The sequence below is a fragment of the Coptis chinensis genome, chromosome 3 (genome assembly GCF_015680905.1).
Source record: "Coptis chinensis isolate HL-2020 chromosome 3, ASM1568090v1, whole genome shotgun sequence".
Lineage (NCBI taxonomy): Eukaryota > Viridiplantae > Streptophyta > Magnoliopsida > Ranunculales > Ranunculaceae > Coptis > Coptis chinensis.
Genome location: NC_141458.1, coordinates 5,597,047 through 5,667,653, shown reverse-complemented (window position 1 = coordinate 5,667,653; position 70,607 = coordinate 5,597,047). Strand labels below are relative to the sequence as shown.

Sequence of the window (70,607 nt, the reverse complement as noted above, 5' to 3'; positions counted from 1 at the left end):
CATGTGTCTTATTGGTTCAACTGAATGATGTCACTCTCTAGACATGGAATCTTTTTTGGCCATTTATGTTGGTAAATCTTTTTAAGTCTCACATGTTTGTTCTCAGCTATGTATTGTCCACTTGCATTTCCCTCTGCAGAATATCTGTAGTGCAGCTATTTCCTTCTGAACTTTCTGTTAAGTTTTTTTTCCCTCTGTTTTGTAGACTGATTTGGCGAATCTCCAGAAGAAAAAAGATGAAGAAAAGGTATGCATTTGTGTTTGTAATGTAAAGTAGCAACATTTTTGTTCTCCTTCTTAACGAACTAAGCGAGTAAGCGTATTGACCTGTAAACTTGATTAATTGTCGTGAGCAGGCACTGAAGGAGCTGAAGGCCAAGGCATCACAAAAGGGATCATTTGGTGGTGCAGGACTCAAGAAAAGTGGGAAGAAATGAGTGTTCGACAACTGAATCATGAAACAAACTTATACTACTTATATTATGTATGTGGTAGAATCTCTGTTTTACTCTGATATGACATGCTTATCTGGTAACAACCAGCTTTTGGAACATGGGGGTCCTTGAATTTTAGATGTATCTGCTGTGAAACTCTTTTCAGATTCCCATGTACGTAGAAGAAAGCTGTGTGGTTTAATATTTGCATGCGTATTTTTATAACCTCGTTGCCTTTTCTGTGCCATACATCTGCCTCTGAGAAATAATACATCATTAGGGATTTAGGTCTACTCTCTTATTCTCTCATATTGTTTGATGTCTTTGATCTCAGCTGTGGAAATCCTGAAGAAAATAACTCAAGAAAGACCCTCGGTTTCAACAGTTTTGGCTTTGGTCTTGGTGCAAATGTGCAATACGCACTGCATTATACCATTACACTGCATTAAACCATAAATGTATCATATTGCTCCCCAAAGCATTAGAGCATTAGATCTGATGATTAATCCATGGAGACCTAGAGCTAATGCTGGATGACTTTTTTTTTTTTTTTTTTTTCCAGTTTACCCTATTGTTGCAAATGTTCCACTACAAAATTAGATTGTATGTAGTTTTGGATCAACATGAGATAGTCATTTGAATTGTTTCACCAAGAAGATAAACGGGTAGGAAATAGTTGACAAACAAACTCACCAGTCATTATTGTAGGGACGACATAACTGTACCCAATACACAAAAACATGGTCGACCCAAGTTGATTTTTTTTTTGTGTAATGTCCCCATGTTGGGGATTTTTTTGTGTAACAAAAATACTAGTTGGGACCCAAGGGAGGACTCGGGGGAGACCCTAATTTCCCCATGTAGTGGGGGGAAATCCTAATTGGCTGGGGGTAATACTAGTTAACCCAAAAATACTAGTTGGTGCTTTGTCCCGTCAGCGGAATGATAGACGAAGATGAAGCAACAAAATCACTTTTTATTCTTTGCTGCATACTGTGATGTTACGTATCGAACTCCATAGAACCATGCTATATTGTTCACTGAAAGACGATCACTTTACAGGCCTCTAGCATATGGTCATAGTGTAACATGCGAAACTTTTGGGGGGTTTAGATACGCGTTTTCCTTGTTATGCAAAGTATGATTGCTATGCAAGTCATCATTTCACATCACAAATGCAGAAGAGCAAACCAAACATCTTTTCTCCATCAGACAGAATTACTGCACACACACACACACACACACAGGAGAGCTTCAGAAGTTGCAAACTTACTCGGGGAATTATACAATCACAAATGTATGATAAATGGTAAAGTGAAATGTTTGGCTCCAACTATTCTCTTGGGATTTATTCTGCAACTTAAAGCGTCTATAATGACTCACTGACGATCTAATTGCTATCTTCCAATGGCCATTTACCAAGAGAAACCAGAAACATATAAACCAAAGTGTAGCTACTCAGGCGAAACTGAAAATTTGGGTTTGCATACAGTTACAATCTAAACTAGGCTCACATTATCCATTAAAAAGGGTTCCTTCACAATTGGCAGCAACAAAAATTCAGGACAACAAAACAGCAGCTGTGCATCGACTGATTGATAATATGAAGGTGGTATGGACTTTAAAGCGGCTGACTCGATGCCTATTTTTGGATCACTCATTACTCTAGAGGCGGCTCCTCAGGATTTTCCTTCTCAGGATCCTCCTCTCCTTCCTCTTCTTCTTCTTCTTTCTTCTCTTCTTCTTCTTCGTCTTCTTCAGGAGGATCTGCTGGTAATGGAGGCGGCAATGGAGTTTTCATTGGGCTAAACTGGGGGAATATATCAGGTCTACGGCCAGGCCTAGGCCGCTCCCACTCCTGCCAAGTACAAAATTAGTAAAAGTCAATCACTTGAGACTTATATTCTTCATTCTGAGTGAATTTCCTGACATTTCGGGTATTCTTAGCCAAGTTACAGCTACATCAAATTGATTACCAAAAATAAAAAAATAGCAACACAAAGGAGCAATCTCACAAAGAATACTTCCTGCAGACATTTTTTTATAAAATATTCGATAGAGGAAAAAGAGACATTCCAACAAAATTATACTTATGTTAGGCACAAGAAAGGCTCTTATATTATGCTGAATCCAGCCATACCAATTACGAGGTCTCCTTCAGCATAACTAGCATTCAAAGTATTGTCAGAGATAACGAGGAAAGTTCATAAGATTGATTCACTCATTTTCTACACAGATCCTTTGACACTTATTAGCCTTACAACATGCTTGGAGAGGAGACTATTATTATAAGGATAGCCATTCTAATGCAACTAGATTGCTTTGTATGCTTTTTAGTGTCCAGGCCAGCTTACGCGCACCTCAACTAATCCCAGGGCCGTGGTTGGAAATTTGACTGGGTACTGCCTCACCAGTGGCCTTGAGGGGAATCGAATTAGTGACCACTGGGGAGCAAACCCAAGCCTGGACCAGTTGTGCTACCTGCCAACAATCTTCAATGAAGCACCTTTATTCAAAGAGCCATGGATTTTCTACATTGTAGACTATATACTGTACAACATCTAAGTATTAAAGCTCTTATGTTTCTTACGGTTATATATATGTTCCCATGCATGATTTTGATTAGAAGAGCCTATGCAACACTAGGCACCCGGACGAGTGACACTAAGTTGCATTAGAGGTGAGATGTAGGGGTGAGTCTAGAGTCTAGACAATGAGCCAAATCAGGCCTAGGTGCACGTTTGACTGCAAAGTTTAGTTTTGAATACAGCCAAGTTAGTTAAGTTTCTTATTGACCCATCAACTCCTCACGACTTGGCAATGATGCGCTTAGCTTGGTCATTTTACGATTACTTGGAAGTGCATATCAGGTAACGATAACAACTTCCAAAGCTGACAATTGTCAAGTGTAACTTCAATAACTTTAACACTCATCTCAATTGTGTCCTTGAACAGTCACAAGTCAAAATATTTAGCTTCTTCTAAAAACACATGCTTATTACCAATTACTTGCTCAATTTTTTCAAAAACTCACAAAAAAGATTCAAACTTTATTCATTTCACAAAAACCCCATTACTAATTTCAATCAATTCAATCACTCTACAATACAAAAAAAAATTGAAATTAAGGTGATAAACTTACAATGGGGAAATCGAGAGGGGATCTTCGAGTCATCTTTTCTTCTTCTGGAGCCATACGAACAACATGACTCCTTCTAGATATAACCAACGGTTTAAAATTGAGAAAACATTTGGCCGAAGAAGATGGAAGAATTAGTATTGAAGTTGAAGTAGGTGGCGTTGAGAGACAAAGAAACGTTGCCATTCTTTGCCTCTCTCTCAAGTTTTTCTGAGTTGGAGTTTTTAGATGCTGCCTGTTTTTTTCCTTATCTTTCTCCTCCAAATTGTTTCTTCATTGGAATTTGGAAGTTTGCAACCAACCGCCTTCAGTCTACAAGAGTTGAATAGATTGTTCTATTTGGGGTTATATAGTTACTGAGAGTTGCTTATATGCAACCCAATTTTAATGAGTTGCACTGATTTAATGGCCCTTCAATAGACTAGCCCAATAGATTGCTATACTGAACTTATTGGGTGACGCTGAACTCCCTACGTGAAAGTCGAAATTGTAGTCAAGCCCGATGAATTAAAATCGGTTGGTCCGGGGTAAACATATCAGATCTGTGGTCCGGGTTTGGGCTTGGGCTTGGTTTTGTAAAATCAAAATCCAACTCAGTTTTGTATTGGGCTTAGATTAAAGTATCAAAAAACCTAAAAACCAGAGCCCATGTGCATATCCTCCCTATATTAATATCGGTTCTTCCAGGATGTTCATAGTGAGCCACGTCAGCAAAGTTTTTAAAAAAGTCTTCACTTAAAAAATAATTACTATGTTGTTTACCAAGTTAGCCTCATTATTAGTGTGTTTAGCAATTTATAAAAAAAACTTTTTAATCTTTTCACATGCTTAGGAAATAAAAAACCAAATATACGCCCATATTTGAATAGTACGTTGGGGGGTAATTAAGTAATTAAAAAGAAAAAAAGAAAAGAAACATAAACCGAAGCCTTTTGGCCTCTCAAAAACTCTCTTTTTCTCAAAACCCACCTTGATAGTGAGCAGTGCCTCTATTCATACTGATATTGAGAAGAAAGAGTCGAATAAACTTAAAAATCCAGCTGTAGATTTCAAGGTCTCCTCCATTTCAGGTAATGTAACTTTGTTAGTTATTGACGTTTCTTAATTTGGGATTTCTGAAGAAATTGAGTTCTATAATTGAATCCAAATAATTTCAGCCAAGTTTTTGTATATTTAGCTAAGTCGGTTTAGTATTTTGTCCAAATTTTGAATTAGGGATTCATTTCATATTATTTCAGCCATTTATTTGATGATTCCCTTCTTAAGTTGTACGCCATGTGTCGCCAATGATAGTAATTAATGATGGACTTAGCATGTGATGTTGTCATGTTGTATGAGCTGAGGATACTCGAAGTCGTAGGTCGAATGTCTAGAGACCAACCATCGACTATGCATGCTGTATTTGCTTGGCAACCAGTGTAGATTGGCATTAGGCAGGATACTAGATTCAAATATTCAAACACAATCCTTTGACCTACTAAATTGAACGAGTTTGTTGAAAGTAAGGAGAATACGTACATGAACTTTTTCTGTGGACGGCAGTGCATGCTGATAAAAGAGCTCAACGAATAGGGGAATCCACACTTCGAAGTTCTAAAAACTTTCTTTTTGGTGGTGATGTTCTCACTTACCAATCAAAATTCCACCTACTTAATTTGCTTGATATATAGTTATATACTGACATTCAGACTTAACTATATATCTCGATTAAGTCGATTGTAATATCAAATATTATGAGTTTAGCTTTATAGAAGCATAAAAGGATGACCCACATATTAATTAAAACAATTGGCACTTGACACATTTAATTGTGAAGGGGTGTATTGAATTTCCTAAGGAATCATTTTATGGATTTTTAAGATCCATTAAACTGATTTTTTTGTACGTATTATAATTATGATTAAAAAGAAGGTTTTGGTAATTCGTTCATTCTGCATTAAACAAGGTTTAATCACTTCTTATTTAGTTATGTGTGCACCGAAACACCAATGATATAATGGACGTCTCTTCTTCAATATGTTTTTTTTCTATTTTTGATGAATCGACTATTTTGAGACAACTCATCTTATTGCTGTTTGAACTCAAATAAACAGATGTAGTACTTGATTTCTCAAGGTGCATGTGGGGTGGTTGCTTGACATAGGCATAGAAATTGAAATAGTGGTGGGATTAGGTTATTTAATTTTTGTAGATAGCGCCCGTAAACCTATATACGGTTAATGTTTATGACTGTTTGAACTAGGGTTGTCAATGGGTTTCGATAACCCGATAACCGATCCGAACCTTTGGGTTTTGATAATTTAGTTTGCCCTCTACCAATCCGAAACCGAACCGAACCGAACCGATAAGATATTGGTTTGATTTTGGGTTTGCCCTCCACCGAACCGATATGAACCCGAACCGATAAGATAGCATTTTAGTAATATTTATGATTAATTTTGTATATGTCTATCAATTGTGTGGTTAAAATTAATTAATTTAATTTAAAATTTAATTGATTTTATTATTTTCGATTTGGGTCGGTTTGGGTTCGATTTGCAATATATCTTATCGGTTCGGTTTTGGATTAAACGTAATATTATCGGTTCAGTTCGGTTTTGGGTTCCCAATTTTCTTATCGGTTCGGGTTCAAAATTTCCAAAACCTGATCCAAACCGATCCATTGACAGCCCTAGTTTGAACGCAATGACTCGACTTTTCTTCCAACAAAAGATGTCATTCTTAACTTTGTTACATTGCTTGCATGTTTTTTATAATCATTTGGTGGCGTTCTTTTTCTTTTTTATCATTATTATGAGAAGGACAAAAACTGGGCTACTTCCGGTTTCTTTATAATCACTAATATAAGATCACGGGTACTTTGAATATTTGCTTAAGTAATCAGTGTAGCACTATCACTAATTTTTCCATATATATTTTCATGAAATACACAATATACTTTAAAATTCATCGGGCAAGGGTTGGAGATTGAATTGTAGCAGATATCCAGGTATGTCTATAGCTAAACTCAAATTTGAGAAGTAAATATCTTACAAACTTCTAAATTATTTCATAGATAAATAGATGTATTGATTGTTGTATACCCTGCTTTTCAAATTGCTTTGGCTATTTCACTGTTAGCAGTTGCATTTAAGACTTTCAAGTGCTTATTGTTGCATGATCATATTTGTTTTTATTAAACCAAACTCTCCAACTTGCGTATCTAACATTGCACACATCTTTGGTTGGGTTCAAATAATTCTCTTCATACCAGGATTCCATCTTCAACATGTAGCCAAGCGTTGTGGATTAGTGGAATTTTATTTTCATTGAACCATGAGTATTGTATCTTACTCATATCAAAATTTATAAATATTTTGTTAGCTTTTATTCAATGAGTTATAGTGTTGATGCCTTCCATGGACGTAATTAAGCTCCAACTACTAAATAGGGTTTCTTAAAGTAATTCGCAACTCACTAACACGACCACAAGTTAACTAGACATACATTCAATACACACATTTTTCTCTTCAAAGTCTCCGTGCATTTTTTTTTTTTTTTTTATGCAGTCAATTATTTTCCGTTGTATGTAGAAATTTATGTAGATTGCTTCACTATCTTAAGTTTTGTATTTATTATATGTTCTAGGGATATAGATCATTTGATCATGGATGGTAAACTTAACTGATAGAACTACATTATGATGTTTACTAAATGTCATGAAAATGTCTTGGGTACGTTCTCTACAAAATATTTGTAAATGGTATGTGTTAAATATGTTGTTCAAATCATTCAAATAATGTTTACCATTGGGTAATTGTTAAGCCTAAGGAATAGCTTTGTCAAACAGTGGACGTACTTGACTGCCCTGCCGAAGCAAGGAAACAATATATATAAAAGATGAATTTCCCCACCACATGATACGGTAAAAACTATCACTATGGTTGTTGCTACATCTAATTGTGTAGGAATCAGTGTTGGGATGAGAGATGCATTGGAAAGTGCAGGGCGTAGATAAAACTTTCGCAATCTTACTAATTCCTTGGCAGAAATATGGGTCATACGCTTGAGGTGGCACATGTTACCACTAAGGAGAATTGGTTATGAGAACTTATTAAGAGAGTGTAAATTGCTAACGGGTGGTTTTGAGGAAGTTGATATTTGTTATAGGGGTCAACAAGCAAACAAGGCAGCTCATTTGCTAACGTTTGCTCGCTGTGGTTGACAAGCAAGTATGGTTGTTCTCTCAACTATGTTTCAGTGCAAGTTTTGTAATTTTGATTTTGTGAAATATTATATGTCTTGCTTCATTTTGTAATTCCATTACGTCAGATTTTATCTTGGTAGGTTTATAACATCTATTATAATAAAACACAATGGGAAGACAAAGGGTGGTCGAGATCGTCTGGGGATCTGAGTTAGATTGGGGCAGATGTACGATCTAGAGCATTTTGAAACCATAAATTAATGAATGCATTTAATTTTGAAACACCTCATGACCTTCCTAATAGCCCACATTTAATCAGACATTAAATCACTTCAGCTTCGGTTACCAAAATTAAAATAAAAAACCCATTTAGCATCCACTAAATTTACAGTGTAGTAGAGAGTTGATCAATTAGTTGGGTTAAACTGCTAAAGGCTTCAAAAGTGGGGTTAAATAAATGCCAAGGATTACCAAAAAATAAAAATAAATACTAATTCAGTGGATCGGCTTGGTTTTGAAGAGTTGGCTTCCCTATGAAAAATGAAAACGTTTTTTGTGTTGTATTAATTGCCGTTTTGCTTTAAAAGTGGGCTTGATCCCCAATACTCGCAATGACCATCAACCCCAAACGTTACCACTATCAAAACCCTCTCTTTCTCTCTTGATAGCTTACCACTATCAAAACCCACCTCAAAAAATCATGCACCATCGACTTCTTTGTTCATCTAAATGCTTCACTCCACACCTTCGATGGCAGGTACTGTGTTTGATCTATCTCAAGTATTCGACTAATTTAATTTTGGGATTAAACATGGTTTCCACTTCCTGCTGTTGGATTAATTTTCCTACCAAAGATGCTTTGAATTGGTTCTGCTCCAAGTTTCTATTCTTAGTAGTTGGGTTTTAGTAGCTTATGCAATTCCTCTTATTATGTTTTACGAGTTCAATGATTTTCAATCAGGAAGCTTGAAAGACAAATATGTTACTATGCACAAAATTTCACAATCGGGCTTGAACTATGTTGTTGTCGAGATCAATTACACTTGAACTATTTTGCTCAGTCGCCGTATGTATAATGTTTATAGACTAGATCAATAACAAACCTCTTTTCTATTGTTTCTTGCTACTTGAAGTTGCAAATGTCCATCTTTGGCCGATCCATATATACATACATACCTATATTTTTATTGGCCTAATAGATTGCATATTTATTAATTCAAGTGAATTGTTCATGATTTAACAGATTTTCAATTCATTAAAGTTGGAATAAAAACATAAAATAATTCTTAACTATTGGGTTTAATTGATTAAATGTAATCGGGTTGTGAGTTAACACATTAAAACGTTATTAAAGGCGGGTTTGTAGGCTTGGGCATCTAATAGACTCAAACGGACTTGCATCCAATGGCGTATCCTCTCCCCAATTACTACCTCCGAAGTTTCCTTTTTCTTCACCAAAATTGATTGGATTAATCAAGACACTATTAGTACACCCATTAGAGCACCGGTGATTGTTACCTTACGTTGCTCCACTACCAAAATTTATCAATAGAGTTAAACATGACTTTTACTAACTTAGGTAAAACTCTCTATCCATTTCTGGCATCAAGGTTTTTCCAATCCAACACATTTTACGTAAAAAAAATGCAATCAAATTGAGGTTCCAATTTCAAAATAAAATACAAACATCTTATTTACATGGTGTCGTCTATTCAGGTTTATGAAAATTGGTGTTCTTAGTCTTAGTATTTTGCCTAATTTAATTTATTTTGGAACAAGATGCCATTAAAAGTCAAGAAAGATACAATGTTGGTTCTCAATGGATTATTTCTAAGGATGAGGAAAAATATTAAAACCACGAGAACCATACTCTAGCTAGGTACATTTCCTTTTTCTTCCTTAATAAATTCATATGTGGTGTTGCATGCCATGTCTAGATACAATGTTGGTTCTTAGCTGCTATATATGCATGTAACAACATTTAAAACATTTAAAAGTTTAAGTTTGTTTGTGTTTTATGTCTTGGCTATTTGTCTTTTGTTTTGAAGTTTTCACTTGTTGTGTTTGTTGTTTCTGTTCCCATCCCTTTACACTGGTATGGTACTTTAAAAAATTTCACAACATAGTAGAGTGTCTATTGCTGGCTCCAAATGAAATATGGAGGCACTACAAAGCTACACCTTATTTGGACCATTTTTTTTTGGAAGTAATTAAAAGGGTTAAGACCAGCTACCCCCAAACTATATTAATAAAATCAATCATAAATACAACCTAATGCATCCTCCTCCACTATACATTGTAAGCATTCACTCAGTGAAAGGGTGTAAAACATTACATTATTCGGATCCTTTAGTTTTCTTTCGGATTTGTTTTTGAATTGAAGGGCATAAATAGAAATACATAAATAGAAGATGATTGTAATGCCCGGGAAGAAAAAGTGTACTTATAGTGGCTCCAAAAGAAATATGGAGGCACTACAAAGGTACACCTTATTCAGATCCTTTAGTTTCTTTCAGGATTTATTTTTGAATGGACGGGCATAAATAGAAAAGACATAAATAGAAGATGATTGTACCGGCCGGGATGAGAAAGTTGCACTTATAGTGGTATGGCAGAGTGATTCATGATCATTACATGAACCCAGAACATTATTACAAATTTGTATTGATTTAATTGATGCCAAGCCACCAATCTGAGTATACCTAGCATGACTATTTATAAGCATTTCATTGCTATTTTTGGGAGGCCTATCTTGGCTTATTTACAAAGTTAGAGGTTGTTCACACTTCTAATCCATTAGTTTTCCTTATGGTCAACATTTTAAAACTTGAAGAACCTAAAAGATGATGGAGGTAATGCGGTTTGATAAATTGACCAAGATTATATATTGGTTATGATAGAAGATTATGTCTTGGAGTGTAATGCGTGTGCAGCCAATGGTTTAAAGAAATTTACTGCTTCGGGGAAGGCACGGTATATGAATTTCGGGATGGTGAAATTCCATGCTAGACTTTGGGAAATTTATTGTGTTCATTTAATGTGGGGGTGTTTCTCGACCTGCAAAATCCAGGTTTCTAGGTACTTCATCTCATGTAAGTTACCCATTTTGATTTCCATTCTTTAGTTTTTTCTTTTACTTCTTTAGGCCAATTCAGTGATGCACACGGTTTTTTTTATATGTTTACGATTTGTTTTACTAAATTTTCTATGCAAAGTTCCTTTTTGGGTTGTTGTTTCCCGTTGTGTTCTAAATTTTGAGGTTGCTTTGCATCTTCGATACCATTTTGGGATACTTTCTGTTGTGAGTAATTGTCTTCAATCTCATTTGAGCACCTAAACAATTTCAGCATGCATCCCAATTTATTTGTTTGTTTAGTTTGTGCATGTTGAAGTATTGACGCCACTGATTTCTATCTTTTCAAATCCTTTCTCTTTTGAAAGTGATTCTGAGCTGCTATTTTTTTTTAACAAAAAGAGGGCGAGAGGGGTAGCAGATTTAGAACACTTTTGTCTCATATCCTCTACATAAAGGTTAATTTTAGTGCATTATGTTGGTAGACACCCAAAAATTTTAGTTCATAGAGGTTAATTTTAGCCAATTTCCTTTTACTTCACCAAAAATTAATAGACACCCAATTAATTAGTACACATCGGTTACTCATCTTTTTCCTCTCGCATACTTATTGAGAGTTAGAGCACCACTGATTATTTCCTTCCGATAGTTGCTCTCCGTTTTCCTTTCCCATTCAATAAGAGTTAATTTGATTAGTATGCAATTTCTCTACCGACTTTAGTGGTTTGTAACGCTTAATGTGTTGAAGAAAATAAATGGTGTTTAAAGCATACAACGTTATTTGTAACTTCTCTACTGTTTAAAGCATATGTTTTAAAGCATCCTTTCTTTCCCAGAATCATGTGTGGATACTATTTTTCTATAAAAAATAAAATCTTATGTATTCTTAACCTTCAAGAATTTAAGCACTCCCCATTTGTTTGCGGAAATGTCGATTGAAGATATAATTGAGAGTGTGTTTTCATAAATGCTAATTGCAATAAACAAATTTGACTTATAGTGGACCCACTAATGAAGTCTCATTCCCAGTCCTTCGTGAAGGTTTGACAACTTATTGGCCCTCTTGGGTCCTTCATTGCAAGATATCAAGAACTAAAGATTCCATTGCCTTCAATCTCTTCTACCAATAACGATTATGATTTCAGTTAGATATTTTTGTTATGACATTTATATATAATGACTAATGACCACATATAGAATTCTCCTCTACCAATAACTGACTACGATTTCAGTTAGATTTCTATTATGACATTTATATGTAATGCCTAAGATTCTTTTATACAAATATCAATGAAAAGTACATGTTAATAGCGCATTGTACAACACAAAAATAGAATTCTTTGGGCTCTTTTTGGTATTTATGCTCATTTTAGTTTGAGAAAAAGAATTCTTTGGGCTCAAAATAGAGGCATTCTCATAAGCAACTGCGGGTCAAAACCCCAGAAGGGCGACCAACCCTATACGCCCTCTGAGAACGCCATGTTCCCAAAAGCGGAGCAAAACCCGATTCTCAGATCTAGGGATTGCCTAAGCCTTATATCTAATAAGGGCATGTGAGGTGAAGAAGTGCTCTATTTTGTGTTGTACAATATGCCTAACATGTACTTTTCATTGATATTTGTGTAAGGATGTCAAGATGTTTCATACCCGTGTGGGCTTCTAAAACCCGTTTTCTTATTGGATTTTCAGCAATTATATATCTTCTTATTGTTGTCGATTTTAATTTTTTATTTATTCCCAAAGAAAGGTTTTATGCATACTTCCTAATTGTTGCCTGCCTATCCATACTAAACCTTTTATTCCTTTTGTTTTTTGATAGGTATTAAGGTATATTGCAAGTTTGTAACTACCTTCTGTTCTCCATTAAAAACAAACCAATAAATTTGCAAAAGTGAAAGGGCATTGAATTAGAAGGCAACGTACTTCAAGCCAGGATGCGGGAAATGATCAAGCCATGAGGAAAACATGTACATTTTCTTCATTTCCCTCATCGTTGGATTGAAATTCAAATTAAGGTATTGTTTCTTTCGTATACTTCCATTGGATGATTTAATTAAAATGATGCTTACTAAAAAATTGTTGTTAAGAAATCCAAGTGTTACTTTATTTGTTGAATCTATTACTATATTTGATCATTTTTCTCTATTTTTTTATTTTTTTATTTTATTTTATTTTATTTATTTTTTGTTGATGTTGGTAGGAAATTGTGAATTAGCCATTTAAGAGTTAATGTGTTTGTATTTTGAGTTGTTTAAATTGGAAATGGTTTATTGATTGTTTCTTCTAGCAAGGATAGTGTAAACCAAGGTACAATAGTATTTCAGTGAGACTAGCCTCCCCCCCCCCAAAAAAAAATATCACCACCCCAACCAAAAAAAGAAGGATATAAAAGTAGTTTTTGCGGAATGCGCACCAAAGAGGTTTGATCTTTTTCATGTTGTGTTCAAGTGGTGTGAATAGGTAAGAGGGCATAATTTGGTGGAACCAAGTGTTGTTGCTAAAGAATTGTTTAATAGAGCGTGTTGAATTCAGTGTGCATAAATGCATAATATGTGTTTGATTTCAGTGATCCCAAATTTTATACTTGCTTTTTGCAGTAAGCTATTCATCTATAATATTTTTTATTACTGTAAGTTCCTTGCACAAATTGATCTTCAATGTCCATTGAAAGTGGTCTAAGAGATGAAGATACTCGACTCTAGGAAGCATTCTTGCATTGTATTTGTAAAGTCCTGAATTATTATTAAGGGTATTTGTGTAAATTTCATATCAAATCTAGGGTCATTTATGTTAATTGGTCGTCGGGTTTATTTTTCAAACGTACGTAACTGGATGAAACTTAACTCCGACTCATAAGTCACGTTAGGTAAGCGACCATAGGCGAAAATTTGACCAAAAATGGCGGTTAGCGGTTTTTTTCAAGGTATGGGCTTGCACGAAGTTGCGAGTTTACACGCATGATTGGGTCATCATTATAGCATGCGGTGAGATAGAATATAGAAGATTAAATTTAGCGGGATGGGCCAAAAAAAAAAATAATAATCAAGACGCTAAGTCGAATTAGTGGGGGTTAGCGTTAATTAGGACCTTAAGCTTAATGTATTGGGCTTGGGCCTAAATATATCGGCCCCAAATAGAAAAAAAAAACGAAAATCGCGAAATAGGAAAAAATCGGCCAAACCAAAAATCGCGAAACCATTCTCTTCTTCCCCAATTCGTTACTAAAACCCTAGGAGAGAGAAACTCCCTTCTTCCCCAAATTCAGTGATTCAACCCCAAAAATTTAAACACCCAATCACTAACAACACTCAATCAAGCGTGGGGATTCAAAAAAATATTGGAATTGGCGTCGTATTTTCGCGTAAGGTAAGTTAAATTCGTTTCAAATTAATGTTTAGATTCGAATTTAATAGCTTGAGGTTGTATTTGATGAGAGATATTGAATGGGGGGTTGTATAACTCGACAGTAGCTATTTGGAGAGGAATGGCTTAACGAAATCAGCCGAAAATTCTTGGATTTGCGTCGGGATTCGCGAAAGGTCAGTGAATTTCGTCGTACCGCCGCTGCCGGGTGAGTTTAATTTGCCCCCATCAAATAATTTAAACTCGATATCGATAACTTGTGAGGTATTGATGGAATTAATTGAGTTGGGGGTTGTATACTTCGGCAGTAGCTCGGTTTGGAGAAGGAGAGCTGCGATATCGGTGGAGCAGCAAGCTAGGAGCGATTTTGGTTGCTGACTAGGTAAGAATTTTAAATATTCAATTTGTTTTAGAGCATTGATGATAGTTCACACTTGTTTAAGATCACGGCGAGTATCGAGTGAGTGAGAAAGAACACCCACTTAGTATTATTGGATTAAATGTGAATTGAAGAGTGGAATTTGTTGTAGTTGGAGTTCGGAAAAAAAAAAAAAAAAAAATCGTAATAGTTAGTAAGATTGATAGATATGATTGGCGTTGACGTGCGGTTCTACAGTGGCAGTAAATGATTACAGAGCCCTATCAGAGTAACAGTGCCAGAAATGGCCTGTAACTCTGTTAACGGTAGTTAGATGGAAATTTAACCGAAAACAAAATTTTAACGTTGAGAAGAATTGGGTTTTGATGCTATCTACAAAACCAAATCCTTAGCGTCGAGATTCTTTTCAATGTTCGTAGATAAGAATTTTCTCGTTAGTTTGATAAACTCTAACGACCGACGTATACATCTGATGTTATAGGAGTGATCTCGAGTGAATTTGATTAAGTGGGCTTGAAGAGAACGGAGCTTGCTCAGGTAGGAACCTACATACCAGTATATAGCCTGCTTATTTTCATGCATGATTTGAATTGTTTAACTAGGAAATAGATAGTTGTGTATCAACCATGCATGTATATATGATATTCATGTTTTGCATTGTATTTCCTCGCTATAAACTATATATATATATATATATATATAGCTTTCGTGTGAAATGAGTTTTCTGTAAAATCGGGGGTAGCGAGGGATTGTTTTCTGGTTAAAAGTGAAAAACTGGTTTTGGGAAAAGTTCGCGTCTCTTGTCTCAGTAAGGAGACAGAGAGATGGATTTTGTAATGCGGGTAAGGATTACCCGGTTGTTTGTAACTAGGTGCGAGGTTCGGATTGTTCCGGGATGGTCAGAAGTTATTTTACGATGATTCGCCGTTTGGGAATCATCGGTTGTTATTTACTATGACCGCCCGTTTGGGAGTCATAGGTTGTTCTACTCGATTCGGGAAATCCGTGAACTCATACCTATATAATCAACAGCTTTTAAAAAGAAAAACTAGATATGTAACTAGAGTATTTGAAAACAATCGGTAATCTGAAAGTATATATATATAGATATTACTATGTTTATCACGGCGGATTTAGAAAAGGAACCGAGAATCCTATAAAAAGAAGGAACCTGTTGTCGCGATTTCGGAGACGGCAGGTTCAGCTCTAGGATTCCAAGCGGTGTACACCTTTCGAGGTGGTGGGCCACCTTTAAAGGGATGCATCACCGGATGTAGTCCGGGAATTCCTTTTCCACTTTTCTAGATAACCATGCTTCAGACGTGTCAATATTTGTATGGTGATTAGCTTGTGTGGGGTTACATGTTACCTCGATGAGGGTTTTAGACGCGAGGAGTGAGAGTTTAGTCCACTCCTGGATGTGTGTTAGGATCCTGAGCAGTCTGCAGTCGTCGAACGGTTGACCACCGTAAGTTAGGTGACAGCCCGTATGGGGGTCGTGGTCACAGGCCACCCGAGCCCTAAAAGCTTTGGGGATTTTTTGTGTAATACGAACACAACAACGGCATTTCATCTCCCGCCGGTAAAATCGGAAAACAACCCGGTGCATGGTTCACACCGGGAAGCATCGAACCGAGATTGCCCGCGGATCGGGCCGAAGTACCGTCGACCTCACCATTCTAATAGGATCGCCGCCACAATAGTTGTATGATGGTTGTGAAAGATATATTTGAATATTAAAGAAGCATGCCGATATGATTTATGCTAGCTAGTGATGTATGTATATAGTCACGATATTTTGATTCGTATTATAAAAACCTGCATGTTTCAAATGATTTCTATAAGTAGAATATGTATTGGTTATGTGCGTTTTCTATCGGCATAGTTGTTTGCTCATCCTACTTAACATTTCAGACGAGCCGTTTCGGAGGAGGCTTTTCCTAACCCTAGCGATGAGGGTTATGGGGATTTGGGAGGATTCCCTTATGCTTGACGAGAGAAAGAGTCAAGTTTATATTTTGGGCTGTATAGAGATAAGCTAGGTTATTCTTTTACTGTATATAATGAGCATAGCTCTTTTCTTTTGGTTGTATAGTAAGAGGCTAGTTCATTTGGTATTATATATGGTGAGCTAGGCCATTTTGATGTAATATTTGATGTATTTAAGTAGCAGATACACTTACATAGTTGGTGGATGGGATTTGATGTTGTTTAGAAGGTTGGTTTGTATATATATGGTTGTTGGAAGGTTGTAGTTAGGATTTCCTGGTTTATGACAGGTTATGACAGGTTTATGACAGGTTTTAGGGTTTACGAATGTCGATCAAACAAAGAAAACTCTGCCGAAATTTCGGTAGAATCGGGATAGGTGTCTGCCTCGAGATTCATTCCACGTCCTCGGGATGGGTGTTGGGTCTCGGGGCGTGACAGTATTAGTCAAGTATTTTCAGATACTTTGAAATCTTGCATACTTACTAATACAAATGACATTATTGGACGAGTAGAATTGTCGTTTAGAATGTTTCACTCATACAATATTCAAGTTTATTCTGAAACCCTGTTCGGTGGCCCTATATGGATTAGAAATTGTTGATCCCTTTATCCCTTGCTTACTATGTGAACTTGAGATATTGGATATAAGCATAAGTAAGGTGTAAAACCGTGACAACTTCTTTAGCCTAAACAGTTAGTACTTTGAGATTTACTAGGGGGTAGATGTTCAACAATGGGTAGAGAATATTAGGGGATGTTCAACAATGGGTAGAGAATCCCATGGCCTTCTCTAACTGGGAGATTCAGCTTTAACTTAACAAACAAAGGGTTGGGGTTATTGACTGCCCATATTTTAATTTCAGCGAGTCGTTGAAGCATTATAGATGGATTATCAAGTCTCGAAGGGAGTCAAACCTTTAAAAGTGCTAAATTATTTTTCAACCGTTGTAATCTGCTATAGTTAGTGTTGCCTGTGTTTTTAGGATTATTGATTGGTACATCGGTCCTTTCTTTGGATCTTTGATGATTCTCATATATTGCTTAATGCAAAATGAGTAACGAGACATCTATTACCAATGGAGTAATGAAACATTTCTTTTACAATTATGGTTTGTGTTGTGCCTACTGCGGCCCTCTTTCATCACATATGAAGTGGTTGATATATGCAATTTTTGAAATCCATAGATTGTGTTTAGAGTGGTCATTTGTATTGAACAATGGGATAACTCCGAAAATAACCAACTAAATTTGTCGGCTTTTCAGAGACTATTGGGAGCTAATCAACAACTATGTTGGCGCTCATGAATCCACTGAGAAGAAAAGTGCTAAGATGTGTTTCAAATTTAAAAAAGTTGGAAGAAGAAAGAACAACGCACTCTAAGCTAATTACAAGGAGATGTTCCGTTACTGTGAAGTGTAGTGCTAGATCAAGTGTAAGTTCGAAATCACTTCCAATGTTTCATATTTCAAAATTTTAAAAGAAGAAAGAACGCACCCTAAGCTAATTGCAAGGAGATGTGCAGTTACTGTGAAGTGCAGTGCTAGATCAAAACCACTTCTAATGGTAATAATCTGAACTCTTGACCTCTTCGATTTAGCAATGTTACTTAATTCCTCAACTGCAATGAATGCATATTTTCTATTCGAGAAGCTTACCTTCCAGATTCAAGGTCAATAGAAGATTGATGAATGTCTTGAAAATTACCTCAAAGATACCAACACGTACATATGGTGGATGTAACATCTAATGCGGCATGCAGCGAAATGTGCCAAGAAAATACATAAAGTGACACCTACATGACTTCAAATGTGGGAGAATTAGAATACTAAGTGTGAGATTTTCTTGAAATGAGTCTCATGTCAACTGGAATAAAGACGCAGTAGATCTATGTTACTATCCTCCTTGACGTTAGTTGTCGAAAAAATAACTATTCTCCTTGACCATCGTGAAATACTTGAACACTCAACAAAGAAAAAGTATGTGCAAACTGTGCAACTTTTAATGAACAAATTTTTGTCATTTCAAATATTTGCATTGTATATGCTTAGGAATTGGGTACTACCTGGGGAACACCTTTACAGGTTTTTACAAGATAGATCGTAGATCGTGAATTAACAAAGACCTTAGATTCAAGAATCTAAAGCATGAACTTGATTTACCTATTTATGCAAACGCCCTCTTCCTAACCGAAAGCCATGAGAATGGGTCGGAAGATGTCCCTCAAAAAGCCCATCGGGTCGAGATAACTTCAACTTGCCATGCACCGCCAACTCCAACCAAATTTAAAGACCGGTTAATATGTTCCAATGTGGGTGTCGAAAAGCTTTGAAGGTTCTCTTCAATACCAAATTTAAGTATATAATGAATGAATTTGATGAATCTTATTAACAAAATTAAGGGGCTATTAAATAGTTGCCAACACCTTAATTCCGTGGAAGGGCTTCAATGGGTTTTGGTTTGAGTCCTTTCTTGCATGAAGAAGTGCCCATGAAGTGTAAGCCCATTAAGTGAGTTTCAAGACAAATTTCTTAAAGCTTACGAAAAAAACCATGAATGTTAAAGCTTCTTTAAAGTCGGGCGGGGATGATGTTCTAATTTGGTTATAATAGAGGTACATGCTCTTCTCAAAGAACTCCTTCAATTCCTTATCATCTTTGAGTTTTGGTGTGTAGTACTACTGTTAGAAGAATATACTTATCAACATGTATTAACCAAAAAAGTATCCAGGGAATGTCCCCAATTCCCATTTGGTTGAGAAAAGGTTTGCATAAAATCAATAAAATGATTGGGATATAGTCATGGTAAAACGTTGTATACTGAATGCGGTAGAGTTACATTCAGTGCCACAAACAACATAATAAGCACCTCATAACCAATCGTGCTGTCGGCACGGGTTATATCTAGTGATCCAACAGAATAAAATAGAAAATGTTACCACCTATTCAGGGCTTATGCATTAAGCACATAAAAAGTGACCCTCTTATAATAAAAAGATGCATTTGGCCCCACTTTATGTCTGAAATTCTGAATAACTCGAAGTGTCAAACAACTGACGGTAAATTGTTACCGCATGTTTATTATACAAATGCGCTTTTGCAGGAAGTACATCAACCAAAATACTTTAGCCTGAAAATTAACAGGCCCATGTATAATAAGTTTTAAAATAGCAGGCCCGAGTGCCCGACCACAGGTCGGGCTGCATGGCTAGTATGTACTTATATATTTCATTCATTCTATTTTTATAAAAAGTAAAGTTGAAAATCTCTATTTTCGAGAGAATAATATAATCAACAAAGCTACTTTTCCTTTCAAATAGTCAAATCTCTTTTATTTCATTAGAAGATATCAATTTCGGTTTTTTTTACCTCATAATTCCAAAAAAATCTGAAAAGTTTGACCAACTTGACATAACCCGACCCAACCTGAATTGGTCAGGTTAGGGTTTGGGTTAAAAATTTAAAGACCGACTAGGGTATGGTATTAGGCTCGGGTTGAAACATTTGAAACTCGGATTGAACTCGGGTTATACCTCACCCCAACCCAATCCGCCCGAATTCCACCCCTATCTGTTTCTCTTGTGAAAAGTGGAATGATGCCATAGAGGCACGCCCAACCCAAAACTTCAGCGACATTATTCGTAGAAATTTTAATAGAAGAAGCCCTTTTATATATATATATATATATATACGGAAGAAGGCTTTTGAAAGGTGTTTTAAATTTTTAATGATATACTAAAAACAAAATGGAATATACAAACTAGAGACACCATGCATTCACTATGCTATGCTGGTGAGCACTGAAGCAACTGGGTATGAAAACGCTATGCTGGTGAGCACTGAAGCCACTGGGTAGTATGAAAACTAAATGGAGTGGAAAAAATATATATGTGGCTGCTGGGATTCGAGCCCAGGTCTCTACGGCCACAACGTAGAATTCTCACCACTAAACTACAGCCACCGGTTGTTTAGCTTAGATATTAATCATAACTCCTTGAATGTCTGTCTATGTTATATACGAAGCTTTGTGCTGAGATGTCGATGTAAATAAGTTCATTACACTGGCGAGAGCTATACACCTTTGGCAATTCTAAAAGCCCACCAGTTTTGCTAGTTCTATTAAGTATTAACAATTATCATTGCAAAGCCTTTAGGCGCGCTATTATTCTTTTTCCGATAACAAACTTTAGGCTATTTCAGTACATCAATGAATGCATCAATTTAATAGACTGCTTGGAAAACAAACCACTAGAGCCAATTGTCAGTATAATGAATTTCAGTATTTATCCATGCTTTCCCTTTAAAACAATCCACAAGAAGTCCAGAAGTCCAGTTTACATACCGTATAAAACGAGTCCATAAACAGTGTAGCACTCTAAAAGCAAAAGGACACAAAACTATGTTGGGCCTAAATCTTCCGAAATTGTTAGTTCTCGATTATCGAAATTAAACAAAATCCCCGAAGTAAGCTGCTCAATTATGCCTTTTAAACACCTAGATAAGATTGACGTGGAATCCATATAGGACCTTTGTCCTTCGGAACTCTGGTACTATCAAATTAACTTGAAAGTCAAGTACTAAGTTAATGGGAATGCTTGAGTGCTAGGCACGTCCATCATTGTTATTTTCTTTTGTTGCCATCCTCTTTTTTTCTGTTAAACCAGCACTGCAACGTAACATATCACATATGTAAGACCGGAGATCATGTTAATTGTTTCTTTAGAGATAAGTCCCCTCCCAACACACACACACTTTAAGAATGGCTCGGCGTTGCTTATAAACAAGTAATTTCCTTGAAAAAAGAGAAGAAAAAAAAGAGCTATATATACTTGGAAACCAAGAGATGTAAAGGCTTATTAAAGGGTAAAGATGAAGGTAGACGGTGCTCAGAAGGGTTGATTTGTGTCCATAATGGGTCACATGACTATATGAGTATATGACCATATGAGACTATGAGTTGCCCTATGTACTTTAAGATAATCAATGAAGATGAGTGCATGCATGAGTTTCAGCTTAAAACTGACAGAGATTATTAGCTACCTTGTGTTTTAAAGTACAAAAATAATGATACTTGTGATGAGAAGAAACTCATTGACAAGTATTAGTATAAGAATAAGAAGGCTTAAGTGGTATAATCATTTGGTATGGCCGGATGAGTTCTAAGAGAAGGTTATAGACATCAGAGCTGTTCCCAGTTTTAATGCAATGAGTGGGATCATTGGATCAAGGCTTCGGTACGGCATGTCTAAATTTGATGTTTTGTTCATGGTTCTTGGGCCGCTTTGAGAGAGTTTGAGGCAGAGGTTGCTTTGGATGTTTGGATCTCCTTTCATGCTTCTGAGTTCTGACGACCCAAGATATACTGGGGAAATTTGGAGACCAACTTCAGTAAGGCGACTGTTGTCTTTCAATAAGAATTATATAATGTGGCATTCAATTTCTTATTGGTTTATGGTTTTCCATTTTTAAGAACAAAGCTAAACCCCCTATCAACACGTGGTGCGTTCTAATGTTAGAACAGTTCGTTATATTTTTCCATGCCAATATCTTTTATAACCTACTCTGCTTCAGTATCTGTAAATGGAAATCTGGACCCAGTTCCAAAACAGTTGGTGGTGGCTTTAAGTCCTTATCTGATGTTCTACGTACATGTGACCTACTAAAGATAAAGGGAAAGTCTGTATATGGTGAGGTTTGTTTTATGTCAAAGTTGATTCAAAGACTCTTATTTATTCTCTTTATTCCCTCAATGATTATACAATATCGAAAGTGCGGAAATGAACAAAATTCAAGGTCAAATGTACACAGTGATTGAGCTTCTTAACAGAAAATCAACTAGAGAAACTTTTGTAAGAAATTTAATTTCATCTCTTTCACCATTTGATTCCAAAATGCTATCTCAATATTAGTTGTCTATACTCTAATTACATGTTTTCGTTTACATGTGGCGTGCGCTTTTCCCAGCATTAACAATCTTAAATACTGTATTGTGACACATTGCCATCACTTTTAGCGGAAAAAAAAAGACACGTTACCATCACTGAGGGCGTTTACCTGAAAATAAGCGAAAAATTGCACTCGGTAGATTTGCAGTCTACTTTTGCACAAGGAGGGATGGTCCCATGCGCAATGTGCAATATTCACCTGCTGGTCCCAAAAGTATGAAGACCTTGCATATTTCCTCATGTATATGGACATTTCTTTCACAGCATGCGGGAAGGTTAAATGAATACAAACATGTAATGTAATAAACACACGAAGTATAGTGCATTTAATATTTTCACCGCAAAGAAATTTACGCTGACATATAGAAATAATAAAATGTTTTGAAACAGGGTATTGTTGGGAGTTGGACTTGCGGCCATAGTCCGAAGGTAATCACCCACACCTAGGGCTATCAATGGATTGGTTTGGCCGTTTGGGTATGATTTTTTTCCAAACCGATAAGATAAGATAATTGGATATCCAAAACCAAACCGACCCGAATTCAACCAAAAACTATAAAACCAATTAAATTTTAAATTAAATCGATTAATTTTAGCCACACGATTGATAAAACCTATACAAAATTAATTATATATAAATGTTACTAAAATGACATCTTATCGGTTCGGATTCATATCGGTTTGGTAGATAGCAAATCTAAAACCAAACCAATATCTTATTGGTATTCAAAATTGAACCTATTACGGAACCAAAACCATATTACCAAAACCCAAACCATTTTTATTGGTTTGATTCGGATCGGTTATGGGTTGTTAAAACCCATTAAAAGCCCCTATCCACACTATGCCTGTTTCATCAATCATGTAAGAACATCATCAAGCAGGTGCTATTTTCATTATGACACATCAGCAAAAAAAAATGTCAACAAAAATTGCTAAAAATCAGTTGTGTTTCAAAGCGAATTTTCACAATTATTATTTTTAATTTCGGACGGTTAAACTATAGCCATATAAAAAATCTTGGGTATCCAATTCAATCAAATAATTTGCTTAAAATTATCTCTAAAATGATTTTTCGCTTTGGAATTATTCGAAACATTGGGACCCCTAACACATTCTTTTTTTTTTGTCTTATTCACGGGATATCGAAATGTTCGAATTTTTTTATTAAAAAAACTTTCGAGTGGCTAAACTTTAACCATCCAGGAGTAAGATGACTAAACTTTACCCGTTCCATCCCAACCGTTGCTATAAATTCTACAAAAATTGTTCAGATTATGGCAATTGCTATGATGACAATCGGTTTTTAGCAGTGCATTGAGGATGCTTTTGCTAAATTAATAACTACCTATCACATTTGAAATGGCAAATGGCAACGCGTTGATAATTCTAAGTCACCAAGGAGATCCTCAACTCCTCAAGAGAGTCGAACTTCATTTAGTTACTGTTCACTCGAAATTGGAGATTTATTGCTAAACATAATCACTACTCATTGTAATGGCTTGTTATCCAGAATAATCTCTTTGGAGGAAAGAATAGGAACATATACTATCAGTTATTATATATATGAAAACATATGCAAACAAAAGATAAAGATTCTCCATAATAATTGGTGGGGGTACTGGCTTGCCTCCTGCCTCAAAGGACAGGACAATATATAGAGACGTAGTTTGGACTTTGGAAAGTGTCCATAGTTTTAGATCCTCTCTTTTTTCGATTCTTCTAGTTCCAAAACTTCTCAGCATAAATAGGTACGGTGTTAACGCATGGACTATTATGGTTCTTCAATCAAGATTCTATGCTCATTATGGCTGTTTGTGCTATGTGCAAATGTATTCTGTCTTTGTAAGATGATTTGTCTATGCTATTGGTGGTATGATACTATGATCAAAGTAAAGGGTAAGTAAAATGGAACGTACTTAGTAGATGAATGTCATGCATCAACTCATATGGAGTTGGACTTGCTAAATTCAGGTTGGTTAAGAAAAAAAACGAAAATATAAAAACGAAATGCCTTAACATTAACCCGTATATCACGTAGACCCGCAATGAAACAGCTAATCAAGAACGTTTCAGGAAGACCATGAGTACGGTTAGATAAACGTTCAAATTGAACCTAATAATCATTAATTGTTCCAGATTAGATTAGCGCAATTTAGAAAGAGCTCCATCAGGATCAGCATCCTCCAAACTGTCAAAGGGCGAGCAAAGCTCGAGTAAATTGATTCCAAGTTAAGTCACCTAGACTATATGCTAACCTTTGAAACCACGGAATAATCATATTATTGTCCAGAACATTGTAGACAAATTTTTCTAATTTTAAATATCGACATGATCATGTTAGAGATATGTTGTATGATGCATTTTGGAGGGTTAGGGTACAAGTGAAGAGCGAAAGAGACTCCTGTTAACTTTCTCATTGGAGGGCAGATCGACACTTCGACCTGCGGATGTTTCTGGCCGATAGAGCTGGGGAATGATGACTTTGAGATAAGGAAAACAACTAAGAGAGGAGCGGCATGGAAGATGAAGAAGCATGGAGAAACTTATAAGACTAACTAAAGTTATAAGGCTAACCAGTATTATTTTATTCCTTTCAGTTTTGATATTTTTAGATTCTTGGGACAACAGTTGAGTTCTTCAAAATATTTCAAAAAGTTATGTAATTATGACAACTAGTCGTAACGAGTTTGTTTTGAGACAATTTATTTGATGCTTAAAATATGTATAATTTGTTATCATTATCAATAAAATATCAACTTGATCCAAATAATAATAATAAAATGCATTCTTTCCCGAGATGAGAGCTCATAATGAATAAGAGATAAATGGTTATACAATCTTACTTTTAATGATGTACAAAATACGGTTACCGTATTACATGTACGTATTAGAGTTGTCAAGGAAGAGGAAATGTATACACTAATCTCAGTTGGATTGGAATGTGAGGATCCTCTAAAGGCAATAGACCATAAAATTTGTTAGCCTTTATTAATTATTATTACTTGCTATCAACTTCAGCTAGGTCCTCTCTTGATGGATCTTCTTCACATAAAATTAGTTCTACCATATTGGATATATTTCAGGGTGACAATGCCCGATAATATTAATTTGTTGGACAGTTCTATTTCTAAAGTTGTCTGGCATTGCTTCATTAATTAAGTGCATTTATTACATAATAATTTAGCAATAGACGTCTGCAACCGTCATTACTAGTTGGCACAGTGTGTATCCGCTGCAGAATTTCGAGTAATCACTTGTAAACCTTAGATTAACCATACGAGAAATGCTAGCGAGCTACCCCTTATATACCCCCAAACATGACAAGAAAACACACTTTGATACCGGTTTCACAGTCTCCTCTCTTCAGTACATCTTAAAGTTACAAGAGTTCAACCTATTTCTACCAAACATAGATAAAAAATATATATATAATTCTTCCTGCCTCTCCCTCAATCCCTTCGAGATAATTTTAAATTTTAAAGGAATGTTTCTCCTTCAAAGAGTAATGGTTGTCAATTGGGAGAGATTTAATTTGTTCTTACTTCACTGTATTTTCATTTGAAGGAGGGTAACTTAAAAAAGAAGGGATGAATGAAGATCATTTAAAACTATTACATTATGTTATGGTTTTAAAAAATTTGGGTATTCTAAATATTCAAATTTCTCACTTAACTAATTTTGTACTCGAAATTGGTTTGCAATCAAGTTTATCATCCTAATTTTTAAATTGTGCAATCCTTCTTCTTAACAAGAAATCCAAGTATAAAATATTCTTAATTAAGAAATTAAATATTTAAATTTGAATAGTTTTGTAAGAGATTAAAGGCATTTCTAGGTGGTGGAGCCATCAACTGTACTTTTTAGGCCAAAATTTAAAGGCAAGCATATGCAAATAATGATCAATTCTAGGCGGGAAATTGTAAATTATCAAAGAACCAACCCATGGGACAGTTGCAGTGTCGTAGGTGCAAAAATAAGTAAAAAAAATAATAAAAAATAATAAAAAATAATCAAAATCAAACAGTGTTAAATAGTTGCAAAAAGTGTTGGAGCAACACTACCAACTTCGCGTACACCAAAAAAAAAAAAAAAAAGAAATATATATATATATATAATCCCACGTGACACTCCTAAACGTCGTACAACACTACTAGTGTCGCGGCTTTTCTGGTCAAAGTAAAAAAAAAAAAACCCCCCACACAACACTCCTACTATCGCGCGACATTGTAATGTGTCGCATCTGCATCCGAAACTACAAATTTGTCTCAACGGATGCAGCTAGACAGTTGATGCCTCCATATTTACCTCCACTTAGAGATTGTTTTTGGCGAAATTTCGAATGGTATAGACAAATATGCAGTTGATGCGTCCACCTAGAGATGCTCTAAGAAGCACATGAGAGACAAATTAAAGAGGAAGAGTAGATCGCAAGGAGAGAGAAAAAGAGACTTTGTGTGAAACCAGTCTCACGTTGTTTTTCCTTGTCATGTTTGGGGGTATCACCATGTTACCCCTTAGAAGGGTAGCTCGCTAGCATTTCTCTAAGCGTATCAGTACTAAAATGGAGAACTTTATAGAATTTAAAATAATCTCTCTAACAAAAGTAGCTTCAAGTCTTCAGCTTATGCAAAATGCAATCCAAGTCATGTTACTAGTAGCTAGCACTTCTTCATGGTAGTTACTTTTTCCAAGATGTCATGGGGAATATGAACTGAGGAAAATTCCGTTCGCACAAATGTAGTTCAAGATTACAACAAGGGATCAGACCATCTACATCAAAGAGTTGCTGCAATATGACTCCTCGTGTCATTTCAATGCTAGGTCTTCTATTTTATTCTGTTAATTGACTTGACTAAATGAGTGATAGATGTCGGTAATGGCACTGAAAGTATATATACTCGGAGTCGTGCTGCAACCTAGCGTAGTTCTTACAACAAAAGTCGTAAAATCACAAATATATATGTAGGATATGGTCATTATCCATATTAGCCAATTTGTTTAGCATATTAATAATCCTATCTCCAGCCATTGATGTGCCCACGCTCTTCTGACAGATATAGTGACGTTATTTTATTAGTTGGTTTAATATATGGGAGGTAATCATTGGTTAATACCATTTATATAATATAGTTGAAGTGTCTATATATATATATATATATACTCAACGAATTTATATTTATCACATAGTTTTTTTGCTGGGTATTATATCATATCACACTACCCTTCCCTTTCTATAGTTTAACTTCATTCTTTGATTCTTCTGTTCGCAAAGCAACTCTCCTCCAACTCTTCCTTCATCCAAATATCTATACATTTATTTCCAAGCTGATAAAACCATCTCAATCGAAACCATCTCGCTTAGCTTACTGTTGAAGTTTCTCTTACTTGAACTTTGGCTTTGTCCTTGAAACAGTAGAAAGGAATGAGTCCAGCCTTAAACGTGCTCTACTCATAGGGATTCTCTCCTTTTATAATAGCACCCACGGCCAACTAGACAGTTAGTTAAGTAGTTAGTTGACAACTGTTCTTCTCATGCTATTCGTGGATTGCTTGAGAGAAGTGGAAAGCAAAAGAGTTCATGATCCTTTTGATGAGACCATGAAGAAAAATGGAAGGTGTGTTTTGGTGCAAGGTCCAATCATTGTTGGTGCCGGCCCATCAGGTCTTGCTGTAGCTGCCTGCCTTAAAGAAAGAGGAGTTCCTAGTGTGATTGTAGAGAGGGCTAACTGTATAGCTTCATTGTGGAAGAGCAAGGCTTATGATCGTCTACATCTTCACCTTCCGAAAAAATTCTGTGAGCTACCCCTCATGCCATTCCCGGCGAAGTTCCCTACTTACCCAACTAAAGAGCACTTTGTGGACTATTTAGATGCTTATGTGAGTAAATTCGGTTTAGAGCCACAGTTCAACCAAACAGTAGAAAGTGCTGCCTATGATCACACTCTTGGATCATGGAGAGTGAAAACTATGGGATTGGAGGAGATTAGTTACCTTAGTCGGTGGTTAGTTGTAGCAACTGGAGAGAACTCAGAGGCTGTGGTTCCAGCGATTGAAGGAATGAATGACTTTGAAGGTCCAGTTCTACATACGAGTTCCTATAAAAACGGTGAAGAGTTTTCTGGAAAGAATGTTTTGGTTGTGGGATGTGGAAATTCTGGTATGGAGATATGTTTGGATCTCTGCAACAATAACGCTCAGCCATCCATTGTTGTTCGAGATAAGGTAAATTTAATTAACCGCCATGGCTTTTGTTGTTATTAGTTTCTCGGAGTTAGCTTCTTCATCAGTCTAAAATCATACTAGAGATATACTTGATATGCCTCAAAAATGATGAAGCAGTTAGAGTCTAAAATTGAAGTTGTCTCAAACTTTCCGAAATCAAAGTACCCAGGTCCTATATATAAAAATTACAGCTAATGTACGGAACTCCATTTCTCTAGAGACAAGTGATATTGTTCATTTGTGCTTTGTAAGCTCATGGTTAATCAGTTTTGAGCTCTATGTTCTTTCGTTCACAGGACTTTTCCTCATTGAATTGACAAACTGGTGAGTTATGCTTTCTAACTATGTATATAGGACCACCGAAACACATGCTGAATCTTGGAATATATTCAATCCTGCTGTAGAAGCAACACTTACTAAAGGGAGAGGGGGCTAGCCCACCGCCCCAACTTTAGGTTCTTTTCATCTTTTTGAGATCCCATTTCTTTTTGAGTTGCAGTTGCACATCTTGCCAAGAGAGGTGCTGGGAAGATCAACTTTCGGGTTATCCATGTGGTTGCTCAAGTTGTTCCCTATACACATTGTGGATCGGATTTTGTTGTTCATTTCATGGTTTATTCTTGGTGATACATCTCGTATAGGCATTGGGCGGCCTAATCTTGGACCGCTCCAACTCAAGAGTACATCTGGTAAGACGCCGGTGTTGGACGTTGGTACGCTTGCCAAGATCAAAGCTGGCGATATTAAGGTTAGAATCTGATTATCCAAACATAAATGGCATTATTTATCATAATGAATTCCGAACAATGACAATGATAATTGTTCTCAATCATATAGGTGCGGCCAGGGGTAAAATGTTTAACATGTCACACTGTGGAATTCACAGATGGAACTGCAGAGGAATATGATGCAATCATAATGGCAACCGGATACAAAAGCAATGTACCATCTTGGTTGAAGGTGAAGTGGTGATTCTTTCTAATGCAATTATTTTTCTTGTAGGAGAAGGTTATGTTCTAAACCATTAGTACATAACTGACATAAATGTGGGCATGAATATTTCAGGACAATGAGATGTTCTCGGCAGATGATGGGCTGCCTCGGAGGCCATTTCCGAATGGTTGGAAAGGCGAGTATGGCCTATATGCAGTGGGGTTCACCAAGCGCGGTTTACTTGGTTCCTCAATGGATGCAAGAAGAATTGCCCAAGACATTGAACAATTGTGGAAGGCTGAAGTCAAGCATTTACTGCCTTCAATAGGACACCAGTGCAATCATCTGAACCTCATTCAAGTGTTAAATATATCAATGTTTCCATTGGCTGCACCAAAAAGGTGCATTCATCCACCAGTATTAGAGAGTTTGAGTTGTGATTCCTGTACCTGAACCAACTGCACCTTCGGAAGATGACAGAAGGGTACTAACGACGGAGCTTCATTTTCTGATTAACATATTGTATATCCTAACCATTTTTCTGTATTTAGGATGGTTCTTAGATTTAGATATACAGGATTGTTAGTTTTGATAAGCTTTTAAGGTGTTAGCTAATTAATTGGTGTCTTGGTGGTTTTGTAACTTTATATCTTCCTAGGATGAGAGCATATAATATGAGTTTTTCTAAGATTTCCATGCAGTATTTTTTATTGTGAATCTGAAATGTGGATTATAGAGATTATTAGTGATTAAACATCCTTCCAACTTCCAAGTAGTATCTTCTTGTGAATGTACGTAGGACCATACAGATACACCTGTATGCACAGCTTATACTTCAATTCCTATATATATTCACGGTTTATTTAGACATAGTTATCTGTATGTTTCCTATATATATTTTGCAAAAGGGTAACACCTCTTTATCAAAGCTAGCTAGGAAACTCAAGGGTTCAAACTCAATAGTAATATCCCGGACCTAGCAGCTTCAGAAATCAGGTTGACAAAAACTGGGACCAAGGTTGAATATCAAAATGCAACAACAAGAGGTTGAAAGTTGAAACAACTACAAAAAGAAGAAAGAGAAGAACCTTTGATACAACACGTTTTTTTTCTTCTTTTTGATGAACAAAAGTTCTTCGACCAGCAGCAACAATATTAAAGTACTTTGTACTCATAGAGGAGCATCTAATATCACAAACATTTAGGTATTCAAAATTTTACATACATTAAAAAAATAAAATCTGCATACAGTCTGAACTCTGATGAAACATCAGATAGACATCGTCATTGAATGCCAGTTAGAAAAAAAAAATCCATGTCTGCTAAATATTTTGCATTTTCCATTCCTGATGCATACTTGCTTGAGTATGGTTGATGGGGCCAATGCACCATAGGCAATAATGATAGAAGGAAGAAATTAGTTAAGAGTTTAATACATGTAGGTGTGGGGTATATTCCGACCGAATAGGATTTATGGAAACGTACCTATCAAATCTTAGGCATGAGAATAAAAACAGGGAGAAGAGAAGGATTTGAGGATTGTCTTCCATGTATCAACATCAAAGATTTTAGATTCTTTCTGCCTTCATATTTTGTTTTGCTTTTGCCCTTTTTCCCCCAATTATCTCTTGCTTTTGCCCTTTTCCCCCAAATTATCTCATTCGTATGGCAAATAATTTTGGTTATGAATTTATGACGCTTTAGGCCAACAAAAGAAAATGACACCATTCAAGCAAAAAAAAAAAATAATAATAACACCATGGATATTCACAAAACAGTACAACTAAACCATTTGTGTAACTTTGAGTTGCTTAATTGATTCTAAGTTTTGATTTGGAATTCTAGTTTGTGCTTGGTGCAAACAAAACGCTTCACATGACTTGTGCTTTGAAGAGAGCCGCGGAAAGAACATGATGATGCAAACTCCTTTCAAAACGTAAGTACTGGGTCGCAATATGCCATTATTATCAAATTATACTGGACAAAGATAAATGGTTGTATAATTATTCCAGATTGTATCAACTCCCATTATTGGAGATGCTATATGTAGTACATTTATTCATGACCTGGTGTACATTTTCGCGTATAAATGGTCCATATCCTAGTATTAGCCCCAAGGTCATCCTTATGTGCAGTTATGCACCACCCTGGCATAGGATTCACAAGCCAAACAATCAACAATGACATGAAGTTTTAATTGCTTTAGTAATGGCATGTGGTCCGGAAGACTGAGAATTAGTCCATACGATTTGGACCATTTCCCATATCATATCATTCTTTGGTTAATAGCAAACCACGTCAGAATCGACGATTAGGGAGAATCAAGAGGTGGGCCATTTAATAGGACGTCCCCCAAGAATTTGAGATGAAAACTTTCTGTTCAATGTAATTGCTGCGCGCCTGATCTGAGGTCAATTAGGAAGAATGGATAATGAAACGTATAATCTTGAAAACCTTGCCAATATTTTTAGAGTTGCATTGTGGAAGTTTCATCCTCCACGTTTAAGTAGCAGTCATCATAGTATCACATCTGTGTTTACAAACTCACTGTTACGCAGAAGATCTTTCCATATTTCAAATAGTTTTCGAGTAAACAAAGTGAGAAGGTGGAGAAAGAAATGCACATTCGATCCATAGTCTTTTCTAGAAATGATATATATTAAAGTCTTCATTCCTAAATATGAGAAGACAAGCATATATATAGTTTCGAGTTTCTTTTGCTCTTATGCTAAGCACATAATAATCATGAAATTAAAATGTCTAGCTACTAGCTATAGTGGTACGTGTATGTATGATACGATTAGTTGATTACAAAAAATTTAATTACTGCTTGGTACGTAATGCTGGTTGGTAGCTACTACAGTGATAGTGCTTGGACATTTCTTCTGACTTCATTGATCCCAAACCCCACATCGATCATATATATATGAAAGGGCAAGGACATGCATGCGCAATATCAGAGACACAAGAAAGAGTATCAAAAATTCAAAATTGTTCAGAACTCAGAAGCTTAATATAGAGTATAGACTACGACCACTTGTAACTTGTCCTGCTTCAACAAGCTTAGTCAATCTCTGCAACCCTCTCTCTCTCTCTGGGTACCACCATATGCAACTTGTCCACCATGATATGTAACCCACTTTTATCTGTGTTTTGTGTATGCCACTCCAAATATTTGGGAATCAAAGTGGAATAGTGGATTTCTTAAGTTCAAGATACTTTTCTTCATATTTTTTAGGTATAACACCTAATACACACCACTTATAAACCTCAACAAATCTACGCTTTAATAGGTATAGATTCCATATTATTTTCTTCTATTTGTACCACCTACTTCTAAATTGTGTTTTTGTACATTTGAAGGAGACAACTGAGTTCATTTTGATAAGAAAACATGTGGGGGAGAAAAGGGTTATATTGCATGCTTCTTTAAGTGCAGTTTCCACTTGGTCGATCACTTCCACTGAATTTATCTTCCACCAAGAATCCTATGGTGCAGTGTGAGAATATTCAAAAGCTATTAGTTGGCACTTGAGGACAGAACGACTACTGACGAGTTCTTTAACTTTTGTACGCGCGCAAGTATATAGTATACACTTTGAGAGATGCCATAATTCATTAATTCTGTACCAAGTTAGGAAAGAAAAAGAAGCTAGAATGGGTTAAGCAATTCATTAATTCTGGTACATAATTTTCACGTGCTATACCTCTCATAAACTAACACTACGGAAAAAATAACTTTAATTTGATACTACATGTTATATAGGCTGCTTTATTCATTGCTTATACCAAATTTAGATTAATTATCACTCGATAGCAATATTTGGTTAGAACAATAATCTTCAAGTGAAATTGCTCTGCAAAAGGAAAATAATAGTTACATACATTATTGTACCTGAAAAAAGCCAGTAATCTGCGCCAGCTTAATTAGCTTTCTAAGCCTTACGATCTTGACCATCTCCTCCTAGAACGATCGCTCGAATACTCTTGTATTCATACAAAACTGTAAGTCAAATGTATGTATATGTAATATGTTAGTGATACTGACTGCCTACAAGCTAGGTACATGCAACATGCTTAATATAACTAATGTAGTTGTACCTATAAATTTCAATCACATACTAGGTAGTTACTATATATAGTTAAGAACTCAATATATGTGTTTTCTCGCTATAATCTTAATTACATGATATCAGAGGCAGATCATCCGCTTACTTATTTGCTCTAACCAAGGACAAATATTCCAATGTCGGGTGATATATCAGACCCTCCAAAAACTGATATATATATAGGATATATTGATATATGGGTGGATATATATTTTTTTGTTGATCAGTCAAAAATTTGTTTTGTATGTCGATATATCAGACAATATCGGAAATATAGTTGATATATTAATAAAAATCGGTCAAAGTCAACGATCTATATGGATATATGGAAAACCAATATATATCGGATACAAAATGAGTCAATATATTCATCCGATATAACGCAATATATCCATATAGAATACCTAAAAAACCAAAATATATCAGTGATATTTTGGTCCTTGGCTCTAACAATATCCCTACCTTAATGTGCTGTCTACGACTCTATGCAAGGCATTGGACTGACATTAACAAAAAAAACACTATTAGTCTATTAGAGCAAGTCCAATGGAGGGCTGCTAAAAGGTGCCACATAGGCCTTTTAGCAGGCCAAAACAAAAAAACCATTCCAATCACACTTCTTAGCAGCTGTTAAGTTCGGGAGACAGACGGTAGAAACTCTGCCATCTGTATGTTAATTGAAACAGACGACAGAGACTATGCCGTCTGTATAGGACAGTTACTAAAAACGCGAATTTCTTTCTCTTCTCCACTCCTCTACCACTTAAACAAATCCTCACTCATCCACTCAAACAAATCCCTCTCTTTCTCACTCACTTGGTCTCCTCACTCAAAGATAACATTAAAATGACAATTTTCATTCTTGAATTGTTAATTGTTTATTGAATGTTTGAATTGAATTGTTAATTGTTTATTAAATGTTTGAATGTTAGAATGTTGAATGTTGAATTAGAATTGATGTTAGAATGTTAGAAGTGTTGTTTGAATTGAAGTTAAGAGGATATTGTTGATTGAATTGCAGGTGCCACGCAAAATTAGTAACAAGGGTAAATGATTTTTCGGTCAAAAATCAGTTACTAGATTGACAAATGAGTTGATCACATCAACAGTAAACGCCGATGAGGATGAAAACGAAGGCTATAATTTGGAAAACCCTACAGTAATTGACTTTCCGGACCCAGTTGATTCACTAACACATGTTACATTGGCTAGAAATTCGGAAACTCACATCTCTCATTGTGTAAATATGGTAAGCATTTGATCATTAAATTTGATTTCTTTAACATCATAATTTGTATTTACTTTAATTTTAATGAATAAATATTTTGAATAAATGTTTAGGGAGGGGGGGGGGGGAGATGAAATTGCAGTATTGTTGGGCATCCGTGAACAATTGGTGGAAGATAATGGTTGCCAAAAGAGATTGTTTTGAAGGCATAAAAAATAAAATTTTATAATCTCTATTTGGGTCATTGTTTCGATGTGGTTATCAAAACGCCGACCGTGGTTTGATATATGTTTTGATCGAGCGGTGGTGGGACACAACTCACACTTTCCACTTTCCACAATGCGAGATAGGCATCACTCCAATAGATGTTACTATGCTCACATGAATGAGTGTAGAAAGAGGAAAGGCCGTTACGTTTGGAAAAAGTCGGTTTGCAACTTTTGATTATGCACAACTAAAATGGCCAAATATAAGGCTGGAGGTATTGGGCTAAAGGTGGTATCAAACCTTCTTTTTTGTGAATGAGTTCATGGAGAAGACGAAAGAGAGTGATAAAGGTTGGTGCCCGATGGGTACAGATCGGGAGAGATATTTGAGAGCATTCTATTTTTACTTAATCACGCAGTGTTTCTTCCCCACGGGTGATAGTTCACTGAGATTAGGTTGGATAGAGTGTTTGGTTTGGTTAGATTACATGCATCAGTATGATTGGGGTGGTGCTATGTTTGGAGCTTTGATTTACGCGTTGGATCAAGCGTGCCGAGTCACAGCCTAATTTTCGGATGGTCAATGTGGTGGCTTCACCCCTCTTTTACAAGTAAGTTTTAAATTTGTAGTATTATAACTTTATGATAGTATTATAATTTTTAAATTACGTACAAGTTTGATTTTGATATTTGTTTTTATTATAGTATTGGTGTCATGTGTACGTACCTACCATGACTCCTCTTCTGAGACTGAACATGGATCGTGATATCATCCCACGGATTAGAGCATAGATGAATGACTTTAAAGATCGCCGAAGTGGTCAAGGACGCCACAACATTCACTTAGATCATAACCAACTCAAGACTAGGTCGACATTGGCGATACAGTGGACACCATGATTTCATACTCGATATATGCAATTAAATGTTGATAATGTGGAGGGAGATACCATAGATGATGTTTGGCTACGTGAGGCGATTCACCATATACGTCGTTCATATAATCTTACAATGCCGAATTGTCTTTAAGTTTGGAAGTATCATCGTGTGGTACCTGGGCGATAGGTGAGGGGACCAAATCGTTGGGACACCTTTCATCCCACACCCTCTTCCGGAGAATATGTGCCCATTGGGAAAAGCCAGTCAGTGGAGGTCCTATTTTAGAATGCATGAAGACTTGTGGCCACAAGCTTATCTATATTTAGATGTGAATGGTGACTACGATAGTTACTGGAATCACGTCTCAAGGGGTCCTATATTGCCTTGCTAACATGTACAGAGCTGCTAATATGGACTTTGTGGGACATAAGGCTATTAGAAGTGATTTGCGTATCCCACACCCTGCTGAGCCTTACTCTTCATCTCAAGGTCCTTACAAGGCTTTTGTTCCAACTCCTTCCGATTCGGATAACCCATGCATGGAGCTATGACATAATTACATCTCAGGGAATGCATGTCGCCATACCTATACCTCATGTTGATCAAAGTTATCTTCCGAACCATGTCCTGGATTTTGACATTGTAGATGAGGTTAGTTTTGGTTTATATTTTGAAACTTGAATTATATTTGGTTTATAGTGATGATTTTTCTTAAAGTTATTGATTTTTTTTATAGGCTACATTTAGAGCGTGATATGCCGAGTCGCAGCTAATGATGCATGAGATGCAAGATTCGGTTATGACTACGATCGACGAATACTATCATTATTTGGTGGCCGAGCAAGAAGAGAAACAAAAGCTAGAAGCACAGATTCTAGAAATGACATTGCGAGAATTACGACGAGGGAGTAAATCAAATAAGAGGCAACCTGGCGAGGGTTCGAGTCGAAATTAGTTTTTTTTTTTTTTTTTTTATGTTTGTATGGATTATGTTTAATGAATGAATTGAATTATGTTTGTTTAATGAATGAATTTTGGGTAGTTGAATGGATGTGTAAATTATTGAGTTGTGGAATGAATGATAATGGATTGTGGAGTGAGTGGATATGAATTTGTATATGAAAAGAATAACAAGATTTCTCAGTTTTCGTGCATGTCGTGATTATGCACGATAAAATGGCCAAATTAAAATCTGTATTAATAATAACCAAACCTTCTTTTTGTGGCGTAAACTATGCCGTCTGTATTCCGGAACTTATTATGACAGCTGTTAGCGAAGTTCTTAATTTTGGCTGAATTTTTGACTCATTCCAAATTTAAGACCCTTTTAACAGGCCCATTGGAAAAATATTTTTGTGGTTGTGGTGCTATATTTGCCTATAGTACCCCATATAGCCTCTCATTGGACTTGCTCTTACACTTGAGTCCTGATACTAAAATATCAATCTGCTTGCATTATGGTGTATTTTCTATCTCAACCGTTGGATTGCATAGTGATATGGACCAACACATTGTTTTAAATTGCCCAAACACGTCACCCCCAGACTGCCTTTCGTCACTTAAAAAAAAAAAAAAAACTAGAGAAAAAGAAAAATAATTGAGAAACTATAAAAAACACTAAAAAACAGTGAAGGTCGGAAAGAATTAGGAAGGCAGACGAGGACTTGTTCATGGCACATGGAAATACCATTGGAGAGAAATTCAAAACTATCACACCTTAGCTCATGGGAACCTTCAACCTTGTATTAATTGGCATATATTGATAATTTGATATACGGTCCTCATTAGTATAATTATTTTGGTTGGACTTAATAACTCATAAGAAAGAACTGAAATATCCAGTAACTACAAGCCCTCAAAATATGTAAATCATCCCTCAACATTCCAAACCCAGCTGTATTTTGAAAAGAGTTTTGAAAATCTAGACCACCCGCACCATTCTGCAACAATTGTTTCAAACCAGAAGACCATGATCCATCCAGGAAATGACTGTTCTTGAATCAAAGAAGCGTCTGATTCAGACAACACACTCTCCCAATCTTCCATACCACCTCCATTAACAACTTGTAAAGCTCTTGCAATGGGTTGAAGCTCTGAACTCATTCCAAGAGCTGAGTTTGAAACAGAAGCCACACCAACTGAACACTCATCGCTATGCAATCCAAAGGTTAAGATGGAAAATGCACCATAATGCAAACAGATAGATCTTTTAGAGCATCTCTAGGTGGTGGTAGCATACTCTTCATATTTGAAGAATGCTACCACAGAAACTGGTCCCAAATTTCTACCAACTCTAAAATTGATCGCAAATTTCAACCGCGAATTTGATTGGCCACCAAACGCTGGTATTAAGATCTGGATATATGGTCGCTGCGCTTGATCTTGTCGCCCAAGATTTAATGGCTGGTGTGGTGGTCTAATTCCAAAACAACCCACGCCGACATTAAGTGTGGCGCAACCATTCCAAAAGTAACCCACGCGCGACATTAGAATTTGGCGCTACGACAAAGATTAATGCGCCAGTTTGGCGTGGGTCAAAAAAAAAAAGTGGGCTTAACGACATTTCAATGGCCAAACCGACATTACTAATGTCGCCCGCGATCAACATCCAAATGCCAAATTTCTGCGAACAAAAATCTGAACAAACAGCGAATCTTGATTAACACAAATACTACCACATTAGAGATGGAATTTCGGCAAATTCCGACGCATTCCTTCAAATTTGAAGGATGCGACCAAATATAAAGCCACCTAGAGATGCTCTTAGTAGTATTAGGACTCATTGTCTTATATCAAATTCAGCATCTCTTTCACACGTTATATCAAACAAGTCAATTATGGTGCTGTACTTCAAGCCTCATGGGCGGCTGAGAATATGTGCAATGTGACTTTCAAGCAAAAGGTTAATTATGCAGCCCATGGGCATCTGCGTGGGTCGAGGGCCCAATGTGGGGATCCACCAAAGTCAGATCTGAAACCCCAATAAGATTTTTAGGGCCACGTCACCCTTTTCAAAGTGTGTTTAGAAGAGACGAAGAAACAAAATATCGCCAATATATCCGATATACATCATTTTTTTGGTACACCGATATCAATATATCCGATATATATCTACCGAATATTGAATTTTTTTTTCCGATATATATTAGAATTTATGATATAACGATATATATCAACCGATATATACGATATGAATTGTTGACTTTGACTGATATTGTTGACTTTGACAAAATATTGTTGACTTTGTTCGATATATTGTCGATATTTCCGATATAATATACGATATTTATTATATAATCGACGATATTTTTCGATATATCGACATATAAAACAAAATTTTGACTGGTCACAAAAAAACTGTATATATCAAATATTTTCGATATATATTGGTTTTTGAATACACCGATATATTCACCGAATTCAATATTTTGATCATTGGAAGAGACAAGGGACAAAGAGGACCCTTATATTTTAGTTTATACAGTGCAAACTTTTATATTGAATGGTAAATTTGGCATAGTGGAAGTGTGTTTGACTTGTGACTTCTACGTGGTAGCAATCCTCCGAAATTTATTTTCCCTTTTAAATTTGGTCTAAAAAAACTTAAAATACTGAAAAATTTGTTGACGTGGGGTTCGAACACAAATTACTTGAACTGAAATACTTACGGGCCGTATTTGCAAAGCGGACCGGATCCTTTAAAATTAAGATAGAAATAAAGACATCTTTCCAGGATGGTAACTATAAAAGCCCATATAGGAGCTGCATTGGAAGCCCATTTTTACATTGGTCCCTCAAATTTAAAGATAGAGAGGCTTATAAAGGCCCATTGGTGATGCCCTTAGCCCAATCAGGACAGTGTCGGTTTCCGGATCTTCCACGTCAGATGCTTCAAAATTCCAATCATTATTTCGGAAAATTCAGCGAAATCGAAGTCTACTCATCAGAAAAGATACCACAGGTGTAGGCCCACATGATTGGACGTCAAACAAATTACCATGCGTCCGTTTCCACCAGAATCTGATCGTACAACATAACAAACTCTTAACCGTCAAACCGACCATAACAAACTTTCTGTTAATTTTCAGCTCACTCCCACTTTCTTTCTTCTTCACTTGAAAAACTTCCACCATCAACACATAAACCTTTCACTCTGCAACAAAAAAAGTTTCAATCTTTCAAGAAAATAGGAAGAAGAAAAAATGTGGGAAATTGCAAAGAAGCTAAGTATAATAGTGTTGACAGTTTCACTAGTTCTTTCACTTGGTAATCAAAGTGGAGAAGAAACAAGCAAGGATAATGATGTTGCTGATACAAGTTCATCATCTTTTTCTATACTAGTTCCACCTTCTTTTTCATGGATTACTCCTTCGTTTTTGTCTAACAATGACATGAAGATTACTACTACTTCTTTCAAGAATGAGCTCAATCTTGAATATGATTTCTATCGCGATACTTGTCCACAAGCTGAGCAGATTGTTCGTTCGATAGTTCGATATCTTTACAAGAAACATTCTAAGATTGCTCCTGCTTTGTTGCGTTTGGTGTTTCATGATTGCTTCATTCAGGTACTTTTCCTTCACTTTTCTCTGTTATTCTTTAATGGTCTTTTGTTATATTTGTCAAATTTTGTCATGTGTTCTTGTTGTTAATTGGTAGTGAAATCTGATTTGGGTTGTTGACTTGTTGTTTTTTTCCTTCTTCTGTATATGTTGCACATTTCTGTTTGTTATGCCATGATTAAAAGTTGTAAAACATGGGTTCTTGATATTTTACTTAGATTTTCATATGTGTTCTGTATCTTTGTATTGAATTTCGACATGGACACTCGATATTTTGATGGGAGTTTGTTGCTTTTGATAAAATGGGGATTGGTGCGCGCAGGGATGTGATGCAAGTGTTCTATTGGCATCTGTTGATGGAATTCGGTCAGAGAAAGACACACCACCAAATGACACATTGCAAGGTTTCAATGTAATCGACATGATAAAATCGAAGATCGAGGACGTGTGTCCTGCAACAGTTTCTTGTGCTGATATTCTTGTTCTTGCAGCTAGAGAAGGAATTGCTATGGTAATACTTTTGAGGCATTTGATTTATTTCTAGTTGATATTTTTTGGTTCTTTTCATATATTTGCTCATCTAAGTGTATATGTTGAAAATGTAGGCTGGTGGTCCTTATTATCCTTTGTATACTGGAAGGAGAGATAGTCTTATGTCATTTCCAGAAGTCGGGGCGTATGAGCTTCCTTCTCCATATGATGATCTTTATAAGACCCTTACATCTTTTGCTAGTAGGGGATTTGATGAAAGGGAGACTGTCAGTATCTTAGGTAATCCTATTTTTCTATCTTATATTTTCTGTAAGTTCTCTAGTTGATTTGTAGAAATGTTGTCTTAAGATAATTGCTTTCCAATTATCCCATTAGAACTTGTCTTGCTCATCAGTTTCTTCGATTAGATACTAGTATTCCTGTTTCCTAAAGAGAAATCAATGATGTTGTCAATGGGAATATTAAATGCATGTGCTTGGTATTGCAGTATTGGTTGTTACATACAGTCCTAATGGAACTGTCATGGTTGTTCGTCAGGTGCTCATAGTATTGGAATAATTCACTGCCAGTTCTTCCACAATCGTCTATACAACTTCGCAGGGAGTGGTGGACCTGACCCTTCTCTTGAACCAGGATTTCTGAACCAGATGAGGTCGAGATGTAATAACAGTGGGGATTTACCAGAGGAACCTGGCATGAATATGGACTATGAGGGGGCAACAGGATCAGGGTTTGGTACACACTACTATAAGAGTTTGGTGGAAGGGAAGGGAATTCTACATGCTGATCAGCAGTTGATGGCCAGTGCAGCAACTGCAAGCTGGGTTCAAACCTACTCATCAGATGGACCACTGTTCCAGCGGGACTTTGCTCAAGTGATGATCAAGCTTTCGAGCCTTAGAGTCCTTACAAGTCCACTGGGTCAGATCAGACTCAATTGCTCTATGGTTTCCTCTGAAGGGCTATGAGAAGACGAATTTCTGCTTCGAAGTTCATGTCTATATTTTTAGTTCTTTTGTTTTGCTTTCCAAGTATGAAATGTAGAAGAAATTTTGATGTAGCTTTTCTTTGTTCAGTTAGTTTCAGCAGGAAAACTCATTCAACACTGTTTCCATACAACCGGGACCAGGTTTTTTGTTCTTCAGAGATTTGCAATAAGATTGGAACTAAGTTGGCACACTTGGTTTAAGACATCAGAATTTGTATGCATGACACATGATACATCAAGCTCTAGGACCAATGAGTCACCATCCAGCATTTACAAGATAACTGTCGTAAAAAAACATTATATTGCAATTAACGCCTAAGTAATAACTTACAGTCACTTTCTGTTATCCAGCATCTAAACTTTAAAGTGTCATAAGATAGGTAGAAATGCAATGCCAACATTAAAAGTCGCATAAATTATATTTATCTTGTCACAAAAAAGAAGGCCACTTAAATGTTAGGGCCCTAAATGTTATACACGGAATTCCTTCTATACAGTAAACATAATTTTCACACCCTCATGACACTTCTGATCGCTTTTGCATCTGCATGACAAGATAGTAGCAACTTATACAGTTACACCTATCAGAGCAAGCAAAATTTGACAGCGTTTGCAATGTACAGACACGGAATCCCTATACATAAATAGTATATTAAGAAAGGCTTTCACTTTGCTTCTGTGATTGCGTGAGAGGCAACAACTTCTTATACATACTTGAAGCAGCAAAAGAAAAATCGGACATGGCTCGGAAAAGTTCAGGCAAGTGAGTTTTCAGACTCCCTAATGACTTCTCCCTCACCTGCCTGAAGTGCTTCTGGTAGGCTTCTTCCTCCCCTTTCAACCTATGCGTCAACATCTCAATTGCAACCTGCCTCTCAATAAGAGGGTCTTTACGGTTTACATCTTCAGTCCTCTCCGGGTCCATCGCATCAGGTGGTGTCCTGCGCTCCATGTACTTTTGGTACCAATCCTCATATGCTCGGGTCTTTTTGCTAGTTCTTTCCTGGTATCTTAGCATTGAATCTTCAGTCACTTTTTTTTTCACTTCATCCTGCTGATGCAGCATGATATTTTTCATAACGGCAGAAAAGCTATATATTGCACTACTCGCAAGCTGATCTGGTAGCCTCTCAAGATTCTCATGCCAGACATGAAGAAGGGCCTGAACTGGGGGCTGTTGAACTCTTGGTGGAGATGAGACCTTCTCCTTTAAGTTGCTCTCAATTGGGATGAGGTTTAGCTTTAACCAACTGTTGAGAGTTACTATGCAATGTTTCTGATGTGTCATGAGTTTCCTAAACTGTGTGTGCCAATCTTCAGCAACCCCCCACAACTGGATAGTCCGCTTGTGGTGGTCCTCACTTGTTTCCTTTGGGGAATCAGAGACATCCAGTGATCTCAGATCTTCAACAATCTTCATCTGTGCTCTGTGCTGAGTGTTCATCGTCTCCCACATTCTAGCCATCCTGTGATTCAGATAGCAAACAATTAATCGCATGCATGACTGAAGAATTTTTAACCCACTCTTTTGAGTGATCAGTACCAGAAATTGTGTAATTACTACCAACACGAATTGTATATATATCACTTTCAATTGCTTCTCTCCATGAGATGTAATGAAAGCCTTAATTTATTAATAATTTCTAAAGTGGTCTGGAGCAGTCTGTTATAATCATATATATGTCAGGCAATACTAACCTCATCCTTTTAATGTTTGAAGAATGTTAAACCAACGAAAAACAATTCTCAATGCTTTTTAGTACTCTTCCAAACATTGACTCCTGTAACAAAATTATACTTAGTAATACTCGTATTGCTGACAATACACTCATGCATAATTCCTGATCGATTTCACAAATATCATAATATTTAGCGAGCTATATAATTTCTCAATTCTGTCGTAAGGTACTTATTCGATCTAATAGAATGATTTTGCAATTTAATAAAGACTTACAAATGAGCAATATTCAACATTAGAAACCCATATGATATCATGTGGAAATTTTTGAGATATTGGCTAGAAAACAACCACATGGCTGCGTACTTTAAAACACTTATAACAAGTATAATCTGTATATATATATATTTCTTTTTCTTTTTCTTAATGAGCTAACTTTTGTATTAAAAAGCTGTAAAAGGAAAGAAAGGGTGGCTATTTGCAAAATAGTGTTAATGTATTTCTGCGCAAAGGAATACATTGAACACTATGTTAAACAAGGGGTAATTGCATTGTTGTATATGCATTACCACCTTGGGGACAAGCTAATCAAAGTTATGATACGCAAAATAGGGGTCTCCCATTAATGTTAAAATATATAAAAAATAAATAAAATAAAACTTTTCATTTACATTTTACCATGTTGATTTTACTTGTTGATACTCTCTTTCTTTCTTCATGGTACATCACTTGAGATAATTAAAAAATAGTTCTACAAAAACACAAAAAGTAAAATATCAAATGACTATCGATATTAACAAGAGGAGCAGAAATCTAATATTACTTGATTTATGGGTACACTTAATGTAGTGGGAGTACAAAGGAAGATGAATTTGTACTGAACAAAATTGGCCACAATAGAAAGGAGCTTGCAGACATGGGAAGGTAGGTAGTCCACAACCAAGTCGTGGGTCCAGAAATGCTTAACAGTTCATTAGTGAGAAACAAGTAAGGTGAATAATTAGATTTTCAAGATTATCTCTGCTAAGCAACTTACGCATCAACAAGCGAGACAAGCTTTGGGTACAAATGATCATCGCGTAAGCATGCTATCTCTGAGACTGTTGAATCCATGGATTGCATATCAACGATGTATCTTGTATGCAAATGAGCTACTGCTGATTTTGCTTTCTCCAAAGCTTCAGAATGGGTTCCATGCTTGTTTCGCTTATTGAGCAAAGCAACCTTTCGTTGATACTCGAGTTTCATAAGCTCTCCTGCCTGCACAGAATGATTTTCCACTATGCACATTAGCAAGTAATTTGAGATACAGAGGATGTAACAAAGTGGATAATAAGATAATTAGAGGAGTATCCTACAAGCATACAAAGCGTGAAAGTGGTTAAGGCATTGAAGGCCAATCCCATTCTTCTCATGGCTTATGTTTAGTACAGGAAGGTGCACACTATACACACGATCCATTCATATGCTCGGCCCCCTTCTTTAAACCACTTTTTAGGATGAGAAACAACAATTGGGGAGTCATGGAACATTTAGCTTCTATAAAAAGTTAATTACATATTGGGGTACTTAGTTTCATCGTCTTCGATAATGAAACAAAAATTTGCTTGTTGAGCTCTTTTGCAAATTTGTTAGACCATTTTTCTGTTATTTCACTAAATAGCCATCTGAAACGTAAATCAACACTAAGAGCAGCTACTCAGAAGATCTCATCTAGGGGAAAGGTTAAAGAAGAGGATTGAGAAAATAGAAATGCAAGTCAACACACCTTGACTTCATCATAAAGCTTTTTCTCCCATGCTAGCAACTTATCCAACACAGAGGCTAGAGATTCATGTGCATCAAAATCGTCATCATTTGCCTCATTCATATTCTCTAAACCTTTGATTGACCTATTCCAAGTAATAACACGCATAAGTCTTGCGGAGTGATCGATGTGCCCTGCAACATATTTTGCACTTTTCTGTCAGTGTGAAGCCAGATATTTTTCTGTTAATCAGAAGAAAAGCTAGTAACATGTATCTTTGCATAAGAACCCTGTAATGGAAAGACTTCTAAATGGGGATGCAGTCTCCAGAAGCTAAACTATACAGACTTTATCATTCGATTCTATAGCTGCATACTGGACTACCAAACCATACATGATAAGAAAGACTTTTGGAAACCAGTGGTATGATATTATCCAAATCAACTTTTCTATTGATAGTTTTCCAAAAGCTATAACTCTCATTTTCAAACTCTCTCCAATATCAGATCCAGACAGCACATGAATTATTAATCTTTTTTTCATTGTTATTCTTCTGTGATCCCCTGCTTCTTAACTATTCCAATAACAACAACATTACACCATTATCTACTTTTCATTTAACTTCACCTTGATAAGGTCTGTTTTTTCCCATGTTGAAGATAACATGTTTAATCACATCTACAAACAGATAAAATGATTTACATGGATATGATCCCTGAATTAATTGACCCAGGGGGAGTGTGAAAAATGAGGAAGTAACAGGAAAACTTCCAAGGAACTGAATGAGCAATCATAAAACTCTATCCATTCAAGATTAAACGTAACAGAGAGCAGATGAATTATTAAGAGACCAAAACAAAGAAACATCAGAATCTAGGGAGTCTAATCTCAAAGTTGAGGGATCGGTGTTCACTGAGTAGCAGCAGCAAATAGAATAAAATGGAAAGTAAAGGCTCTAAAGGACGGCAAAAGAAATCGATGTTTACTTGGCTCAGGGTAGTCAGAAATGATAAAGGTGAGATGTGTACCTTGAAGGTATACTTCAAGATGTAGTAAAATTCCCACTCCAAATTTAACGCTAATAAACTGCATGCTAACACACACCTACATATTACTAAACCATGAATTGCATCTGAAGACAAAGCTCCCAAGCCTCAGCAGATTGTTAGTCAATTACTCAATTTAGTAATGTCACTATATCGAACAAAAACAAAACAAAACATGTTAGGAATAACAATAATAACCACTCTTCTAAGCTATGGAACAATGGAAAGGATGTGTGTCTCCTCTCCACAAAGGCATGAAATATTCAGCAGTACTAACCTACATAATCCTGAAATAATGTAATGGAAATGGAGGGACAAGGGACAACACCGTGTGACTGTGTCCAATTAAAAAAACTCCTAAAATTGGAGTGCCCTTGTAAAAATAGCTAGCTTCTAAATCAATCTAAATGGACAGCCTACCATGGAAAATAGGATTTATATTTCAAGAAGTTCAAGCATTGGATTCTCACCAAGACCTTTACCAAAAACATAAATCTCACCTACAGCAATCAAAAACACAAAACGAATTCAAATGGGTTCAAGCCAAACAATCACGTACCTCGATTATCAGCAAAATTAGAATGGTAATGCATTCGATTTGCCTCGAGAAGCTTAGACACTTCATAAGCACTCTCAGAAGCCTTAAGAAACTTATCATCCAGCTCATTTAGTATTTGCAACAAATTAACATTACTCGAGGCAACAACCACTTCAGGCAATTTCACAGGCAATTTCACTTTCTTCACAGCCTCAATCACATTCTCTTCTCTAAACACCTCAACCTTAGGACTGCTACTACTAATACTTGCACTAGTACTACCAATATCCATATCAATTTTCTCCGTTCTTTTAAGTCGATCCTTGTACTCCTCTTTAGGCACTCTACTTTCCTCGGTTTGACTTAAAGACGGTCCAGGTATATCATGTACAGGAGGGAAAAAAAAGTAATCCCAAGTATTATCCTTATTCTCAGGTGGAGGGGGAGGTGGGGTTGGTTTACTCGGTGGTGGGGCACGAGGCGGGGACGGAGGTGGCACCACTTCCTCGACAAGTCTCGCAGCCCCACCGCGCATACTACCGCCCCCACCACGGCTTCCATGTCGACTATGTCGTGGTATTAAATGATCATCGTTATCGTCGACATCATCATCATCATCTTCTTCTAGAATGGTGTCAGTTGGTTTGGACTGAACTTTGGGGATAACGAATTCAGGCATACTAGTAGCACGAAGAAGGGGTGGTGGTGGTGGGAATACAAGAGGAGGTGGAGGTGGTGGCAATGGTTCAACAGGTGGTGGTGGAGCAGTGGAATGAGATGTTGCATGATGAAGATCATGTACTTCACCTATTGCATAGTCACTAAGAGCTGCCCCGGTGTTTTTAAGTGACACAGTGTATGCTGAGTGACTGCTTGCAAAATGATTGCGTGCACTTACTGCTTCTTTCATGAATTGTTTTCTTTCTTTGCATCTTGTTACTGCTTCCTCGTTTTCGATTTTTGATTGTGTGCACCCCATAGAGATTTGCACAAGAGAGGAGAGAGAGAGAGAGGTTTTTGTTGACTTTTGGAATTTTTGGAGGTAAATGATGAGGAAATGAGAGTTATTAGGACGGTACAATTTAACTGTTGTTTTGGGAGACTGCTATATTCAGGAGTCGGCTAAAGTTGGGCCTACTGCTTCTGCTGTAAAGTTATAAATTTCGGCACAGCCCCAAACTCCAATAATGCGGCTTCTTACCAGCAAACTGAAAAGTCCATCGTAGCACTACCACTTTCAAATGTGAGATCGGCACTATCATTTTTATTTTTCCCTAAGTGATCTTTATTAAGATTTAAGAGGGATAGCACAAAATTACAGTAAAAAGCTAAAAAGTAAAACAACTAATGAGGACCTCACCTGGTTAAAATAGACAGCAAAGTACCCCCACAGAGACCACCAGCATCACTCTCATACTTACTGAAGCCTAATTTTAGATGAAATCAGTAATTTTTTTTTTTTAATGGTGGAGGGGTTTTATCACAGTATTTCTGATATATCATCACTCAAATTTTTTACCAAACGTTTGCTAGTTAAGACATTCTACCAGTCTAAACCACCATAATATACAGAGTCAGTGATATTTATGTGGGCATATATATATTTTTTTGGGTCAAATAATGTGGGCGTATTGGTATTTGTTGAAACACTAGGAAGTTAGTCTAGTTGTCCAAGATTGTGTGCAAGCCAAGCATAGGATTTGGAAGTGGCTTGTTTTTTTTATCGATAAACTTTGCAAGAGAACATTCTCGAACATAACAAGATAGATTTTTGGCAGCAGATGGTTCGACATATCTGACTACCCAGCAGTCCAGCTGCACACCAACATTCCTCACGTGTACAGTTAACCGCCAAATGTTCGTAGAAGTCTTAAAAAAAAAACACGTTACAACCTCAGCCACCTGTTTCCTCAAAATCCACAAAAAAAAAAGAACACTTCTTCACTTCACTTTGACATTAACGAAACAAGCCCACACCCTTTCCTTTCTTCTCATTCTCAACAATGGAGCTATCTCTAACCCATGTATCTCATTACAATCAAAATTTTACAAAGGAGTTAAGTTGGAAAGAGAGTGTAAGAAGTTGTCAAGTTTTAACTGATTCTTCTTCAAATGGTATTCCAAGATTGGATTTTTTAAGACACTTTCGGGTTTCCGCTGTAAACTTGAAGTCAAATGAGGAAACTTTTGCAAAGGAGAAGAAACAAAAGGTTTCTGTTAATCCTGTTTATACTCCAACTCCTCCAAATAGAGAACTAAGAACTCCTCATAGCGGGTAAATTTATTCATTGTTTTTTATTACTCAAACATATTGTGTTATTATTGGATTGGGCAAAGACTAGTACTTTTTGTTTGTTTTAGCTTGTCAATGTGGAATTTGAACTCTTATATGCCAGTAAGTAGGTGTAATGATCTTATGGAAATATGAGTTTTTGAATAAATGGTATGTTTGTAATTTGATGTGATTTTTTATGAAATTTATTTGGTTGTTGGGGATAGGTATCATTTTGATGGAAGTACTAGGAAATTTTTCGAAGGGTGGTACTTTAAGGTGGTGATTCCAGAAAAGAGGCAAAGTTTTTGCTTTATGTATTCGGTTGAGAATCCTGCATTTCAGAAGAAGTTGAGTACACTGGAGCAGGTGACTAATGGTCCAAGATTTACGGGAGTCGGGGCTCAAATCCTTGGGGCAGATGATAAGTACATTTGCCAATTCTCCGAAGAATCTCAGCATTTTTGGGGAAGTAAGTTTCACGTATCAGTAGAATACATCATATGTCTTCTTAAGAAGGCATTTAGTATGATACTTTAGATTTTTAGAAGTTTTTATATGATTTTAATTTTCTTTTAATATTATTTGTTTAAGTTGAATAATAATGGCTCTTCTTGCATTGTTTAGTTGAGTTCATTAAATACGATGAATCAGAACAAAACCATAGCCGTACTGTTGCAGTCATCAAATTGAACCGAGTTAAAACTATTTAGGGGAGTCTTTAGGCACACTCATTAATTATTATTTTTGAGTAGCTACTTCCAAGAGTGTTACTTGAGACTGTTTTGTGGCATTGCTTAACTAGTGCATTTTCAAATAAAGAGGGTTTGCTCTATGTTCCCATTTTTCGTCTCTAATGAGGATTTTGTTGGGGGATTTATGAGCCATTTATTACATTTGAGATTTACTAAGTTTTTAGTAGCTTTAGTACCAAAACTACAAATGTCATATTTTAAAACCTTTTGCTTTGTTCGATGCAGTTGTATCATGCCATAGAAACAGGTTCTAAACTTTGGCTGGTTGTTCGTAACAAATTTTTTACTTTTTATTTTCTGTTTCAGTTCAAGTTGGAAATTAGTATCTTTAACTCTTTTTTTTTTTATTATTATAATTAATTTCAAACATTTTTAGTTAATCCTTGGTTGATGCATAGGTAGGCATGAGCTGATATTGGGGAATACTTTTACAGCTGGGAAAAAGTCGCCTCCTCCAAACAGGGAGGTCCCTCCTCAGGTCAATATGTTCTGCACTGAATTTTAAACTAGTAACTTACAAGATGTTATAACTTGATAGTTCATAGTTTTAGACTCCTGTATTTGAGAGTTTGAAGGACCAGCTCCAATTCCAAACTCACCACATCAACTATGTAAGGTCAAACAACTGTGCATCTTTTACTGAATTTTCTGTACGCTTAAAAGTTAAGAGCATGTGTTATAGCTAATATCAAAAAAAGGAAAATGCCTCGTTTCTGTGACTGCTTATCAGAACATCCACTGTGTGGTATCCTACATAAAATTACTTTGTGGTATTCTTTGTCGAATGACTTTCTTATGCGAAGCTGGATTTTGAGTTCCTCGCAAGAATAAATTGAAAACTGGCAGATGGGCCTCTGTAGTAGCATTCTGCTTCTTGCAAAACACTTAATTATGTCTCACCTGCGAACAACTAAAAATCTTTATCTTATATCAGTTTAAAATGTCTTTCACTCAAACTAAGCTATCAGTGCTTAGCAATCAAATCTAAATTTTTGTTACTGGCCTATTTATATTGTTTGTGAAGTAGGAGAAAATAACATTTACATAACCTCCTAAAGGATGCATGTAAAAGGAATTCAATTCATATTCTATACGTTTTCAGTATCATTCTTCCCCATTTTGTAACTCTCTATTTTTTGTTTTCCTTTTTTTAAATGATTGTGCAGCTTAACCTGACTTGGTTGTTTAAAGAATTGCAGCTTGTTGTACTTTATTCTTACCATTGAGCTATGAGGTGTCTCGTATAGTTGTATTGCTGGAATTCAACTTGAAAATTCTTCCATATTATAGTGTAATGTGCCAACTGTTCATAATATCTTGATTCACACACATTAGAAACTTCTTCGTTGTTTGGTAAATGTGTTTCCAACTTTCCATGTCGGTGCTAAATTTTAGGTGTTCTTCATCAATCAGTTTTCCTCAATGATTTTGATGTAGGATTACTAGCCCCTCTTTCTTGTTAGAATTCCTTATGCTTGTGCTAAGATTATTATTTTCAAATTAGAATTATTACTTATTAGGAATTTAGAATATTTAGTATTTTCTATTTAGAGTTTAATTAGCTTTAGAAGTCTAGGTTAGATTTAGAAGTCTACTTTCTTTGTTAATCAAGTATGGTTTATCTATATAAAGAAGCCATGTAGTTTAGTTATTTGAACCAATTATCAATTATCAAACTATCAAATCTCCAAAACCTATTATACTTTTCTCCCTCAACTTCTACAATTCTTCTATTTAATCTTCTTCTTCCTTAAATCTATTCCCCTCTTTTGAAGATCTCCGCATCTTTTCTTCCAAATCTTTGTTATTCCGCATCAGATTTGGCCAGTAATTCCAAATTTTTCTGATATTTTAAAAAATGAACTAAAAAATGGAAAAGATTTAAGTATTCTAAATCATGCAAAATACTCTATTGTGATCTTTTATCCAAATGAGAATCTACACTCACTTTTCTTAGAAGTTAGTGGATCTTGTAAAGAGCCTTTACAAATAATTACAAAAGTTGTTTGTTTTCTATGTATACCACTATCCCTGGATCCTGATGTTTTTCTGTTTTTTTTTTTTCTTAGGAATTTCGTGATCGAGTTTCAGAAGGTTTCCAAGTTAGCCCATTTTGGAACCAAGGATTCATTCAAGACGATGGCAGGTATTTTGTTTAGGTACACTATAATATTGGTATTAGATAATTAGCCATTGGGTCAACATCGAATTTTTATTCTAGTAGCTGTTTATTGGGATATGTCTTTGTTTGTCGAGGAACCGGTAAGCCTTATGGATTAAAGCTCATGCATAAGTCTTTTATAACGAGATGCTTCTACAACTTTGATACGATAAGGTTTCTATACTTACCTGACTTGATTCACACGAGTCGAATCTGAAATTGGGATCAGAAGAGAAAACCAATTCTCTAATTCAAACAGCTTGATGTGAAATATGGCCTTGAAAAGTTCACAGGCATAGTGGTGTGCAAACTGTACACCTTTTGCATCCATTCCTTGATCCGGGTGTAATGTGCACAAAGCGTGTTATTGAAGCCTCATTTTAGGGTGTCCTTAATCGGTTAGATAGAAAAATCTGAATTCCTCATATCATGCTTCAGTAGACCGCAGTTCAGGGTGTGCGTGTTTGATATTAGAATCACCTTTAGAAAGAAAGAGGAAGAAATACATGGAAAAAAAAAAGACGAAAAAGAAGAAGAAGGAAAGGAAAGGAAAGAAATAGGCATTCTCTATATGACTATGGCGACACATATGTCCATGTCCTTGTTGGATTCATCTATTGCAGGGCTGTCTTTCCTGAACTCTTTTGTTCAGTATCAGCTAGCATGGGAATCAGGTTGTCAGTCTTTAAGAATTGTTGTACAGGATGTTACATGAATGACTAACGAAAAAAAAATGTTATGCTGTATACCCACTTTGTTGAGATTCTTTACCCTTAGGCCTGAGGTTTTGCATCTAGGCTGTTTTGAACAATTTGAATCATGGAAATGCTTTTATTTAGCAAATTTTCATATACTGTACTATATGTCAAACTTAAATAGTGATCTTGATTGGGATTAGCTTTCAATGGCAGAACAACTTATGCAGAGACTGTTAAGTCGGCACGTTGGGAGTATAGTACTCGTCCTGTTTATGGCTGGGGTGATGTTGGTTCTAAACAGAAAGCAACGGCAGGCTGGCTTGCAGCTTTTCCAGTGTTTGAACCCCATTGGCAAGTATGCATGGCGGGTGGGCTGTCTTCAGGTATGGGTGATTATTTCTCTCAGCATGTACATGTTCTTATAAATTCATTAACAAGCTTGTTGGTTGCCTTGCGCGTGAGATTTGTACATGAAAGTTGGGTCTGGATCTTATCTTGATTAGGATTAAGGTTCCAGTATAAAACATCTTTATTGTGTCAGTATATGCTGGTGTGATCCATTTGCTACTTGTTTGCAAGTCCTATAAGTTATACACTTCATCAGTTTTGGATATACTATCAGAAAGGGTACAAACAACCTGAGCTACTGGTGAACATTTTGGATGTCCCCAGTAATTAATCTTCTTGAATTGAACCATATTTACCAACCTTACAGGAGTGTTGGTGCATGAAATGCTGTTAGAAAAATATTATTTTCTTTTTTCTTATGTGTCTCTCCTCCTGAAGGGAAAAATATGTAGTTTGAAGTTGAGAGCTTAAAGCTGTATATGTATATTCTGATCTTTGGAGTAGAGTCTCAATTTTTGAATTTGCATTCCAGGTTGGATTGAATGGGATGGAGAATTGTTTGAATTTGAAAATGCACCTTCTTACTCAGAAAAGAATTGGGGTGGAGCCTTTCCAAGAAAGTGGTTCTGGGTAAACTTCTATGTCAATTATTGCTTTTACTATTAAATACAGTGGAATAGAATTTTTCCCCGATAAAAGACTATGAACACGGACAGATTAGCTTATTCTGGATTTTATGGACTTAATGTGGATTGTTTTTTCACCCACTTCATGAAACTTGCCTTTTTTTCCGCTGATGGTAGTACTAATAGTGCTCAGCAAATGAGTGTTGTAAATATGAAGCTGTTAAAGATCGCTGGTTGGTAAACAATAGAAACTGAGAAAGGGGAAAAGAAGAAGATAAAGTAAAACTGACAGTGTGGTCTGGTCTATTGCAACTAGTGATACCAAAAATTGGCATCGTAGATAGATGAAGGCTTTGTTTTTTGACTTTTTTCATGGTTAGTGCATGTATGCATGCATCTCAGGGAATATTGTCGATCCCAGAATCTATTGAAATCTTTCGAATCATGGGGCTATCCTAGATAGAGCAAGTGTCAATGAATCCAGTCACCCCATTGACCTTTGATTCTTTCTATTAGATGTTTCTTCTTTAAAAAAAATGGTTGATTATTCTTACACCTCTTAAATCTTGTTCCATATTAACCTAGTGATGGATCTTATTACAGAGCAAATTATATTTTATCATCATCCTTGTAGGTCCAGTGCAATAATTTTGATGGTGCAGATGGAGAAATCGCTTTGACTGCCGCTGGCGGATTGAGGGAACTACCTGGTTTGAACACTTTTGAAAATGCTGCACTGGTAAATCTGTTCTTCGAACAAACACATTTCTGAACACCCTTGCCATCCTTGCTTCGTGCTGTTCACTCTATATTCATTTACCCAGAACTACTGGTTTATGTGCGGAATTCTAGTTGTGAGAGCTTCATTGCCTGAAAATATAATATTCTTCTGTTAGTTTTCGTTGATTGAGTCCTATATAGACCAGAGAGACAACCTCTTGCTTTCTTTCTCTGCAGTATATTATATGTACTGCTATCATGCTCATTTATGATATAGTAAGTTTGATATTGTTCATTTGCGAACTTTCATGTATAGCATGTATTTTGATGTGGCAATGCAGATTGGAGTTCACTATGGTGGAATTTTCTATGAATTTGTGCCATGGAAAGGTACTGTTAACTGGGAAATTGCTCCATGGGGTTACTGGCATATATCTGCAGATAATGAGAGGCATACGGTAATAGGCTTCTTTAGTAATAATATTCCAGATTATGTAAATATATATCTGCAAGTGCTGAAAGAAGTATTCACAGGCTTACTTTATGCAAAATTGATGAAATTGAGCTTAATATTGCCTTCATGTTTGATATATTGGTGATGGCATTTGTCAATAAGTTTTCCCAGTATTGTGAAGTGATTAATCCCAATATGTTGTTGAATAAAAGGATCCATTTTAACTGGCAGGTGGAATTAGAAACGACTACAACGGATCCAGGCACTACATTACGTGCTCCTACATTGGAAGCTGGGCTTGCCCCAGCATGCAAAGATACTTGTTTTGGTGATTTAAGATTAAGAATTTGGGAGAGAAGATATGATGGTAGCAAGGGCAAGGCAAGTCCTCTTTATCAATTAAGGCCCATTCAACCTATTCTCATCCTAGATTCTACTCCTTCAAAACATTTGTCCCACTTTTATTTTGGCTTGTTAAAACCAGGGTATTTGGTGTTGCCAACACATGGCTTTCCCATACCATTAGATTGTTAGTTTTTATGGTTATCAGGCATATGTTTTAGTCCTTTGATTGTTTTCCAGTTGGGTTTCTACAGATACAGTAATGTATACATTTCTTGTGTTTACAGACACTTCATTTCTTATTTGCTTGCAGAATATTCTTGATGTAACTAGCAATATGGCTGTGGTTGAAGTTGGTGGAGGACCATGGTTCAACACATGGAAAGGCGAGACCTCTTCCCCGGAGCTACTAAACCGTGCAATCAATGCTCCCGTGGATATAGAAGGAATTCTCGGTTTCATTCCATTTCTCAAACCCCCGGGGCTCTAGTCATATTTGTTGGGGTGGAATTCACTCCTTAGTATACTGAAATGAGTTTTAGCTTTTCATTTATATGTGAGCAAGTCAATTGGACAGTCTCAAGTATAGATTGTTCTTATTGTTACTCCCTCACTGTTATACAGCAAATTAGATTTCAGGCTTTCCATTGTTTTGTTAATGATGATCACTAACGGACTTTGTCGATTTTGTATATGTAGTGAAATCGCTTTATGAGAAAAGGAAACAATCTTTTTTACTGTCCCTTTTTCTTTCTTTTTGACAACTTATCAAACAGAAATGCCTGAATGGGATTGATCAAGTAATCAGTGCCTTGCAAGTTGTAACTTCAATATCCGGTGGTAGTTGGTGACTTGGCAAATATGAAAAAATAGCAGTTATTTCGTTCCAGTTTCTAAGTATTAAATTGTGTTGGCATTTACCGGAAGGATATTGTGGGGATCAGGCCTTCTTTCTCACATTGATTCTGGCACAATATGACGTTTAATCTAGTTGGGGTGACATAGACTTGCAGCCATCACAAAGTAGGTCTATAAGTAGGTGGGCTATTTGATAAACCTCAAGTTTAGGATCCCAAATTTTGCTCAGAGCAAATTCCTTTTTCACTATCTCTACTATTTTTGTTGGAGATTCCAAGTTGCCAGATCAGAATTACAGATGGCAATTGTTGAGACACAAAATTATTGGGATGTATGGATTTGCATACAGAGTAAACATATGTTATACACTTGTACTGGATGGTCGAGTGAACGTTAAAAAGACATAGGCGTTAGTTGGGCGTCTATAGTTGGTATTAGGTTGTGTTTAATCAGAGTTCATGCTCTTAAAATTGAATGACATTTGACCAGGGTATTCATCAACTTTCTCTGAGAAATGAGTCAGATGATCAAAGTATAGTACGAGCCTACGAGGTGTACTTTACAATGTATTGTTCGAACCTTCGCAGAACTTTCATGTCAACTTGTCTGTTTATAAAGTACAGGAGTAAGAAATTTCAGAGAAATTTCATGATCTTGTCTTCTTAGTTCGCATTTATTACTTCAGGTCCCCGAACTCATAAAACACTGACACTTGCAGTGTATGTACCACTCGTTTAATTTGTAGTTCCCTTATTTAAAGGGGCGGAATGGTTGCAAGGCATTATATGGTCTCTCATCTGATAGTAAACAGTATGTGTAGTCTTGGGGTCCTTGTATTGAGTTATTTAGTCTTCATTTCAATGTCCATTGGGGCTTCTCAAGCTGAACTCTCTAAAGATGTTATGAAAATGATAAGGAAAGTGAACAAGGATGGTCCTTATATTGGTGTGCTTGTTCCAAGCAGTACTGAGCTGCAACCAATTTTTAAGTCTTCCAGTTATCAGCCTGGTGATAGCTATCTACACATTGATTGCGCAGGTTTTGCCCCGAAACCTCAATAAATTTGCTAATCCATGTTGGGTGTAATTAAACCTGAAAAAGGTTTATTACGCAAGTAACTCGTATAATCGTGAGTATTTTGGACGTGGTGACAAGTCTGACGACTCATGATTTCGCGAGTTTATTTGATATATAATCGATTTACATGATAGTTTGTTCAGCAGTTGAGTTTAAAATATGGTGATTTTCATTTACATTACTGTGTGTGCCCAGTACCCAAAGAAGTAAAAAAACCCATCAAAACTTGATAATCTACTATATTTAGCGAAAAAATCAGATAATCTACAATAGTGAAGAGGTAATGGATTGTTGATTTCATGGTTACTGATACAGTAATACGACATATTGACTTCACCAAAAGTAAGCCTGGTGTGAGACTTATGCATGGGTAAAAAAAATGACTAGAGGTCCAGAATTTTTTTCGGTATGCGAACTGTGGCCCGAAAGAAATAAATATCGCCAATGGAAGTGATTAGTGAAACTTGAAACCACAACAACAATCTGATTTTGTGTTCTAATAAACAAGTAACCATTTCATTGAGTTAAATCTTTGATTTGACTCTTCTCTTATATATATTTATGTTTTCCTAGTGTAGGAAGGAGATTTCATTTTGGAAGAATTGAACATAAGAGAGCAATAATTACCATGACAGGGAAAGGAATGGTTAGTAATTTATCGAGTTTTGGTTTACTATATAGTCTACATGTTCCTTGCATTTTATTTTTTGCTACATTTTAGGTTCTCCCCTACCCTTTCTCCTTGATTTGAAGTATATTATTTCGTTTACAGATGAATGCAGCTATTACAGCACTGATGATGTGTAACTTTTTTAACCTATCTGCCGTTCTTCACTATGGACTAGCTGGTAGTGCAGATAAGAACTTAAATCTAGGAGATATAGTAATTCCTCAATTTTGGGCGCACACAGGTCTGTGGTACTGGCAGGTATCAGCATTACGAATAATCTAGTTTTTTTTTTTTGCTTTTTTTTTAAACTGTTTTAATGTGCTGATGTATAACGAGGGCTGGTTTTTGTTAATACATAGTATATTCTCTGTATATGCATGTTTTGATGTGTGCAATTCGTTTGATTTAACCATAGCTTTGTAATGATAAAATATATCATTCTGTATTTTGTTGATTTCAACAGAAGTACGGACAAGGGCCTAATGATGCACTCTCATCTGAGGAAGACGGGGATTTTACCAGAGATTACGGGTATCTGAATTTTGCAGATTATACCAGCAGCAACGACGATACACATAACAATTTTCTAAACAATGTCTGGTTTCAAGCTGAAGACGTTTTCCATTTTGATGGAGCTCCGGAATCAAGAGATAAAGCGTTTTGGATTCCCATCACTCAGTCATTCTTTGAACAGGCAAAAAAACTAGAGGTCAGACAACAAATTCACGAACAATGGAGACTGAATTATGTATTACTATACTGACTATGATTCCTATTTGGTGATGCAGGGCACGGCACTAGAGGATTGCACAAACACTGATAGTTGCTTACCAAGAACACCTAAAGTAGTGACAGCGAGTCGAGGGAGCAGTGCAAGCATCTATATCGACAACATCGCCTACAAGACTTTCTTGCATTCCAAATTTCAAGTGAGCCTAGTAGACATGGAGAGTGCTGCTATTGCATTGATAACTCATCAGCAAAACATACCTTTCATAGCATTTAGAGCTATAAATGGTCCTGCTGAAGAAAGTTCTTCAAAATCTATGGACACCCACATCTTCTTCAGTCTCTTCATTGAGAATTGTTTGAAAGTTCTTACGAGTTTCGTCAAGATCATGAAGGAACCTTATGTGAAAAACTTAAGTGATCTCAGAAATATTTCAGCAAGTTCTCTTAGATCACCTCTATGAAGAAATTTGGGATATTCCTAAAGATACGTCTATGACTCTATGTATTTAATTTTCAAATTTTCTACTACAGACTTCTCTCTGGAGCATTTGTAATTGATCCATTTGTGACCTGAACATGAAATAAGTGTTTATCGTTGTAGTTTTTTTTCTATAAGGCAATTTTGTAGGGGAGCGATATCCTCATAGGGCATCGCACTCGCGAGGAGCATAATAACCGAAGATATCGACCTCCAAGGCGGACACTGAGAATAGCGCCTTCTAGCAAGCACACGAGTCGCAAAGCATAGATGAATCAAAGGCGACCTCAAGACCGACTGCGGCGGCTCGGTAGGTGGTGCTAACGAAGATATCTCAGTCAAGATTTAACACTTTGCCGATACGTAACGCGGCGGATAGAAACACACCCCCGGGTGTAATGATTGCCAAGATCTTAGTGGTAATCTCATCACCGAAATAGGGACTACCGTGATCTACCCCCAATCATAACAGGGCATATCCAAAATCCAATTCAACACTCATCCGCGATCTCCACCCTACATTTGCACAAAAGAGTACACGTGTCAGAAGGATCTCCTCTCCCTGAAATCTATAAATACCACCTACTGGAACTACGTCAGACCTGATTCTTCTCTCCCCAAGAAAAGGAAAAACGAGAGAAGATACGTAGGCAGTTCGCTCACAGCGACCTCGGTCACATCCAAAATCCAAACCCCTCCCGTTCTTCCTTGTTGTAATTAGGAGAAGATCAAAACACTCCTTTACATTGGCGCCGTCTGTGGTTTCGATTACTGGAGAGCCACTTTAGATCAGTTCATCCATCTCTAACTCTCCAGCCCACGAAGCATGGTTAGCATAGAAGATCAAGTTCAGAACCTTGCCCACCAGTTGGGAATAACGAATGAGAGCATTTCCTTGCTCAGGGAGGAAAATGCTACTTTACGTGCTCAGGTGGATAGTTACCAGCAACAACAAGTCGGCAACGGAGCCGAGCACAGCATCAATGACGTTAATCAGCAGATTAATGAGTTATCCCAAAGGATTGGCCAGACCGCTGCGAAGAAGGATTCGACACAGATTGTGCACAAGATGCTTAAGACGTATCGCGCATCTCCGTTCACCGCAGAGGTCCTCAGTAAATCCTCTCCACACGACTTTATCCAGCCACGCTTTCCCATGTACGACGGCAGCACATGCCCCGGGGAAAGATGTGGCTCGCTATATTGAGTTTGGCACTTTACATTTCACCCGAAGTTTGATTATCTCCATCGCAGATTATTTCCATTTCAAGGATGGCGCCTCGATTGGTTCTTTTCTAATCGAGTCCGATTCTATAAACACCTTCGAAAGCAGCTTTTATCGATTTGTTTCGCAACCAAGACGCCCACAACAACAGCGGAAGAAGGCGATCTTGATTCTCTGTTTCAATTATCATTCAAGGAGGACGAAACTATTCGTGGAATTCCTAGACGGTTCAAGGTCGAACCGCATTGCATGGAAAGTGGCTTTGAAAGAATCTTTCGCCATTAACCGCCTTTTCCAATGCTTGCCGAGTCGTAAACACCGACCTCGCTAGGTCGTTGATGAAGGAACGCCAGAGACATTGTCCCGAGCTCTACGCCGCGTGGACAAGTACATCAAGTTGCAGAAACTTTAAAACTCCATGGTTTAGCAGAGAACCACGAGGTCGTTTAAAGTCTCGGATCGTACCCCACGGGTCAAGAAGCGCTCAGTGTCGCTTTTGCACCCGAGCTCGTGCGACGCACCGGATAACAGCAGAGAGTTCATTGTCTCCGACATCGTTCCCGGGCCACATATCGGATAAGATAAAGCGGCGCCCCATTTTTCCGCCAAACATCGCAGCCCGCAGATCGACTGGCAAGCCTTTTGTGCATTTCACAAAGCAAAGTGCCATGAAACCGATGCATCTGCCGGGGCTCAAGCATTATCTCCAAGACGGTGGAAGATGGTCATATCAAACAATACACTAGCATTCCCCGATGGCGCACCGCCACAAGTTGATGGCTCGTCGGTAATGCGAGTCGATCTCCACCTCACCGTCACCACCAAGGGTATTGTGCTCGCCCTCACGGGAGGGCGTTCCGTGATCGTTTCGCCACGAGAGAAGGCGCAAAGATTTCGTCCGATCGCGGACAATGCCCGCACTATTCATGTGATTACCTTTCGGACGATTAGTGACCTCTTCCCCGAGAGAAAAGACGTCGGCAGCGCTCTTCGTGAAGTCTATCATTTTACTTCACAAGGCAGCCGCCGCTGGGTTCAGTCGTCAAATAGCAGCGATATCATTTTTCACAGAGGCCGACTTAAGCAAAGTCCGCCTTCCTCATAATGACGATTGGTAGTTCATGTCAAAATCAGCGATCGTCAATGGCCGCCCCGATCGACTCTGGCAGTTCTGCGACATCTTATTTTACCACACCATGCAAGAGATGAACCTCCCCAAGTCCGTTCTAGACCTAATCGCGCCCCTTTACGGGTTCAATGGCTCAGAGCCGACCCTATTGGTGACATTATCTTACCAAGACGGTGGGATCTCGAGAGGATAAGATTACCGTAATACACGTTTTTGCGTTTCGACATTAAGTCGCCCTACAATGCCATACTAGTATTTGGATCCATCCATCGATGCAAGTAGTCCCATCAACATTGCATCAAGTTCTACGTTTCCCAGGACCTAGGGGAATGATGGAGCTTAAACAATCACTTGAAGCGTGATCATCAGAACGGATAGTATCAACCGGTGAGACTACCGATGGATCGACACCCATCATACACGAACCCACCGCCATTACAATGGCACATGATTTAGTGGCGAGTCCGGTTCGACCGCCAAGCGAAGCGGGGGCTCCAAAGAAGTTAATACCGCGATGGCCCCCGACTCATTCTCGCGACAAGCAAAGCTACCCAAAGATTGATACAAAAATCAGCCCCATCGACTAGAGTGTCAAGAATCGCTTCGATTGTGGTGGGCCAACACACGTATGCCAACAACGGCCGCATTACCACCGATTGTCCATACCTCCAGATGTCAGATCCACTTTCGGGGATGCCCCATCAACGCCGATGCTCAAGTCGTTCGGACTTAACCCCTTAGCCGACTAGCCCAGAGCACGTTCAAGACCCCCTTGAGAGCGAACTACCAAGCAGCGCTCCACCATCCGTTGTAACACCTCCAGTGGCAGAAAAAGAAAGAGTGAACTTAGGCACCGCTGACGACCCCAAGTTCGTCTATGTAGGGGCCAACCTCGACCCCATGTTAAAGACCCAGCTTGTAAATTTTTTATCTATGAATAAAGATGTTTTGTTTTTGGTCGATATTGATGTGCCCGGAGTCGATCCTCAAATCGCATGCCATAAATTAAATGTGAACCCCAATGCTAAACCAGTCCGACAACGACCTCGTAGACTATCCCTGCGCTTTCAAAAAGCCATCAACGACGAGGTCGAAAAACTCAAGCAAGTCGGTTTCATCAGAAAGGTAGACTACCCCGAGTGGATTGCAAATATTGTCGCCGTCCCCAAAAAGAATGGTTAATTTATGTGTCGATTTCACAAATGTCAATCAGGCCACGCCAAAAGACAGTTTTCCCTTGCCTCGCATTGACCAACTTGTCGACCAAACCTGTGGTCATGAGCTCCTCTCCTTTATGGATGCGTACAGTGGGTACAACCAAATCCCACTCGCCGAGGAAGATCAAGAGAAGACTTCGTTCATTACGGAGCAAGGGATCTATTGCTACAACGTCCTCCCGTTCGGTCTGAAGAACGCCGGAGCGACATACCAACGCCTGGTCACTGACATGTTCCAAGACATGTTAGGCGACACCATGGAGGTCTACATTGACGACATGGTGGTGGTCAGCAAAAAGCCTGGTGATCACCTCACCCACCTCGAACAAGCGTTTCTCCGTGACTACGCCGTCACGGGCATGAAGTTGAACCCGGAAAAATGCCTCTTTGGGCGCCCTCGACAAGTTTTAGGGTATCGTGTCGCAAAGATGGGATCGAGGCAAATCCGACCGGATCCGAAGCGTTCTTAGATATGCCCGATCCACGACAAAGAAACAGATACGAAATTGTCGGGAATGGTCGGGCGGCTCAACCGGTTCATATCAAGGGCCTCAGATAAGTGTAGACCGTTCCTGCAGCTCCTCAAAAAAGGCGAGCCGTTTTCATGGAGCGATCAATGTCATCATGCATTCGCTACTCTCAAAGAGTATCTCACCACGCCTCCCGTCTTAGCCAAACCAATATATGGAGAGACACTGGGGCTTTATCTGGCCGTATCCGATTTCGCCATCAGCTCAGTTCTCTTTAAAGAGGAGAACAATTCAGAGAAGCCAATCTACTTCACGAGTAAGACACTCACGCCAGCCGAAAAGAATTACGCCTTCCTGGAACGAGCTGTACTTGCTTTGTTGTATTCCGCACGGAAGTTCAGGCCGTACTTTCAGGCACATCAAATCAAAGTTCTTACCGACCTTCCATTGAAGAAAGTCCTTCACAAAGAAAACAAGACTACTCGAATGGCAGTTTGGGGTAAGAACTCGGAGAACACCACATAGAGTTCGTCCCCCGCACTTCTCAGAAAGGTCGTCGTCGCCGATTTCCTAGCAGATTTCCGGTCGAGGACCCCACCGGGAACAAGAAACCGAGTTCCCGGACACAAAACGAGAGTCAAATCGCCTCGGTCTCTTTTTGTGGATGGTTCGAGTAATCTCGTGGAAGTGGCATCGAGTCGCCTTAGTTTCCGACGGAAATATGATTGAAAAGTCAGTCCCGCATTGACTTTGCAACTTCCAATAATGAGGCGGAGTAACGGGTTTAATTAGGGGACTAAGGATGGCGCTCCATTTCGGTCGAAGAGATCCAAGTCTTTAGTGACTCGCGAACCGGTCGCTCGCCCAGTTGCAAAAAAAGTACACTACCCACGAAGGTAACCTTTCCAAGTATCTTCGTGTCGTTCATCGGTTATTGCCTTCTTTTAAGCGGTACACATACATCATTTTTGCGTGAGGAGAACCGCCACGCAGACGGTTTAGCTTACTTGGCTACCCGCACTTCGAGCTGCTTCCCCGACAAGTTCTCATAGAAGTCGCCGATCGACCTGCGATACCAAGTCGACCACACACCTTGATGATAAGTTTACCTATTTCCTCTCTTACCGGTTGAGCCAAACATGGATGCAGCCCATCATCGATTATATCCAAGACGCGCGACGCCCTCGAGGAGCGCGTACCAAGGCCGCAGTCCCATATCAAGCTCGCCGTTATTGTTTAGTCCAAAACAAGTTTCAGAAATCCTGGTGGCCCACACTTACGGTGCATTACCCCGCATCGTGGTCAATTGATTTTTTGCGTAAATCCACGGCGAGAATGTGGAAATCACGCCGGGCGTCAGCCATTAGCTCACAAGGCCATCTCTCAAGGATATTTCTGGCCCCGGATGCAGATCGATGCTAAAGCATACGTCCTCAAATGTCTCAAATGCCAAACGTTCGGCCACAATATCATCCAACCTGCTCGCCGGCCCGACAAGATAGCGAGCCCGCGGGCCATTTCACATGTGGGGCATGGACATTATGGGACCATTCATCCCACAGAAGAGTACTGGCTTCCGCTTTGTCCTAGCTGCCACCGACTACTTCACCAAGTGGGTCGAGGCCATTCCTCTCGCACACGTCAAAGAGTCCCATGTCCGAAACTTCATCTGGACTCACATTATCACCAGATTTGGTTTACCACATACACTAGTAATGGACAATGGGCCTCAATTCAAAGGCCGAACAGTCAAAGAGTTCCTAGCCAAGTGGAAGATCATTCATGCGTTCTCTACTCCGCAGTACGCTCAGAGTAATGGCCAAGCAGAAGCCAGTAACAAAGCAATCCTGGAGAATCTAAAGAAAAAGATCGAAAAGAACAAAAGCCGATTGGCCAAATCGGTTGAAAATATTCTCGTGGGCTCACCGCACCCACGTACCGATCTAGCACCGGCGAATCACCATTCTCCTTGTGTTATGGCACAGAAGCCGTAATTCCTACCGAGCTGACAGTCACTACGACTCGCTCAGAACTTGTAGAATCCGGACACAACGACTCCGTTTTAGCGCGAGAAATCGACCTGCTCGAAGAAAGGCGCGATCTAGTCGCGCCATTGAAGTCGCTCGCCTTTATCAAGAAACTCAAGAACTCCTACAACAAGCGAAGTTCATCCTAGGTCTTTTTCAACACGGAGACCTAGTGCTCAAAAAGACGCAGACGATTCCAAGTTAGCACCCACATGGGAAGGCCCCTACATCGTGGAACGCTGGCCGCGGGCAATGGAGCATACCGATAAGAACCCAAGAGGGGAAGATGTTGCCTCGACCTTTGGAATACTTATCTATCAAAAAATTTTTTACCAATAAGCCATCCATGGTGTATATTTTTGGTTCACATTAATGTCAAATAAGTTTCCGCGTTATTTAATACAAGTTACTATCTTTATTTGTATTGGCAAGTCAACCAGGTTTACAAAGATAGACGCCAACACGCTTTTTACTTGGCTCGCCACTCACCAAAGAAGATACTTCAAGAACTAGAACGCCTCTCTCATGAGCATACAACTCTCTCGAGCTCACCGGGCTACATAGCCTCTCCAATTTTGTTACGCCGAGGACCTATATTTCTAGGATCGACTACACGAGCTCACGCTACATAGCCTCTCCAATTCTTGTTACGCCGAGGACCTATATTTCTAGGATCGACTACACGAGAACGGAGCTCGGAGCTCACCGGGCTACATAGCCTCTCCAATTCTTGTTACGCCGAGGACCTATATTTCTAGGATCGACTACACGAACGAACGCTCTCGCTGAAGCATACTCTCCGAGCTCATCGGGCTACATAGCTCTCCAATTCTTGTTACGCCGAGGACCTATATTTCTAGGATCGACTACACGAGAACGCTCTCATGAGCATACACGAACGCTCTCTAGAGCTCACTGGCTACATAGCCTCTCCAATTCTTGTTACGTCGAGGACCTATATTTCTAGGATCGACCACACGAGAACGCTCTCCGCGAGCAAACGCTCTCCGGAGCTCACAGGCACCGTAGCCTCTCCAATTCCTGTCACATCAACGACCTATATTTCTAGGGCTGACTACATAACAGGACGCATATTTCTAGAATCAGAATCAGGATGCTAGTTACACACAAGTACACGGCAGCATGCATACACATCCAAAATAACATTATATGACCATACGTCATAACAAATACATCCACCGATCTGCTGGGATTACCCAGGAAATCCAGATCGAGGATCATTACAAAAATTCACCAAGTATTGAACTGCCACTTTCGTGGAAACCAGGTTCGAATGAAAATGCCGAATCGCGCGGGCAAGCCCGAAAAACACAGCTCTATTGTTTGCTCTCGTATAAGAGAGAGAAATGTAGACTACACTTACAACTCAAGACTAACAGAGTCAAATAAAGATCACCTTATCAATTCTCAGTAATGACATGCTTGTCTTCCGGGGCTGCGCTTAGTCGGTAAAGATGTCGAAATGACCTCAAAGATCACACGATCTCGGGCTTTCCTTCCTTCGCCGCAATCGTTTTCCTCGGCCATGTCATACTTTTCGTCAAATACGCATAGGCTTATACATGTTTCAAGATAATCGCCTTCTTTCGCTACCACCTTCCGACATTTCTTCGCGATAAGCAAATACAACAGCCAGTTCCCCTTCCTTTCCACCATATCCGTCCACCAAGATCTGGCGTTTCAAAGAACTACGCGCTCGTACTTGGTGGACATCACTTCTAGTTTCTTCTTATCCACCCCCACGCAGCTCGTGATCAACCCCAGCTCCACGGAGGGTTACCACTAGTCTCGATCTGCTGACAAAGATCTTTCAAATTTTATCATACCCCGCAAGAAACCGTGATGAGCAAAGTTAGAACACCGGACTCCCTCGAAGTCGGCGACAAATTTAAAAAGGCATGAGAGCTCACCAAACAAGCTGGCCATATCCATCGTCCCCAAGAGTGTCCCCATGTCCTCGCCCTCCACCTCCGCTTTATCACCATCTAGCACAATCCCTTGAACGCTTAGTCGCTATGGAGCCGAGTGGAAGCTACAGTCCGAACGTTTCACCATCCGCTTCTTCCCCGTCTTCCCCATGTAGTAGAATTCGCTCCCCACATCCTTACATTGCGAGGACGAACTCTCACCCGTGGATCGGGCGACCTTTGCCCCAAATTTCGTTCGCGGCCGGCCGAACGACCGGCCAGTTTAAGCCCTTTTCGGCGTGGCGACTAACACAATGCCGCCCGGCGGCGACTATCTCTCCTCGGTCGTTTATGACCCTTCGTCTCTCCATCAGCAACCTTTCTCTTCCCACGATCGCCATGAACATGAGGATCAAACTCCATTTCCTCCATTGATAGTGGTGACGTTTCTCACAAACGCATCGACATCTAGCCATCCTAACCTAGCAAAGAAAGTTATCGCGGCATGAGCTAAAGCTTACTCTAGGTATTTCTCAAACGTAATAACACGCGCCAGATAAGAAACCACGCACTGATGAAGCAAAGAATACGAAGGCAGCAAATAAAAAGGCAGAGCAAAGACGATGAAGGGAAGCTTAGACACAACAATGATAAAACCCCTTGATGATATTCGAGGAGCGGTTTATATTCCTTAGGAAACGTCTTTTCCTAAGTGCCTCATAATCACCTTTGAGACGCCAAACGCCATCCGCCCGCCATCATTATGTCCCATGAACTCATTCCCTCCCTACACGGTCACGCGACGCAAGGGAACACCGCAGTTTGGCGTAATCGAATACAGAGCAATTCGACCTACGCCTCGCGGACTCCAAATGACCGATGCTCACGTTCGCGTAGCATTTATCAATCGAAAGCACTCCAACAACAGACGCTCCTCCCCATCTTACCAATCGTAAGTAAGGAGGTTGTCACCACAATGTGCCTAACACGTTCCATTATAAGCCAGATAATCCTCGCGATAACTATGAGCGCGAGCAAACGACTTCGGACATACACAAAAAACAAATATCTACCATCGTGATGCAAACAAAGGGCGACTGGTTTAACAGCTTTTTCATATACTTTCAATCTGAGCCGAGTTCTTTGAGATTACTCGAGGAAAATCCAACCCGCCCCACACGAAGTTAACAATAATCGGCTACCCCGAATCGCAAGAGACACCCACTCGTTTAAAATTACAATACACAAACACAAAAAGGCGAATCGCCCGTGTTACCCTGTGAAACCGGGTTTATTGTATCACAAAGATATAAGCCGATAAAAGACAAGCAACAACTTTTACAACTCGTCATCTCCGGCACGGTAACTACCCCTCCACGCCAAAAGCTTCATCGATCTCAAAGATCTCTCCCGCCCACTATAATCGCTATGCCATCCAACTCTAAGCTCATCACCGCGATCATGCAACGGCCTTTTCGAGCCATCCCGCTTCGCACGCCATCGAAGAGGTAATCGCCACACCGGCATCCCTCGACCTCCTCCACCGAGGGACGGACGACAAATGGCGGTTCCTCCTTCAAGCTATTGTAGTCAGCCTCCACCAACGAAGTTGGCGCCCGGCCATGGTCATAGGCACGGTTAGCGGCCCCCGAAAGCAACCTTCTTGGTGTCTGCAAAGCATAATCGTTGACCTACCAATTTCCACGGTAGCTGCTTTCGGACATTATCTTCACTCCTTCTAGCTTTTGCCCTCTTCTTCCGCTTCAGATCTTTCAACATCTTGGCGGGATTTCGGTGGCTTCACGAGCTTTCTTCAAATCTTCGGTTCCTTCCAGGCCCATCCATGTAGGCGCCCCGGACGCGTTTTTCAGCCTCCCGCCTTCACCACCCACCATTTATCTATCGATTCGCGAAGGCGATCTCTTTCAACTTCGGAATCCACTCACCACCGCATCGAACTTACACATGGTTAGCACAACAACAATTTGCATAAGCAAACAAGTAACCTCAGATGAAACTACAGACATACCAAGCATTGCGCAATTTCCATTCGTCTCAAGTTGTCGGCCAACCCCTTCTCATCTAGCTCTCTGCGGTTGCCATCCAGAGCTATCTGTTCTAGCAAACAACCTGCTATCTTTATCGGATCCGGCGGTCAGCCGCCCGTTTCCGCGGTCAAGGCTGCGCCCCATGCTCGTCCAGATAGACAAAATGTCCCTCCAGATCATCCGCAGACACAACCGCTTTTCCAGTCACCTTACGCGGAGCCTTGGCCTTCACGATCGGATCGATCGGCCCCGCCGAGGCGATTTGGACCCCACTCCAAAAGTGGCCAAGTCCATGACCGCTTTCAGTCGGCCCCACTACGGCGTAGATACCGCGGGCCCCGGCCGCAGTACCTTCATCGGGATCCGCCCCAGCCATCGCCATCCCCATGGCGTGTCGAAGCTTTTCGAACTTCGCCTTTGTCTTGCTCGAGACGCCGCGTCGCGTTGCCTCCTCGACGACGCCCTAGCACAAGGCGGTCAAAACCATCGGCTCAACTCCACAGGAGCCTCGATCGAACCCCCATTCGGGCCGACCGCCCGATCCTCCAAATCTGAGGTTCCCCTAACAGGGGCCTTTGGCTCCCATGCACGGGCCTCTCCTCTCACCGTGTTACCCTGTGTCACTCGTTCGCGGCCTCCATCACTCCTTTTGCCTTAGTGGAGCTCGAGCTCGCTCTTTTGCTTTCCTTTTTCCCGGATTGCCGGTCCACCCTTTTCTACAAAGAAATGTGCAACCTCGGGCAACTTCGCTTGTTTTTCCGCGCACGACATCACCGAAAGCAAATCTTTCTATCTCCCCGCGATCGGTTCAGCGCTTCACGTAAAACTCTGCTGCCACAAAGAAAACAAAGACCTCGTTAGAACGACTATCAAACGCTCTGAAAAATAACAACGAAAAGTGTTCCTACCCAACGGATATGTTACAAATCCTAGTTCGCGAGATACACCCGCCACACAAGAATTGCCAACTAGCAACAACGGTCTCTTAGTCCAGCCTCATTGCTTACTCCATCGATCCATCAGAGCGGTCGTCCATGGTTTGCAAGCTAAAGTTCATGTTCCCCGATCGACGTATCACACATAGTGCTCCACTATGTCGGCTACCCTTATGTCATATTCCCACTCGCTCAACAAGTCGAACACCTTAAATAATCGCCGTGTGTTACCCATTTAACCGACAGGGGAGACTTCCAACAAAGCGCCAAGAAAGTCGATACCGGTTGGAGAACGGTA

At 38.3% G+C, this 70,607-nt stretch overlaps 6 protein-coding genes, 2 long non-coding RNA genes and 1 other non-coding gene across 11 annotated transcripts; 6 read left to right on the top strand and 3 right to left on the bottom strand.

Annotated features, from left to right (window-relative positions):
• Window positions 1-1,715: 1,715 nt before the first annotated feature.
• On the bottom strand, window positions 1,716-3,904 carry LOC147507533 (uncharacterized). Its single transcript, XM_086600237.1, has 2 exons — window positions 3,577-3,904; window positions 1,716-2,292 (listed from the first exon to the last, which is right to left on the bottom strand). The coding sequence occupies exons 1-2, from the start codon at window positions 3,757-3,759 to the stop codon at window positions 2,095-2,097; spliced, it is 381 nt and encodes a 126-aa protein (XP_086456363.1). The 5' UTR covers window positions 3,760-3,904; the 3' UTR covers window positions 1,716-2,094.
• A 6,832-nt stretch (window positions 3,905-10,736) lies between these two features.
• LOC147507531 (uncharacterized) lies at window positions 10,737-18,230 on the top strand. The gene is made up of 3 exons (XR_015216198.1): window positions 10,737-10,851; window positions 12,652-12,847; window positions 17,830-18,230. It is a non-coding gene; the product is annotated as an uncharacterized LOC147507531 (long non-coding RNA).
• LOC147507532 (uncharacterized) lies at window positions 14,061-14,559 on the top strand. The gene is made up of 3 exons (XR_015216197.1): window positions 14,061-14,198; window positions 14,300-14,403; window positions 14,504-14,559. It is a non-coding gene; the product is annotated as an uncharacterized LOC147507532 (long non-coding RNA).
• A 2,222-nt stretch (window positions 18,231-20,452) lies between the features above and the next one.
• On the bottom strand, window positions 20,453-20,524 carry TRNAH-GUG (transfer RNA histidin (anticodon GUG)). Its single transcript has one exon. It is a non-coding gene; the product is annotated as a tRNA-His (tRNA).
• A 7,167-nt stretch (window positions 20,525-27,691) lies between these two features.
• On the top strand, window positions 27,692-30,356 carry LOC147507529 (indole-3-pyruvate monooxygenase YUCCA6-like). The gene is made up of 4 exons (XM_086599056.1): window positions 27,692-28,733; window positions 29,233-29,481; window positions 29,571-29,693; window positions 29,799-30,356. The coding sequence occupies exons 1-4, from the start codon at window positions 28,044-28,046 to the stop codon at window positions 30,117-30,119; spliced, it is 1,383 nt and encodes a 460-aa protein (XP_086455182.1). The 5' UTR covers window positions 27,692-28,043; the 3' UTR covers window positions 30,120-30,356.
• A 9,828-nt stretch (window positions 30,357-40,184) lies between these two features.
• On the top strand, window positions 40,185-42,297 carry LOC147507528 (putative Peroxidase 48). Of its 2 annotated transcripts, none has more exons than XM_086599055.1 (4): window positions 40,185-40,656; window positions 40,973-41,161; window positions 41,256-41,421; window positions 41,630-41,833. In XM_086599055.1, exons 1-4 carry the CDS (start codon window positions 40,291-40,293, stop codon window positions 41,698-41,700), a joined length of 792 nt encoding a protein of 263 aa, XP_086455181.1. In that variant the 5' UTR covers window positions 40,185-40,290; the 3' UTR covers window positions 41,701-41,833. The 2 variants fall into 2 exon arrangements, with proteins under 2 accessions (XP_086455181.1, XP_086455180.1); XM_086599054.1 differs by having other exon boundaries at window positions 40,214-40,656; window positions 41,680-42,297.
• Window positions 42,298-42,522: 225 nt separating this feature from the next.
• On the bottom strand, window positions 42,523-48,380 carry LOC147507527 (protein ALTERED PHOSPHATE STARVATION RESPONSE 1-like). Its single transcript, XM_086600233.1, has 4 exons — window positions 47,161-48,380; window positions 45,577-45,749; window positions 44,845-45,068; window positions 42,523-43,596 (listed from the first exon to the last, which is right to left on the bottom strand). The coding sequence occupies exons 1-4, from the start codon at window positions 48,116-48,118 to the stop codon at window positions 42,783-42,785; spliced, it is 2,169 nt and encodes a 722-aa protein (XP_086456359.1). The 5' UTR covers window positions 48,119-48,380; the 3' UTR covers window positions 42,523-42,782.
• Window positions 48,381-48,957: 577 nt separating this feature from the next.
• VTE1 (tocopherol cyclase, chloroplast / vitamin E deficient 1 (VTE1) / sucrose export defective 1 (SXD1)) lies at window positions 48,958-56,259 on the top strand. Its single transcript, XM_086600234.1, has 10 exons — window positions 48,958-49,414; window positions 49,639-49,883; window positions 50,565-50,644; window positions 52,236-52,312; window positions 53,239-53,408; window positions 53,906-54,003; window positions 54,634-54,738; window positions 55,061-55,177; window positions 55,405-55,554; window positions 55,829-56,259. The coding sequence occupies exons 1-10, from the start codon at window positions 49,143-49,145 to the stop codon at window positions 56,003-56,005; spliced, it is 1,491 nt and encodes a 496-aa protein (XP_086456360.1). The 5' UTR covers window positions 48,958-49,142; the 3' UTR covers window positions 56,006-56,259.
• An 859-nt stretch (window positions 56,260-57,118) lies between these two features.
• Window positions 57,119-59,452, top strand: LOC147507525 (bark storage protein A-like). 2 transcript variants are annotated; one of them, XM_086600235.1, is made up of 5 exons: window positions 57,119-57,411; window positions 58,029-58,096; window positions 58,223-58,378; window positions 58,584-58,829; window positions 58,909-59,452. In XM_086600235.1, exons 1-5 carry the CDS (start codon window positions 57,141-57,143, stop codon window positions 59,311-59,313), a joined length of 1,146 nt encoding a protein of 381 aa, XP_086456361.1. In that variant the 5' UTR covers window positions 57,119-57,140; the 3' UTR covers window positions 59,314-59,452. The 2 variants fall into 2 exon arrangements, with proteins under 2 accessions (XP_086456361.1, XP_086456362.1); XM_086600236.1 differs by having other exon boundaries at window positions 57,271-57,411; window positions 58,024-58,096.
• The last annotated feature ends 11,155 nt before the right edge of the window (window positions 59,453-70,607 follow it).

Bases quoted from the DNA above. Each gene is read 5' to 3' on its own strand.
- LOC147507533 (XM_086600237.1), bottom strand. From the start codon at position 3,759: ATGGCAACGTTTCTTTGTCTCTCAACGCCACCTACTTCAACTTCAATA. The intron at 2,293-3,576 runs GTAAGTTTATCA...TGTACTTGGCAG, and splicing joins CCCCTCTCGATTTCCCCATT to GAGTGGGAGCGGCCTAGGCC.
- LOC147507525 (XM_086600235.1), top strand. From the start codon at position 57,141: ATGGTTGCAAGGCATTATATGGTCTCTCATCTGATAGTAAACAGTATG. The intron at 58,097-58,222 runs GTTAGTAATTTA...TTTCGTTTACAG, and splicing joins CCATGACAGGGAAAGGAATG to ATGAATGCAGCTATTACAGC. The intron at 58,830-58,908 runs GTCAGACAACAA...TTGGTGATGCAG, and splicing joins AACAGGCAAAAAAACTAGAG to GGCACGGCACTAGAGGATTG.
- VTE1 (XM_086600234.1), top strand. From the start codon at position 49,143: ATGGAGCTATCTCTAACCCATGTATCTCATTACAATCAAAATTTTACA. The intron at 54,739-55,060 runs GTAAATCTGTTC...GTGGCAATGCAG, and splicing joins CTTTTGAAAATGCTGCACTG to ATTGGAGTTCACTATGGTGG. The intron at 55,178-55,404 runs GTAATAGGCTTC...TTTAACTGGCAG, and splicing joins CAGATAATGAGAGGCATACG to GTGGAATTAGAAACGACTAC.
- LOC147507529 (XM_086599056.1), top strand. From the start codon at position 28,044: ATGCTATTCGTGGATTGCTTGAGAGAAGTGGAAAGCAAAAGAGTTCAT. The intron at 28,734-29,232 runs GTAAATTTAATT...TTTGAGTTGCAG, and splicing joins CCATTGTTGTTCGAGATAAG to TTGCACATCTTGCCAAGAGA. The intron at 29,482-29,570 runs GTTAGAATCTGA...TCAATCATATAG, and splicing joins TCAAAGCTGGCGATATTAAG to GTGCGGCCAGGGGTAAAATG.
- LOC147507527 (XM_086600233.1), bottom strand. From the start codon at position 48,118: ATGGGGTGCACACAATCAAAAATCGAAAACGAGGAAGCAGTAACAAGA. The intron at 45,750-47,160 runs GTACGTGATTGT...AATATGTTGCAG, and splicing joins TAATTTTGCTGATAATCGAG to GGCACATCGATCACTCCGCA. The intron at 45,069-45,576 runs GTGTGTTGACTT...CATTCTGTGCAG, and splicing joins AGCTTTATGATGAAGTCAAG to GCAGGAGAGCTTATGAAACT.
- LOC147507528 (XM_086599054.1), top strand. From the start codon at position 40,291: ATGTGGGAAATTGCAAAGAAGCTAAGTATAATAGTGTTGACAGTTTCA. The intron at 40,657-40,972 runs GTACTTTTCCTT...TGGTGCGCGCAG, and splicing joins TTCATGATTGCTTCATTCAG to GGATGTGATGCAAGTGTTCT. The intron at 41,162-41,255 runs GTAATACTTTTG...TTGAAAATGTAG, and splicing joins CTAGAGAAGGAATTGCTATG to GCTGGTGGTCCTTATTATCC.